This window comes from Miscanthus floridulus, chromosome 8 (assembly GCF_019320115.1).
Source record: "Miscanthus floridulus cultivar M001 chromosome 8, ASM1932011v1, whole genome shotgun sequence".
NCBI classification, from domain to species: Eukaryota; Viridiplantae; Streptophyta; class Magnoliopsida; order Poales; family Poaceae; genus Miscanthus; species Miscanthus floridulus.
The window spans coordinates 36386496-36458584 of NC_089587.1; the positions used below are offsets into that span (position 1 = coordinate 36386496).

Consider the following 72089-nt stretch of genomic DNA (forward strand, 5'->3'; position numbering starts at 1 on the left):
CTTAGTGAAGCATCATTAACTTGATGAGCCAAATCTATATGAAATGCATAACTCATAATGAAACATGATAAGTATCCAAAATAGGGTTCATAATAGTGGGGTGCCTGCCTGATTTGTTGCCGTCCTAACTCTCAAAGCTGACGATGATGACTTGTACAACTACACGATCCTTACTCGAGGCATTCTTGAAAGAATATGAGAGACATGACTGAGGAGATATATCGACGATCGAGATAACGAGAAAGGATATGGGTAGCATGGGTCAATATTGGGAACTTGGGAAGGGACATCTAACCGTGGCTCTATTGTTGCACTATTTGGTAACGGGTATAAACTAGTATTGTTGACCTCTTGGGTAAGCTTGCTAAACAATCTCACACTCTCTGTGTACTATCAGACACTCCGTCCAAGTTGACGGACACTCCACGGTTCTGGGTGCCGAGGTGGGTTGTCTCTGGGTTGGTTCTTTCAGGTTGGCGGATACTCTACGGAGGTCATGGATACTCTAATAGGTTCAGGACTTAGTCATTTCTAGGGCTTGTTGCTAACATCGGATGGTCTGACTGACTGACGGATGCTCCGGTAGGAACTGGGTTCTCTCGGGTTCACTGGCTATAAGTCCTTATAATTCAATGGACATTCTATGGGATATCGTGGACACTCTGGTGGTCTAGGCTGACCATGGATAAGGCTTCCTAGTGGCTTCTCGGTAGGGGGGGTTGACGGACACTCTGTCGGATTGATGAACACTCTATCAATCAGGCGATAGAACCTATGCTCTTGGGAAAACCTAGGTTCAAGCTTAGATTTGTGTAGTTGTGCATATTGCATGTGCCAAACATCCCTAGGGTAGCTTAGGTGGCTTACTAGGCTCAAGATAGCTTGGTTTTGAGCTAGTTATACTAAGTGTGGCTAAGGCTTAGGAATTAAACCAAAACTCATGAGAAAAGAGATAAACCTTGAGATTGAGCTAGAGATCCTTGGCTCTGAGACTGAGAGCTTCCGTAGCCAAAAGATTGAAGATCCAACTCTTCTTCCATTCAAGCTCCTTCCTTTCCCAACATGCAAGTCTTCCATCCATCATCCTCTCCCTGTAAATATCCAAACAAATACCTTAAGGTGGATCCATGAGATGACAAGGTGATGGAGGTGGATAAGGGTCACTTGGACTTACTCTACATATGATTGAACCATCACCAGCAAGAGATCTCCAAGCTTCCACCAAAATCCACAAATTAGACTTTTAGGGAAAATCCGCAAAATAAGAGCTAATCTCTTGAGTTCACCATGATTGGTTTGAAGATGTTGATGAGATCCATAGGGGGGTGCTGATGCTTCTCTTCTTCTCCTTCCTTTTCTCCTCCATTCCCTTCTTCACTCCTTTCTCTCTCTAGTTCTAGGGTCCTTCCTTGCTCATGAGAGTTAGAGAGAGAGGGAGAGGGTTGCAAATGAATAAATGAGGGAGAGAGTGGGTGAAAGAGTGTGTTTCTAGCTGAAGACATATGCCAACTCATGCTAACATGTGGGTCCACTTCCACAATTGGAAAACAACCCATTTCCACTTAAGTCTGCTCTGATTCTACTTCTGTCGGATGGTCCGGTGACCTGGCGAACGGTCCAATAGTCTCTGTCTTTGCTGAGTTGGCTAAGTCATTGGATGGTTGATTATTGGTGACCAATGCATTGTTCTTGAGTAGCCTCTTGGGACTGAGTTGGTGTTGATGATGTCAGTAGGGTGAACTCTAATCCATGTAGAGGTTTTCTTTCACTCCGGGTGCAAGCCTGACGATGACTACTCGGGGTTCTCATAGGGTGCTTCGATGTCTTGCCTCACATAACTCACTAGGAATCTTTGGGGAGACTCGGTAATTGTCTTTCCTTGATAGTTGACACCAAAATTTGGATCGGTACATAGGACGCCGGATTTCAAGATTTGTTGAGGAAAGCCGAAATGCCTACAGAATCGACACTGTTGGATTCGGCTGGATTTCATGACATTATCATCTCAAGAGTGGGCTCTGTCGGTGGAAGATGTCAGTGATCAGAAGCGAGAAGGCACGATGGACTTCATAGAAAGGAAAGATTGGAGTCCAAGTTATCTTAACTATTTAGGATGTTTTGTCTTCTTTTTTAGATTTTGTAGTTGGTCTTGTTCGACTAGGACTCATAGTCAAGCCTCGGGTATAAATATTGAACCCCGACTATTGTAATAGAGATCCTTTGATCAAATACAAACCCATACCTTTACTTTTTTGGCTTACGCCAACCCTAGGAGTAGGAGTAGAGTAGATCTTGGTGAGTTCTTCGGGCGAGCAGGGCTGCATCAGCTGATAGACCTTCAACTTGTTTATGAGTACCGTCACAACTTGTATTATTACTTGTAAGGCTGCATCAGCTGATTGATCTCTTGCAAGTCATAGTGTAAGTTAGTTATCGATCTGTATCACTATTTGTAAGGCTGCATCAGCTGATTGATCTCTTACGAGTCGTGATATAGATTAGTTATCATTTGGTATTGTTATTTGCAAGGCTGCATCATCTGATTGATCTCTTGTAGGTGCCAATATTAATAAAAGTTATCAATATTGCATTAGATAGTTTACTCTTTGATACAATATCACAATTTACCTGATCTAGATCGAGATTCATTAGTTTTTATCATACTGATCTATCGTCTGCCAGTTATTTCATACTTGAATTCAATCTTTGACGTTAGATCCCATTTAATCGACTAATTGATCTTGATCCCGATCGAACATAGTGAGTATTCGAGGTCTTGTTTTATTAGAAGATAGATTTATTGGTTACCAATCTTCGGTTTGACTTCACTACCAATGCCATATCAGCTGACTCAACCTATTGGTAGTGCATTAGGATCGAATGTTGTTGATTAGTAGATTCATCTGCTAATAGAGCATAACGCCGTTCATTCACTATGTTTCTATTGGCCAATAGTTGGAGCTTCCACATGTATAATATGCCTTCATGATTCTATTGAAATATAAGTAGATCTACTGATTGCTAGTCTCTGATCTAGGGTCCTACTGTCAATGCTGCATCAGCTGATTCGATCTATTGACAGTACAATAGACTGAGTTTAGTTAGTTTGTAGATTCATTTGTATCCAATGGATGAGTGTTTGCATGCTATACGACAAAACCATCGGAATCGACTATTTTAGCCGATAGCCTGCTTATTGAGGATACACTAGCTGTTTTAATGTTTGTACTTGTTTTTTTCTTACTCAAAAGCTAGTATAATTCTCAATTAATATAAACGCTTTCAAACCTATTCTTTACACTTCTGCATGCTCTCATGATCATCGGCTGTTAGATCTACATAATTAACACTTGATGATAGCCGATAATGCTTATTTTATTTATTCTGCATCATGAACATGTTGGATATCCACTCTTTAGTCGATAGCCTTATCTCATCGGCTATTTAGCCACACATTTGGAATTGTCTGAAGCAACACCGGCATGTTCCACCTTAAATCACTGATCAATCTTTCCTCCTTGTCAATTGCAGGGTCAAATTGACTGGTGTTGACGGTCACTAAAACATGTTTTGACCATCAACATTCCACCCAAAAGCATGGTAAAGTGAGGTAAATCATCATCACATGTGAAGAATTATATTTAAATTTCACCTAGTTCTACTTGTGCATGTAGAATTATTTGTATACAAGAAATATGGCAAATTTTGGCCAAAATGGTGACAAACATGGACCAAGAAAGCAAGTGGATGTGGTAGGGCCACCTAGGCCCATAGGCCAGCGCCACCCGGCCCCACCTGCTACTAACTTGGCACGTTGCCGTGTCATCAATTTGTGGGAGCTCCTGCATAGCCAATAGGAAGCGTTGATCTAAGTCGGTTTCAACCGATGGTCACGATGGAGAGGCCATGGATCCAAGGGCCCATTGTCATAGACATGGAGCTTCACCAACCGACTTGCCGGCCAAGTTTCACCATGTGCAATCTTTACAACCGCCTTGGAGGAGCAACCAGCGCCCTTGGATGCAAAGGCGGTGCATCCAAGGGCCGCCCAGTGCCCCTGCCGCTGCCTGGCGCCCTAGGGTGGCCACCGACTTGCCACTGCCTACAAGTACCCCTATGCCTCTACACTATAAATAGAGGGTGTGGAGCTCGGTAGAAGGACATCCCATTTATTTCCAAGCTCTCCTAGCTTCTCTTAGCTTTCTAGCTTAGAATTAGCTATAGAGTAGTAGTCTAGTAGTGGAGTAGAGCAAGAGGCGGAGATTCTCGAAGTTTAGAAGAGTCTTCTGGGTCTGGTATAGCTCATTTGTAATTCTTTCATTTTTGTGTTACTTTATTTAATATTTATTTCGGTACTTTATTCTAGTATTACTTACTTTACTTTAAGTACTTAGTCATTAGTGTTCGTCATTAGTGAGCTTAGGTGCTTATTGTTTGGCATTAGTAGCATAGTGAAAGTGGACCGTGACGTCTAAGAGGGGGGGTGAATTAGGCAACTTAAAACTCTAACTCAAAACTATGGCCTCTTTTTCTAACCTTAGCAAAACCTATGCAAAAGATAAACTCTCTAAATGTGCAACTATGATTTTGCTAGTGTGTTGCTATCTCTACCGCAAAAGGAGTTATGCAAACTATGTAAATGCGGAAGCTAAAGAGTAAGGTAGAGATATGCAAACTCCCATCGATGACTCCAGTATTTTTACCGAGGTATCGAGAAGCATGCAAGCTTCCCCCTAGTCCTCATTAGAGCCCCTCGCAAGGAATCCCTCACAAGGGCCAAGCTCCCGGTCAGGTAACTCCGTGGATAGCCTCGGGCCTTCCCCATGCGCAAGTGGGTCTCTAGTGTGCCTTCCGACAAGCCTCTCCTGGACCACTCCCCGCCGTCTTCACTATCAAGCTTCCGGTACAGGGTGGCGGCCACACCATAAACGTGGTTGGTGTGATCTCGCAAGACTACAAGCCCCTCCGATGTACAACAATGGTGCGCGCAAGCACCGAGTGGTAAGAGGTATGTAAACCTCACTAAACACTAGGCCTAAACCTAGAGCAAGCGCATAAGCGGTGGTCTAATCAACCTAAGCACTTCATAAAGCACCTACGCTAATCACCTAATGAATCTCTAAGCACTATGCAAGTGGAGATCACTAAAATGGTGTATCAACACCCTTGGTATGTTTCCTCAACTCAACCCAACTCAAATGGCCGATTGGGGGTCTATTCATAAACCCCACTGAGAAAGTAGCCGTTGGGGATGAAACCCAGCTTTCTGCTACTGACCGGACGCTGATCACGTCCTGACCGGATGCGTCCAGTCGTCTCGACCGTTGGAGCGCGCGCTGATCAGACTCGGCTCATAGTCTGGTCATCATCGACCGGACACGTCCGGTCACGATGGCACCGCTCTGGACTCGATCGGATGCTGCACTTCGTGCGTCCGGTCGTCCAGTCTGCTGCATCCGGTCACGCTGAAAACACTGCCATGATGATGAATAGTGTCACCGGTGCGTTCGGTCACTGCTTTGCTCAGCGTCCGGTCATAGCTGCCGACGCCTGCTATTGCCTGGCACCTGATTGGACATGTCCGGTCACTCATAGGGCCATGTCCGGTCACCTCTGCTAGGCCTGTTTCTTCACGATCTTGTGTCCGGCTTGATTCTAATCTTTATGCTTGGACTTTGCTTGACCTTGTATGTCTTCTATGCATCTTCACATGTCTTTCTTGAGATGTTGATCATCGAATCATCATGTCGCCTTCGTCCAAGTCACGTTTTGCATCCTATTGAATTACAAAACAATTACTTGCAAATCCATTAGTCCAATTTGGTTGTGTTGGTCATCAAACACCAAAATCCAAAGTAAATGGGCCTAGGGTCCATTTTCCTTACACATAGGTTATCTTATCATTAGTAGTCTTTTGTTAGTACCGGTTCCACCATCTAGTTAGGGTACCTTGATCTTATTTCATCGGAGCTCGAATCAAAGTAATAAGCCTATAGATTAAGCATGGTGCTTAGGCTATAGATTACCTATGGATACGGCTAGGCCTCTAGATAGATTGTGGTAGAGCCTTATCCATCCTCTGTATTCCACCATGATAGGTCTAGTTATTAGATCGTAGGGCTCGTGGCAGACCTTGTCTATTTGACTCTCCTAGTTGGTAGGAGGGTTGTGCCCCAAAGTACTTTCGCATTTCTCCTAGTTATTTGTTTACCCTTAGTTACTAGAAAGATATATAGCTCGCTCTCCCACCTAGCTATCTCTGGTTAGCTTGTATTTAGTAGTTAGTTTAGGTAGTTCACACCCATCCTTCACTATCATTCACCTGCCTAGGATCAACTTAAGACCAACCTCCTAGACTCCGACACACGTAGACTATTAAACTGAAACCCCAAACCGTCATGCACCCGACATTCATCAGAATATAAGAGAGAGGAGCATTCTTCTTCCTTGCCGGGGAAGAAACCTCACCGCTGATGAGCCTTACAAGAGCAACGAGCGATCCCGTGCCAAATCTCTTTCTCTTTCATTGTAACCCCCTGATTTGGGTGCTCTCGAATACAAAGAACAACCACTGCTGGACGTAGGGCTCCGATAGCCGGAACTAGGATATATTGACGTGTCTTCTCTTGTGTTGCTGAGTCCACCCGAGCCACCCGAGACCAACACTCAGTGACACCCGACACTCAGTGACACCCGACGAACAATGATGCTTGTCGTGGCAACTACCCCGCGACACTAACCCTCCTTATATAGCCCAGCGGTAGGGTTATAGGAAATCCGATCGGCTAATCACATATGTATTTTCTAGTTTTTTACATGGAAAGTACAACTGATCATTCGATCATATCCCGTGGATATTGGTATGCTAGCTATCTACGCTTGATAACTTGATCGTGTCTGCTGTTGCACCTAGCTACGTGGGCCTCATTCCTCATCATCTTTGGCCCAGATGATAGGCTTGGACCGGAATACAGGTGGTTAGGTATCCTGGCACCATATATCCTACCAATAGATTTTAGACGCGGGGTGTTACAGATGGTATTCAGAGCATCAACTCTTGTTGCATGTGCCCATGGAGGGGTATATCTAGGGGGTGGTTCTAGGCATCTACTGCATATATGGTGAGCTATCGAGGGCATCATCTCTTAAGGGGGATGAATATAACACCCCAGCCCGTTAGAAGCCTTTAGTTGTTGGCTCATGTGGCCCATGTGACACATGAGGAGTTGTAGTCGGTGGGTTTAGTTCCACCTTGGAAGTTTAGGAGGGCGAGTGCCAGTTTATAACTCATGGTACACTTTATACATTTCCACCCCAATTAATGTTTTTCACTATTGCAGCACACATCCATGGAACTCGACATGTGTTTAGTTGAAACCTTGAATTCAGCTATGTATATTGCTTCATACCTTAAGTTAGCTTTGTTACAGTGCTTGCGGTTCCTCTCCGAAGAAAAATCAATAGCCGTTGATCTTAAAAAAATTAATTAATTGTTCTAAGGATGGTTTAGTACTTTTCCCTTTTGCCTAATAGAGTTAGGATATCCATCGTCGATGAGGAATTCCGCGAGTTCGCTGCTGCCATCGCCTGCGTCCGCCTCCTCGCATTCGCTGCCACATGCCTCTCAAGAAATCACCGTCGCACACTTCCTCGGAAATCGCCGCCGCGTATCTCGTGGAAATTGTTGTCGCCCGACTCCCCGGGGTCGCCATCTTCCCACGAACTCGTAGAGGAGGTCGCCCATCTGAGTCGAGTCCTCCAAATCGGCAGCTATGGCGGAGGGGCGCAAGAGTGGCGGCAGGAGCCCTTCTTCCTCTGCAGTCCATGCTATGTAATTCCTGGAGCTACGGAGGAAGGAGTTGTTTCTTGGGTTCAGTAGACAGTAGTGAAGGAAGCAGCTAGCTGCTGTTTGGATCGATTCAAGAGAGATTAGAGAAGGCAGAAGGATTGGAAATGTTGTTGCTGGCTCGCCTGACCTCTGAATTTATGATTGTTTACTTGTTGTCAGAATGCCGTGTCACGCAAAACATGGATTGCCAACGCCTTGTTTCTGAGCCGTGACAGATAAAAAATTGCCACTATCAGTGATTGAAACTTTGGTTGGTAAGAATTGCTGAAAGAAGAAATGTCGTCAATAAGATCGTTGCATTGCTTTGCCTATTTGCAAGTTTACCGGAATAGGATCGTTGTATGGCACTTCACTCTGAATGCGAGTTACTGTTTTATGCTAGCTGAGAGAAAAGAGAGAGGGGTTAGGAGTGATGTTAAACTCACCACGACACATTAGTGGTTAATGAAGCACCTCTTTACTACTTCCAGATGCGCAAGGGAAAAGCACCAAAATCTGATGGTACGACAGAAAGTGAACTTCACAAGAAATTGCTTGCCAGCTACAGAATAACAAACACTCATAAATACGTCAGTGCGAGTATACATTCAGTTTGTTGTACATCAACAGATGCAGAAATACGGTAGATCCTACATACTACTAGGCCACCTAAATAAGCATATAATTTTAAATTACATGATATAACTTAAACTTAGGTTAGTAATTTCATCTTTCGTCCAAGGATGCGCAAATACACTCACATTCGAGCTCTGCGTTCCCAGTGCTGATTTCCAGTGAGGCCATTGAAGAAGGTTGAGGCCAGCACGTCGTGTTCCTCATCCCCGGTAGGAGAAAGAGAGCAGGTAGCCGTTGTCTCCACCGCACCGTCCAAGAACTCCGCACTGTTAATGCCAGCGTCTTGTACACTTGTTGGGGAGACGAAGGGGAGTGTGAGGTCTTCCGTGGAGGCCACAGGGGGCAGAAAGTACTATTCTACTCTTTAAATTTATTTTGTAAATAATTTCTGACCTATATATTTTTTGTTCTGGACCTACATATTTCAGGTTCTGGCCCACAACTTAAGTTCTTCCACATTAGTTCTTCCTATTTTATAGTCATCCGATCTATCCAAATGGATGGCTCTACTTTTTTTCAAGCGCTCCAAAATTTCACAAATTTTTTATATATATTTGATCAAAGTTAAAAGTGTTTGACTTCTCAGGAAGTGAGAATGACATCAATTTTGGAACCGAGGGAGTATGTTCTGGCTAGTATTCTGCTGCTACTCGGACTTAATTGCTGTCAGAGTTTTCCTTGCGGTTGCTGCCGTTTTGTACAAACTATTATTGAAATTTATTATCTAAAAATATGTTGTTGGATAAACTAGAAGGGATTTAATTTGTTCATACCATAGAAGATTTGAGAAAATATTTGGACATTGCAGTCTTGTGCTCATCACAGTTTGCTAAGTGCTGAGTAAGCTAGGTCTTGCTGGATCTAGCTGTGGCAGCCACACCTACAACACATCTACTCCCGCCGGAGATGAGGGCAACAAAGGTTGTACCAAGGTGTACAGTTTCCCTAAATGTAAGAACACGTTCTCCGCTACACCCCAGGCTATGCCAAGGTGTACAGTTTCTCTAAGAGATTCTTCTTCTAGTTGTCTAATATTTAGAATCACTTTTCGAAGGCTAACCACTTTAAAGATGGGAAAGAAACGTAAACAAAATTTAGAGCATAACATTTTCCAATCTCCTTGCATACTTCCTATGGTTTAACTATACCATTGTTTAGCTCCTCCTGGCAAAGAGAATGGAAACAACTTACATCTTAAGCTATTGTTTGACATACCAGCGATACGCAAGCATGCACACGTCTGTGCAAACTCCAATATGTGAGAGTGTGGGTTTTTGTTGCCTTCTTCCGAGAAGGATTGATCCTGAATCAATTTTATAAAACACGGACACAACTCATAGCCAGGTGTTAGGATAGGCTCTATAGATTTTGGTGGCTCTAGGCGTGCACTCGTGGGTGCGGCGTATTGATAGATAGGAGTGGAATCCATAGTGAAAGAAAAAGAATAAAAGAAAAGAAAGAATAAAAGATAAAAGGTTAAGCTAGATTCGTAGTTAATTCAGCAACCGTTTCCCCGGCAACGGCGCCAGAAAGCTTGTTGGTATATTTAACGCACACAGATAAATCCGCAAGCATACGGATACTGCTATAGCTTTCACCCGGAAGTATTCCAAGTATCGTATCCATAGGGAAACGTGTGAGACTAACTACGATCTAACTTAACTAGGGGTAGCAACAAGGTTAAGATAAATATGAGCATAGAGAGGAAAACTAAGGTACTCTAGTTCTGACTTGGGTAAGTTATGTCTTCTACTATTCAACTAGGGACATTACTTAAAGAAAGACACCAGCAGAAGATGCTTTCTGTAGTAACCGCGTCCTACTTGCCCTTACAAATGGGAGGTGGACTACAGAGGATTTAACGAGGCTATAAGAGTTATCCTCGTGAGCTACCACCGATCCAGAATGTAGGATGCATCCACAAGTAACCGAGTCTAAGCACCACGCTTATACTACAATTACTACTTTACTTTTCCTGGATAAAGAATAAAGCACTCAAACAAGTTGTGAACCTGATGAATAATATAAACAAGAAGCTTACTTGAATGAGAAGTTGATTACCAGAGAAATCTCAGAGGAAAGCTCAGATAGAACTTGGATCCGCCAAGGTACAAGCCGTATAGAGAGCACCGACAGTCCGACGCCTCCTCCAAACTCTTCCCTCACTCTCTATCTCACTATTTCTATTTATAAGACTAGATCCTATGGAGGACTAATCTTCTCTTGATAGTTGGCTCTGATTCTGACGAGGAGAATATGAATTAGGATTTCAAGATGGCTCCAGGGAGGAGGGTAGGGGCCGGTATATATAGGCCGGAGCGTCAATTCTGGACCCTCGAATCAAAATGACTTGAAAACGGCGTAGATGCAATCTAGGAGGCTATGGAGAACCGACATTTGAAGGAGGGGCTGATAGGTGGGCCCAGGGGGTCGGGCGGCATGTAGGTGGGGCCGGCCGGCCCCACATGGTAGCCACCTGCCCTCCAATTTGGTGGTTTGCCTTTTAGAGTCTTCTAGTGTCTTCCCACGCCGGTTTCGCTACGGATAAACATGATTTGCTTTGACGAATATGTCCTCCTCGCCGGTTTTCTGGATAAACCCTGCTGAAAACACGGATTCACCAAAACTCGTGAAATTTATTAGTTTAAACCCCTAAACCTATGTTGGCGATCCTTTTTATACATTTATATAAGTTATGTTGATGGTTTATGATTGATGTTAACGATAGTCAACAAGCTCCCCCACACTTATCCTTTGCTAGTCCCTGAGCAAAGCCAGACTCAGTAATGGATCAGGAGTTGCTACAATTCTTTCACGCCTCAAAAGTACTCAGGCATTCAATCAAGAATTCTCCTCCAGATTAGAATAAACTGATTTGACTTTCAAACTTACCCATATTACCTTCAATCATGGGGCTTCTGAGCCTTCACTTGGGTCTGGGTCTTGAGCAATTGAAAGACAGAACGATCAAGTCAAGCACTATGTCTCAAGTTCTTTGTTCCACCATTGTTCTAGAGTTTTTACAAGTTTTCAAAATAAAACTCAGAGATTCCTTTGTATGACACTCTCAAGTCTCTCAATGAAGATGTTATGCCTTTTTCTCTTTCTACCACTAAAGCTTAGGTGGAGTTCATAGGTAGGGAGAAAGCTAGAGTATACTTGCAATGCATATATTGTAAAGTCAAACCTTGAATCCAAAGAGAGTTGAGCCATACAATTAAATCAAGATGTGCATATGTGTGGATATATAGTGGATATAAATGGTGGCTAACCTAATTCCACTTTGCTCCTTGAAAATATATCTCTCTTTTGAAACTTAGAAACATTTGCTAGAGAGCAGGGGCTATCTTATTCATTTCCTTCTTTTTTTCTTTAGGCGGGCATCTAAGTATCCATTGTTTTAGATATCTCAAACACTTGTCCATTTTTTTCTCAATCTCTTTTTTTTCTTTTTTCATGAATAACTTTTGCATAGCCCCATGTCTCTTTTCTGCAATGAAACTTTGAGAGAGATAGCAACAAGAACTTAGAGCATTTATTTGGTGGATGAAAAACCTATCAAGCATGTTTTTGGTGTTCACTCCCAATGTAGGAGTAGAACATTTTTGGGTGGATCTAGATGGAAGGCATGTTTTTGTGTACTCCTAGTGTAGGAGCAGCAGGTATATGTGATGTGTACGTGATCTAGATTTTAAGAGCATGACAAACCTCTTATAAGGGTCAATAAAGCTTGACTGAACTCAATGCAAAGCAAGCAGCATATATGAGTGAAAGTGTTCCTTAATCTAAATAATATGTATGGCTCTGGTGGGAATTTAAGCTTTGTCATACAAGAACTCATCATGTAGCATTCATATGTTTTTTTTTAAAGTAAATCTCCAGAACTTTAGTGTTACTTGGAACAAGATAAACAGCAGCTCAGACCTTCTCATATCATATCCGTCAATTACCTAGGCTTAGATCAAGCATATGCTACCCACGAGTTTCAAGTTCAGAGTAAATCCTTATGTCAAAACAATCTTATCCAAAATTCAAGAGAATTCAAGGCTGAAAACTAGATACTTGAAAGGAATTACAACAGAGCAACTATTCATCATTTCCATTTAAAAGATTATTCTGAGTCCTCTTTATTTTATTCAGCTCTCAAAAACAAATTAAAGCAAACTAGACACACCTTTTATTTTATTTTCAATTTTACTACATCACACATTATTACTATAACTATATATATTTATTATAAAGATAAGTTTTTAGTTTGTCTCATTCATCATTTTTAACTATTTAAAAGAAACTAAAAACTAAAATAAAAGGGAAAGAATACTTACCTGGATACACGGGAGTGCTTCTCCCCCAAGCTAGCTCTTTCGGTGAGGGTTCGGTGTTGTAAGTCCTTCGAACCGGACTTCTCCTTGTGAAGTACATTGACCAAATACCTCGATTTGCTCTAAAGATGAGAATTTTTGTAATGACACATCTAATGGTGACGCCACCGTCTTCCACCAAACCCGTCTTGGTTTTGAGTTTTGATTTTGGTTTAACAGGTTTAGGACCTTCACTTGTAGAAGTTTGGGGAATCGATGTCTTCCCCCACACTTTGCTTAAAGTGCGCCTTGCTTATAAAACATGGTAGAGATCAAGTGTATGGGCTCTGTTTGTGGGAAAACACCAACAGAACCAAAATTTTATCTATTCTTCTCTACCCTTAGGCACGTTGAACAAGATGAAGTTGATGTTATGTGTTGTGTTCAATTATGTCATAGGTAATAAGATCAGAAGATTGAGCATGAATGTAGCATTTAAGTACATTTGGCCCAAAAGGGTTGAATTGCTTAACCCATGGAAACATTGTATGTCTATGCATCATGTATCAATCTTTACATGATTATGACTATCATTTTCTAGAGATAGTATGTGCACTTTTCAGTTCATTTGGTTAAGACTATGAGATCAAGAAAGCGGTGCTACGAACAAGCTTAAAGAACATGTTGAGTTAGTCAAGATGGATCAAGTAGAACTATAACTCAAACATGTTTGTTTCTTATTTATGTGCCTACCAGAATCAAGGAAAAGCTTTTTAAATAATGATAATTTACCTTAAGATGTTACCTTTGTCATTAGAGCGTGAAGACATCATATGACGAAGGGTAGATGACTCGTGATGGTCCTTCACTTTTGCTTGAAGTTTTCCTTGTTCGACTAGTCTCGCATCTTGAGCTTGTTCATGAGCTTCTTGTTTCCTAGATCGCACTTTTCTTTCTCATCCTTTTGTCATGCCATCTTTTTGCATCTTTGATCTTGCCACTTTGTTGGTCCTTCTGCTCCACTCTTTTTTATGCACGCATCTTCTTCTTTTTTGTTCCATAGCTGTAGTGGTGGCTAGGTTTGCAGATTCATGCCAAACCATGAATAGATGTAGCTTATATTTATTCATCCCTATAAAGTGTTAGTGGAGACATACCCGAGAGAATACAGTAAATTTAAAGCATGGGTCGTTGTCAATAAGTTTGGGGAATTACATCTATGCTAATGAAAATATGTTTTTTGGATTACTTTAGCATAGATTTTGTTTATCATGTTTTATACAAGCATGGCTCAAGGCAAAAGTATCTTGCAGCAAAAGACAAAGTGAGGGACCTTTGATACGTACAGTTCTTCCATCCATCATGAATGAGCTGTGTCTTCTTTGCGCAATGTTATTGGAGTTCATCATGTGTCTTGCTTCATCTCTAATTTGAATTCATCTCATGACTTACCCAAATTGATTTGAGAGTTTCCTATAGAGGTTAGTCCAACAAAATAACCAGTATCTACTAAAGCATACTATCGGCTCAAAAATCAACCTAGACACCATATCTAATTTGATTTAGGAAGGCATTTTAACCTAAGCACCACGCTTAATTTAAAAGCCTTTGGAAGTAAAATCAACACACCTTTGGTTCAAGCATCAAACTAGACATCGTGTCTAATTTAATTTAAGAAAATAGTTTAAACTAAGCACCATCCCTAATTTAAAAGGTGTATGAAAATACTTCAAAACCTATGCATACTATAGTAAACAAAGGTAGCATGAAAGCATTATAGAGATTTATTCAAATGGAGACGAAAGGGCATGATTGTTATCTAGCAAATCGAGCATGGCTTAAAGGTAGAGATAACCAAGATGAATTAGCAACATGGCATAAGATTTTTCAGAGAACTTCATCCCCCACACTTGAATTTTGCAAAGCAGAATCATGTTTGGATGATAGAACTCTCATGTGTGAATGTGATTCAATGTTGCATGATAATTGGTTGGACATACCTTGAGTCGTCATCGTTCCTCCTTTTTGCTTCAATCCTAGAATGGTCAGTGACAAAAATACCCGAAAGAATATTTTCACAATTATGTTTCTTTGCTTATTTCATAAGGGTATCACAGCAGAAGGTGAAAACTCATATTATCTCCTGAAAGTGCTTGTTTTAAGATAGAAGCGTGTCCTTGGGAAACCTTTGAATCGTGTTTTAAATTGGTGAAGTGGTTTCCCCTCCAACACCAACCTTGTGTGCCTATCTCAAAATTTATGCCAATGAGATTTGCAATATTTATGATAAACATATGCATCTACAACCACCCTTTCAAAGTCTTTATGAATAGAAAGTATGAGGGGGTTGAAGATCTCGTGTGTGGCAATATTGGAAAGACTGATTGATTCAGGAGATTTCTCATGTGAGCATAGATTTGATGAGGTGTTCATGAAATAACTTCCATACTCGTCGATGTCATCTTCCTTTTCAAGCTCTAGGGGTGTTTCTTCATGAATGTCTATAGGCGGAAACATTGTCTCCATCATTCCATTCCTAGGACATTCATTGGATGTTTTATTGTCCAAGATTTTCCATGGATTGATGGCTCTCGGGTTGATCTCGTCTAAGGCCTCCTCCAAACTTGGATGAGTCTTGTTTGTTAAAGAGGTTGATTTAAGCTCACCATTTGGATCTAAGCCAAGTTTGGATTCTACCCATAAGACTTTGTCCTTGTCCATCCATTCTTTAGCAATGGCATATGAATTCTTAATACATTCTAGCCAATTCTTAATACATTCCAGCCATTGTCATTGCTCTTCTTGGTCATCCTTGCAGTCTTCATGACTCCTATGCTTTGGTTGTATTAATGGATTTCTAGGGTCATCATGAGAAAGAGCATAAGAGGGATCATCAGGGTCAAGGATGGGTTGAGAGATGGGTTCGATAAGACATCTAATGTGGTCATAGAAGGAGAGAAGATAGGATTGGCTAAATGACTCAGCTCTCCTTCTATGGGTTCACTAGACATGCCACCATTGAGTTCTTTCCAATGTCCCACATGGGAATAAGGACGCTTTCTAAGAGATCCCTTCTTGAGAGGATTTAAATTATATTTGCTTGAAGGTCTCTTGTGGAACTGGAAGTCTAAGCTTTTCCCAAAATCAGCATAAAAAAGATCATCTTCACAGGAAATTTCAAAAGATTGAATTTCTTCTTCCTTTGGAGGATTTAGATTTTGGGGTATAGATGGTTCGGGATTGATAGCTAAACATTGGAATTGAAGTGGTTGTGATTTGGCTATCAAAACTTCCTCTTCTTGTTCGAGAGATGATTCCTTCTCTTCCTCGGAGAGTTTATTAGGAATGCTAGTGCAGGGAGTCCTTCCACTAATTCTATCAAGCATAGACCTTGCTTCACTAGCAGACAGATAAAGGAAAGCTCCTCTAGAGGCTGCATCAAGGAATTCCTTGGAATCCTTGCTAAAACCCATGTAAAAATGTTGAAGGAACATTGGGTCTGAAATAGCAAGGTCTGGGCTAGTGATGATGAGGTCATTAAAATTATCCCACGATGTGCCAAGAGATTCTTCTTCTAGTTGTCTAAAATTTAGAACCTCTTTTCGAAGGCTAACCACTTTAGAGATGGAAAAGAAACATAACTAAAATTTAGAGCATAACATTTCCCAATCTCCTTGCATACTTCATATGGTTTAACTATACCATTGTTTAGCTCTTCCTGTCAAAGAGAATGAAAACAACTTCCATCTTAAAGTATTGTCTGACATACCAGCGATACGCAAGCATGCACATGTCTGTGCAAACTCCAATATGTGAGAGTATGGGTTTTTGTTGCCTTCTCCCGAGAAGGACTGTATCCGAATCAATTTTACAAAATACGGGTGCAGCTCATAGCCAGGTATTAGGATAGGCTCTACAGATTTTGATGGCTCTAGGTGTGCGCTCGTGGGTGCAGCATATTGATAGATAGGAGTGGAATCCATAGTGAAAGAAAAAGAATAAAAGAAAAGAAAGAATAAAAGATAAAAGGTTAAGCTAGATTCGTAGTTAATTCAGCAACTGTTTCCCCGACAACAGCGCCAGAAAGCTTGTTGGTATATTTAATGCACACAGATAAATCCGCAAGCATACGGATACCGCTGTAGCTTTCACCCGAAAGTATTCCAAGTATCGTATCCACAAGGAAACGTGTGAGACTAACTATGATCTAACTGAACTAGGGGTAGCAACAAGGTTAAGATAAATAGGAACATAGAGAGAAAAACTAAGGTTCTCTAGTTCTAACTTGGGTAAGCTATGTCTTCTACTATTCAACTAGGGACATTACTTAAAGAAAGACACCAGCAGAAGATGGTTTTTGTAGTAACCGCATCATACTTGCCCTTACAAACGGGAGGTGGACTATAGAGGATTCAACGAGGCTATAAGAGTCACCCTCGCGAGCTACCACCGATCCGGAATGCAGGATGCATCCACAAGTAACCAGAGTCTAATCACCACGTTTATACTACAATTACTACTTTACTTTTTCTGGATAAAGAATAAAGCACTCAAACAAGTTGTGAACCTAATGAATAATATAAACAAGAAGCTTACTTGAATCAAAAGTTGATTACCAGAGAAATCTCAGAGGCAAGCTCAGATAGAACTTGGATCCGCCAAGGTACAAGCCATAGAGAGAGCACCGACAGGTCGGCGCCTCCTCTAAACTCTTCCCTCACTCTCTATCTCGCTATTTCTATTTATAAGACTAGATCCTATGGATGACTAATCTTCTCTTGATAGCTGGCTCTGATCCTGACGAGGAGAATATGAATTAGGGTTTTAGGATGGCTCCATGGAGGGGGTAGGGGCTAGTATATATTGGCCGGAGCGTCAATTCTGGACCCTCGGATCAAACCGACTTGAAAGAACGGCATAGATGCAATCAAGGAGGCTGTAGACAACCAACATTTGAAAGAGGGGCTGACAGGTGGGCCTAGGGGGCCAGGTGACCTACAAGTGGGGCTAGCCAGCCCCACATGGTAGACACCTGCCCTCCGCTTTGGTGGTTTGCCTTCTGGAGTCTTCTAGAGTCTTCCCACACCGGTTTCGCTGTGGATAAACGTGATTTACTTTGACGAATAGGTCCTCCTTGCCAATTTTCTGGATAAACCCTGCTGAAAACACAGATTCACCAAAACTCATGAAATTTGTTAGTTTAAACCCCTAAACCTATGTGGAAGATCCTTTTTCTATATTTATTTAAGTTATGTTGATGGTTTACGATTGTTGTTAACGACCGTCAACAGCTGTGCCTAGGCACATGCGCCACCATGGCCACCACGCCGCTCGCCACCTCTCGCCCCGCACCACGCCACCCCTCGCCACCACAGCCACTGCGCGCCCCGCACCGTGCAACCACCGTGCCGTTCCGCACCACGCAGCCGGATCTGGCCTCCCCGCGCCGTGATGGAGAGGGGCACCGTCGTGCTCTGGAGGGAGAGCGTGCGCCGTCGTGCTTGGGAGGAGAGGAGTGCCATCGGGCTCAAGAGGGGAGGGGCCGACTAGATGTGGAGGGCGCGCCGCAGATGGAGGTGGAGGCTGTGGGGACCGGCCGGAGGTGGAGGGCGCTGATGAAGAGAGAAGGGCACTAAGGGAGAGAGGGAGATGCAAGGCGTTGGGAGGGAGTGCAGGCGTACATGATTGGGAGGGGGGATATTTCTCATTAGGATGGAGTTGACGTCACGTGGGGCCTGCCTGTCATTCTCAGTGAAGAAGCACAAACGAATCGATGGTCGAGATGACTCCACGTGGCCCCTGATCCAGCCATTGAAGGACTCCACGTCAGCGATCCAGGGCATCGGCTGACCCAACTCTGCGCGGTGGAGGACGGCACGGATGCTACGCACAACGAGCGGCGCAAAGAGCGAGGCGGGATGAGCGGTGTGGCTCTGATCCCTGTGGCCGATTGTGTGGCGTCCAGGCGTGTGGCCAATAATATCGCGCCACATGATGGTGGTTTTAGAAAAACCAGGGGCGGCGCCGGTGGTTTTGGACAGGGAGCGGGCCCAGCGCTGCAACTTGCACTACAATTCTTTCCAATCGGGCGCACCTAATTTATGGAGGCGGTTGTTTTGGAAAGACCGCCTCGGTTAATGTGTTAACCGAGACGGTTGCGTTACGGTAATCGCATCTGTTAATCGACTTTAATCGAGGCGGGCGTGTTAGGTTGTCTGCCTCCATTAATGATTAACCGAGGCGGTTGCTGGCCAGCTGCCCGGCCGCCGAATAATGGAGGCGGGCAACCAGCCCACCCGCCTCTGAGCCACAAAACGAAACGCCTCGGCTAAGTTTTTCTATAGTAGTGTCAGTGATCACATAGATTAATCCAGTAATATCCACTTCATAGGAAAGTGACTTAGACCAGTCGTTACTGAAGTACACATCCTGTGTCTAAAATTTGAAGCCATGGAAAAGATACCATGAGCAGATGCTAGAAATTTGAACGTTGAACAATCTAACAGTGACATATAAATAGAAATGGCAAGCATTATAGTGAAGCAATGCTGAAAATACCAGCATCTTTTCATGAACCTAGTTAAGAAAAAAAATAAAATTAGATATGCATCTTTGTTAAATTGCAATTGGATCGGGAGCACATACTAAAGCAAAAGGAAACAAAGGCGGGTAATATATGATAATCACAATGTATCAACCAACCAAGGCTGCAAATCATGTTCTTTGCGATAGGAGGTTAGTTTCTCACTTAGTGAAATACACTACATGAAAAATGGTTTGTAGCAACGGGAGAAATTCTTTGTAGGGGAGGCTGGTGATGGAGTCGCCCCTACAGTGGCGTGCTCGGGAGCCACGAGACCAGCCGCCCCTACAAATGGGTCGGATTTGTAGGGGCGGCTCACTCACCAGCCGCCTCCGGTGTTGCTATTTGTAGGGGCGGCTGGTGATTGAGCCGCCTCTACAAATGCCCCACTTATAAATATCTGCTATTCGTAGGGACGGCTCAATCACCAACCGCCTCTACAAATGACCCACGTATAAATAAACTGCAATCGGTACCGGAACTAGAACTAGAACTGCATGTCTCATGTCTAGAGCCGGTGTCACTATCAACCGTACGCTGTCGTCAGGAACTCAGGACGGCCCCGCCATGCCGGAGCAGGCAAAGGCAGCTGTGCTTCTGATCCGTGGAGGCCCGTGGGTGCCTCCTCTCCTCGTGTGGGCATTGGTTGCCCGACTGAAGGCTGCTGGACGCCACGATCCTCGGTCTACTATTGCTCAGCAACTGCAGCGCTGGCCCTACCTCACCTCGTTCGCATGACCGGTAGTATACCACTAGCGCCGCCCATGGTTTCAGCAAAATAGCTGACACAGGGCACAAAACCAGCGGCCACACCCTCGGTTGCAACACAAATGGCCATATAGATCGAAACCACACCTGGATCCAGCCTGCTTCCCTGTAACCAGGCTGCCCCTCCGGTGAACGCACGCATCCGCGCATGCTGCTGTCCCCGTCTTGCCTTGGCACTTGTGCATGAGGACCAGCTCGCCATGGATCGCTGACGTGGACATCCTAAACGGCTGGATCGGAGGCCACACAGATCCATCTCCACCGTTCATGTGATTTGTGTTTTCTCTGAGCTGATGACACCTTGGCACCACCTAACATCAGCACACCCTCCCACCCCGTTCCAATATTTTAGACGAGGCCCTCTCTAGCTCTCGTACGCCGCACTCCTATCTCTCTTCTCACGTACGCCAGAGCGGCGCCCCTTCTCCTTCTCCATCAGCACCACTGGCGCTCTTCCCCACCCTGAGCTGCGCCCTTCCCCTCTGGCTACAGCAGATCCACCTCCACCTCCGGCCGACCCCCTCCACCTCCGGCGGCGCCCTCCACCTCCACATCCACCTCCGGACGACACCCTCCACCTCCCCCTCCGGCCGGCCCCAGCGGCGCTTCTCCTCCGTGCCAGCAGCAGCAGATCCGGCGGCGGGCGTCTCTTTGGACCACGACACGACGGTGGTGGCGGCGGCGCCTCTTCTGGCAATGGCACGGCGGCGGCGACGGGCACCTCTTCCGGCAACATCATGGCAGCGGCGGGTCTCGGATCTGGCTATCGTGGCTCGTGGATGGGCTCGCCGGGCTCATCGATAGGTTTTCTTTTTTTCTATTAAAGGAGGCGGGCATTTTGACCGCCTCTGAAAATAACCATTAACGGAAATTTAATTTTTTTTACGGAAAAATGCACTGTAGGGGTGGTTCTAGACTGAACCGCCTCTACAAATAGGTATTATAAGGACGGCTGGTACTACAGTCGCCCCTATAAATCAATTTTGTAGAGACGGTTGGTATTACCATCCGCCCCTATAAATAGATTTATAGGGGCGGCTGATAACACCAACTGCCTCTATAAATCAATTTGTAGGAGCGGTCTGGGAACCGCCCCTACAAATACATGATTTGTAGAGACGGTATGGTAGGGGCGGCTGGCCGAGCCGCCTCTGCAAACCATCGTCGGTCGCCCCTACAAATGCTTATTGTAGTAGTGATAATCAATGGTGAATGGTAGGGGATGAGGAAATATTGTTTGTTTTTGTCTTCCCTAAACTCAGTGATGAGTAGTTCTATGCTTGCCACAATGTAGTTGAAGTCCATATTATCAATAAAAATGAAGATTAGCAAACAATAGGATAAGATATTTAATAATAGATAGAGGATATTTTAGAATGTAGCTACCAACATAAATAAAGAGACCACACTATGTGAGCAGGTAGATAAATTAAGAAGGCATAAGGCACAGCGTATCACTACATAGTGCCTGCTAGATAATTAGTTTATGTCCTTTCTAGACTCCACGCTAAGTACAGTCGTCTAGTCCAGAGTGGTTGTGAAGAGTTAGGATTTTAGTCAGCATTCATTTATCTATTCATTCAATGAAAGAGCTGAAGTTAATTGAGAAACAAAGACCTCATCAAAACGTCTTCAAGTGCCTTGGAGATGACTGGTGGCACCTCAGGGGATTGGCCTGGCCAAAGCAGCAGGGAGCAGATGGGGGCATGTGGAACTCAACAGCTACGTAGTATACAAATACGTCAACACAGACAAAAGAAATAAAAACCAATGACAATAGGAAGCAACAGGGAAAGGGGGGAACACGAACCGATGGATCGTCGGCCTAGGCAATCGGCCGGGGGCGACATCACCTGGAACTTGACCGACGCGACCATGTCCTGCAAAGACAATTCGTCCAACAGTCGAGCGCGACCATGGCCTACAAAGATAATTCGTCGAACAGTTGAAGAGCGTGAGAAGAGACAGAAGTCAAGCCAAAAGAAATGGAAAATATGACAAACTAACGCGTCCGCCTCGATTAATGTCGATTAACCGAGACGGTTACTGTAACGCAACCGTCTCGGTTAATACATTAACCGAGGCGGTCGCTCCAAAACAACAGCCTCCATAAATTAAGCGTGCCCGATTGGAAAGAATTGCAGTGCAAGTTGCAGCACTGGGCCCGCTCCCTGTCCAAAACCACCAGCGCCGCCCCTGTTTTTTCTGAAACCACCGTCACATGGCGCGATATTATTGGCCACACGCCTGGACGCCACACAATCGGCCACAGGGATCGGATCCACACCGCTCATCCCGCCTCGCCCTCTGTGCCGCCCGTTGTGTGCAGCATCCGCGCCGTCCTCCACCACGCGAAGTTGGATCAGTCGATGCCCCGGATCGCTGACGTGGAGTCCTTGAACGGCTAGATCAAAGACCACGTGGAGTCATCTCGACCATCAATTTGTTTGTGTTTCTTCACTAAGAATGACAAGCGGGCCCCACGTGACGTCATCTCCAGCCTAATGGAGAAATATCTCCCCTCCCTCTCACGTACGCCCGTAATCCCTCCCGACGCCGTGCATCTCCCTCTCTCCCTCAGCGCCCTTCTCTCTCCATCAGTGCCCTCCACCTCCATCTGTGGCGCGCCCTCCACGTTCGGCCCTCCCCTCCCCTCTAGAGCCCGACGCACTCCTCTCCTCCCGAGCACGACGGCGCACGCTCTCCCTCCCGAGCACGACAGTGCCCCTCTCCATCACGGCGCAAATCCGGCTGGTGCCGGCACGGGGAGGCCAGATCTGGCTGCGTGGTGCGGAGCGGCACGGTGGTCGCACGGTGCGGGGTGGCGCAGTGGCCGTGGTGGCGAGGGGTGGCGTGGTGCGGGGCGAGTGGTGGCGAGCAGCGCGGTGGCCATGGTGGCGTATGGGCCTAGGCTCAGCTTCCCTCTCCTCTGAGCGCGGCGCGGCGTCCCTCTCCTCCGAGCAGGGCACGATGTGGCCTCCCTCTCCTCCGAGCTCCCGGCACGGATTAGGCCTCCAACCGGCCACCGACGGCAGATCCGGCCACCGGAGGTGGTGGGGGCACAGATCCGGTCACCAGCAGCAGCGGATCCGACCACCTGCTGCTGCGGGTGCATGGATTTGGCCACTGGCAGCTGCGGGGGCGTGGATCCGGCCACGAGCAGCGGCGGCGCGCGGGACCAGGCTCGGTGGGCTACCGTGCTCAGTGGACTTTTTTTTTATTTTCTAAAATTATTTACGGAGGCGGGCTACTTAACTCAACTGCCTCCGTTAATAGCATTACCCGAGGCAGTTGCCTTACGCCGCCCGCCTCAGTTAATCGATTAACCGAGGCGGTCCTCCGTTAAGGCCCGATTAACCGTGTCCTTTCGACGGAGGCGGTTGGCAAAACCGCCTCGGTTAAGCCTTTTTGCCCGCCTCGGTTAAGATAAGTCAACCAACATCACCAAACAACCCAATAAGAATGTAGGTGTGATTTCTTGACAGTTACAAATGGTTCTATTGTATGTTACCGACCACCTAATCTTACTGGTTGCAAACAAATCTCTTTCATTTCTTGACAGGATCAACTCAACAACAGAAGAGAACACTCCTTGGAGAGGCCAAATAAAACAAGAGGTTCTATATTCAGGTACCATTTGTTCATACAATAGTGCGATCTTCATGAAGTGTTTGGTCGCTGCAGTCATGATTGGTTATTTAGCTTATGGGACATTCCAACATAAATTGGTATTTTTTGGCGTAGCTAAAATAGGTCCAAAAAAAAGGCTACCTGATCATGTTGACCCCATATTATATATAAATACATGTCTTAGCCATCGTTTGAAAATTTGTGTGCTAATCTTTTCCTTTTCCTTGATATGAAACTCACCTACTCAATACAAAAACACATGGTGGTGTCCTACTTTAAGGTCTGCAAATACACGCTGCTTCACCTAAATGTTCTTTTCCCCCCTAAAGTATCACATTTCATATTTGAATTGATGGTTATCCTGCCGGTACACTCAATTTCTAATTACTTGCTAGTTGTTGATACAAATGTTATATGGTGCCTTCTTTCATTGTCACTTCCACCTACTAGCCATTCAATTGGTATGAATTACCTCACCGTGCATGTAACGTGTTTTGTCCCTATATGGTTATACCATTTTGAGATGGTTATACATGTGTGTGCATTCCACTTTCAGTTATAGTAATAGGTATGTGGAGATACCACTTTTAGTTCAAAGTATTAACAAAAGTACACAAAAACCATGTCAGAAGCATGTAACGCTAAGTTATAAAAACCATTAACAATTATAGGGACAGAACACGTTACATGCATGATAAGAAAATGTGTCACGTTCATGAAAAAGATGTTGCTATCTGTTCTGGTGGATTTTGCTGTTGATTGTGCAAGGGGATTGCCGGAAGGATGCTGCTGGTAGTTGCAGAGAGTGACTAGCCAGTAGAGGTGTTGCAAGCTAAGAAATGACCAATCACAGGATTGCCAGCCATAGCCATTGTTGCTTGAGGTGGCTGGTGCACAGCCTTAGCACAAGAAGCATGAGGATGGAGCATCCAGATGGGAACCGCTAGCCCATGGTATTGAAAGGGCCATCCACAGCTGCACTTATGTAGTTGATCCCTGTCACTTCAAAAGTTTTTTCCTTAGCCGCAGCAGAAGCAATGCCAGGGTGAGGGTGCACACACTCATCATGTGGAAACTGAGTTCCTGCCCTATCTAGCACACATGGTTGCACACTTTGCACTTGTGTGGAACACTCTGCATGTCTAGCTTTCCCTTGCCCTTCTTCTCCATGATTCTGTGATGATGAGTAATGTGGCCTCCTAGCGCTTGGGTGTGGGGAAGAATGTGTTCTTACACTTAGGGCAACTGTACACCTTGGCAAGCCTTTGTTGCTCTCACCTCCTGCGGGAGTAGATGTGTTGCAGGTGTGGCTGCCACTGCTACATCCATCAAGACCTTTGCCTCCATAGTCGGCATCGCCATAGCTAGGAACACCTTTTCCAAAGTCGACATTGCCATAGCTAGCGAGAGATTTGCCACAACCATTGCTATACCTAGCAACAACTTTACCATTGCCACCATATCCCTAGCGAGAACCAGCTTCACCAGAACCTATGTTCCCTTTCACTGTGCGATCAGGTGCAGTTTGAGTGGCCATAGTCATAGCGGTGGCGAGAGGAGCTCTTGTGTTGGTCAACGCTGCCACAAAAGCATGAGGTGGTGGAATTGTTAGACCCGCTATTGATGCACCAGCAGAAGCTCCTCCAATGTTCAAAGATTCAACGAGCGCATGAGGTGCAACCGGCGTAGGAGTTGCCACAGCCACCGCAGGAGCTCCACGAGACCCATGATGGTGATGAGAGGTTTTGCATCGTCGTCGATGACGATCATGAAATTGTCATCATCGCTGTGATCGTTCTCTGTGACCTTGTTGCTATCGTGCATGGCGACCGCTATGCTGCGAAGAGTGACATTAGACTAAGATCCAGAAACTTTTACCTCCAAGTTCTCATCAACAGGTGAGACGACAACGTCGACCACCCCAAGCTGCATCACCATCAGGTCGCGTTGGATCTGCATGACGAGCGACCTGTCCGGATGTTCTTCACCACAAATGTCTCTAGAACTCCCGTTGCGGCGCATGGCATTGCCCCATGTCGCCTCTGGCGGCTTCATGGTCCTCGGCTTTGACTTTCGCTTCTTCCTTCTCCTCTTCGGTGAGGGTGCATCCTCCTTCGCCATGGAGGAGAGGTGGTCGTGCTTGTGCAACCCCATGTGCCCACTGCCCACACAACGTCATCTCCCGACCAAAGGTTATGGAGCAATCGGTGCAAAGCATAAGGCCGATCGTCCATCACAGCAACAGTGCCAAGGCCAACTAATCGGAGCCTAGGCACCTCATGCGAGTGTCGCGGCTGCAAACCACACTGCTCGGCAGTTGCCTAGTCCCTACCAGGACAACCCACCAAAGATCCACACATGTATACAACTAACATAGGTTGGGAACAAATCACATTTCATGTTATATTGTATAGTGTGACTTTTCCTAAACTCTGTTATTTGCCAATCTTTCTCATATGCATGTGACACATTTTCTTATCGTGCATGTAATGTGTTTTGTCCCTATGTGGTTATACTATTTTGAGATGTGTTATACATATGTGGACATTCCACTTTTAGTTATAGTAATAGGTATGTAGAGATACCACTTCCAATTAAAAGTATTTACAAATGTACACAAAAATCATGTCAGAAGCATGTAATGCTAAGTTATAAAAACCATTAACAATTATAGAGACAAAACACGTTACATGCACGATAAGAAAATGTGTCACATGCATGAAAAAGATGCTGCTATCTGTTCTGGTGGATTTTGCTCTCTTGATTGTGCAAAAGGAATGCCGGAAGGATGCTGCTGGTAGTTGCAGGGAGTGACCAGCCAGTGAAGGTGTTGCAAGCTAAGAAATGACCAATCACAAGATTGACAGCCATAGCCATTGTTCCTTGAGGTGGCTGGTACACTAGTGTGGCCTTAGTGCAAGAAGTGTGAGGATGGAGCTTCCAGCTGGGAACCACCAGCCCATGGTATTGAAAGGGCCATCCATAGCTACACCTATGTTGTTGATCCCTATCGCTTCGAAGGTTTTTTACTTAGCCATAGCAGCAGCAATGCCAAGGTGGTGTGCACACACTCATCATGTGGAAACTGAGTTCCTGCCCTGTCTGGCACACATGGTAGCACACTTTGCACTTGTGTGGAACACTCTACATGTCTAGCTTTGCCTTGCCCTTCTTCTCCATGATTCTGTGATGATGAGTAATGTGGCCTCCCCGCCCCTGGGGTGTAGTGGAGAATGTGTTCTTACACTTAGGGAACTATACACCTTGGCACAGCCTTTGTTGCTCTCACCTCTAGTGGGAGTAGATTGTTGTAGGTGTGGCTGCCACTGCTACATCCAGCAAGACCTTTGCCTCCATAGCCGGCATCGCTATAGCTAGCAACACCTTTTCTATAATCAACATTGCCATAGCCAGTGAGAGATTTGCCACAACCATTCCTATACCTAGAAACAGCTTTACCATTGCCACCATATCCCTAGCGAGAACCAGCGTCACCAGAGCCTATGTTCCCCTTCACTGGGCGATCAGGTGCAGTTTGAGTGGCTACACTCATAGTGGTGGCAAGAGGAGCTCTTGTGTTGGTCGCCGCTGCCACAAAAGCATGAGGTGATGGAATTGTCAGACCCACTATTGATGCTGCAGCAGGAGCTCCTCCAATGTTCAAAGATTCAGCGGGCGCATGAGGTACAGGTGGCGTAGGAGTTGCCACGGCCACCGTAGGAGCTCCACGAGACCCACGATGGAGATGAGAGGATTTGCGTCGTCATCGTCATCGATGACGATCACAAAATTGTCATCACCGCTACGCTCATTCTCTGTGACCTTGTTGTTATCATGCATGACGACCGCTATGTTGCGAACAGAGACATTAGACTAAGATCCAGAAACTTTTACCTCCAAGTTCTCATCAACTAATGAGACAACAGTGTCAACCACCCCAAGCTGTGTCGCCATTAGGTCACATTGGATCTGCATGACGAGCAACCTGTCTGGCTGTTCTTCAGCACAGGCGTCTCTTGGGCTCCCATTGTGACGCGTGGCATTGCCCTATGTCGCCTCTGGCGGCTTCATGGTCCTTAGCTTTGACTTCCACTTCTTCCTTCTGCTCTTCGACGTGGGTGCATCCTCCTCCGCCTTGGAGGAGAGGTGGTTGTGCTTGTGCAACCTCATGTGCCACTACCCACACAGCATCATCTCCCGACCAAAGGTTATGGAGCAATCGATGCAAGCATAAGGCCAATCGTCCATCACAGCAATAGTGCCAAGGCCAACTAATCTGAGCCTACGCACCTCATGCGAGTGTCGCGGCAGCAAACTATGCTGCTCGCCAGTTGCCTAGTCCCTACCAGGATAGCCCACCAAAGATCCGCACATATATACAACTAATGTAGGTTGGGAACAAATCACATTTCATGTTATATTATATAGTGTGACTTTTCCTAAACTCTATTATTTGCCAATCTTTCTCATATGCATGTGACGCATTTTCTTATTCATGTAATGTGTTTTGTCCCTATGTGGTTATACCATTTTGAGATGGTTATACATGTGTGGACATTCCACTTTCAATTATAGTAATAGGTATGTGGAGATACCACTTTTAGCTAAAAGTATTAACAAAAGTACACAAAAATCATGTCAGAAGCATGTAATGCTAAGTTATAAAAACCATTAACAATTTTAGGGACAAAACACGTTACATGCACGATAAGAAAATATGCCACGTGCATGAAAAAGATGCTGCTATCTGTTTTGGTGGATTTTATTCTCTTGATTGTGCAAGGGGATTGCCGGAAGGATGCTACTGGTAGTTGCTGGGAGTGACCAGCCAAGTGTACGTGTTGCAAGCTGAGAACTGACCAATCACAGGATTGCCAGTCATAGCCATTGTTCCTTGAGGTGGCTGGTGCACTGGCGCGGCCTTAGCGCAAGAAGCGTGAGGATGGAGCTTCCAGCTAGGAACCACCAGCCCATGGTACTAAAAGGGCCATCCATAACTGCACCTATGTTGTTGATCCCTGTCGCTTTGAAGGTTTTTTCCTTAGCCACAGCTGCAGCAATGCCAGGGTGAGGGTGCACAAACTCACCATGTGGAAACTGAGTTCCCGCCCTGTCTGGCTCACGTGGTTGCACACTTTGCACTTGTGTAGAACACTCTACATGTCTAGCTTTGCCTTGCCCTTCTTCTTCGTGATTCTGTGATGATTAGTAATATGGCCTCCCAGCGCCTAGGTGTGGGGAAGAATGTGTTCTTACACATAGGGCAACTGTACACCTTGGCACAACCTTTGTTGCTCTCACCTCGGAGTAGATGTGTTGTAGGTGTGGCTACCACTGCTATATCCAGCAAGACCTTTGCCTCCATAGCCGGCATCGCTATAGCAAGCAACTCCATTTCCATAATCGATATTGCCTTAGCCAGCAAGAGATTTGCTACAACCATTGCTATACCTAGCAACAACTTTACCATTGCCACCATATCCCTAGCAAGAACCAGCTTTACCAGAGCCTATGTTCCCCTTCACTGGGCGATCAGGTGCGGTTTGAGTGGCCACACTCATAGCGGTGGCGAGAGCAGCTTTTGTGATGGTCGCCGCTGCCACAAAAGCAGGAGGTGGTGGAATTGTCAGAGCCGCTATTGATGCAGCAGTAGGAGCTCCTCCAATGTTCACAGATTTAGTGGGCGCATGAGGTGCAGGCGGCGTAGGAGTTGCCACGGCCACCTCGGGAGCTCCACAAGACCTACGATGGCGATGAGAGGATTTGCGTCATCATCGTCGTCGTCTTCGATGACGATCACGAAATTGCCATCGCCGCTGCGCTCGTTCTCTGTGACCTTGTTGCTGTCGTGCATGGCGACCGCTATGTTGTGAATAGTGACATTAGACTAAGATCCAGAAACTTTTACCTCCAAGTTCTCATCAACAAGTGAGACGACAGCGTCGACCACCCCAAGCTATGTCACCATCAGGTTGAGTTGGATCTGCATGACGAGCGACCTGTCCGGCTGTTCTTCACCAAAGGCGTCTCTAGGGCTCCCATTGCGGCGCGTGGCATTGCCCCATGTCGCCTCTGGTAGCTTCATGGTCCTCAGCTTTGACTTCCGCTTCTTCCTTCTCCTCTTCGGTGTGGGTGCATCCTCCTCTGACTTGGAGGAGAGGTGGTCGTGCTTGTGTAACCTCATGTGCCCACTGCCGACACAGCGTCATCTCCCGACCAAAGGTCATGGAGCAATTGGTGCAAGCATAAGGTCCATCATCCATCATAGCAACAGTGCCAAGACCAACTAATCTGAGCCTAGGCACCTCATGCGAGTGCTATGGCTGCAAACCACGCTGCTTGGCAGTTGCCTGGTCCCTACCAGGACAACCCACCAAAGATCCACACATGTATACAACTAACGTAGGTTGGGAACAAATCACACTTTATGTTATATTATATATTAATATAACATAAAGTGTGACTTTTCCTAACCTCTATTATTTACCAATCTTTCTCATGTGCATGTGACGCATTTTCTTATCATGCATGTAATGTGTTTTGTCCCTATGTGGTTATACCATTTTGAGATGGTTATACATGTGTGGAAATTCCACTTTCAGTTATAGTAATAGGTATGTAGAGATACCACTTTGAGTTGTATATATTAATGTCTTTTGTCCTTTCTCTCCATCTGCCACCTTTGCTTTAGCTACTTAATATTTTTGTCTTTGCAATATCCTTTTTTTTGCTGGTAGTCTTCGTAATATTATACTATAGGTCGATAATGAGCCCATTATATCATACATATGCTCACATTATTACCGTGCTCCAATCTCATATTTGGTGCAACTGAGTATACAACGTCAATAAATATATGGTCAGTTGGATGTATTCTTGCAGTACTTCTTGGTCAGGTGGGTTTCTGTATTTGTTTTGAAGTTTTTGAAGGGTTTAGGTTTCTTTGCTTGACCATGACACCAATGATATTGTTTTAATTCTTTTGCATGTATGTTTGCAGCCATTGTTCGTAGGTTAGAGTGCAGTTGAAGTTGTAGAGATAATCTAGGTATTGCACACATCACATTTCTCTATCCTTTTACTTCTGCCTTGAAATTGCCAAAATAGATGTGATCCTCACGCATGTTCTTCATACATACGCCCTCCCGTTAGGATATACAATGCGTGAACCCAAACTATATTGAGTTTAGATTTCCACGGATAAAAAGCCCACCCTTGGCACAAGGTATGCATGTTATCTAACGAAAAAATGCTTGTTCATATGGAACATTTTTTTATGCATAGCCATCTGATCAATTAACATATTTTTGTTGTAGTCTTAGTTTTCTAATAGGTTGTAATAATTCCATTGCTGTTAATATTATGCGGTTTCTCATTTATGTTATAGTAATACACATGTGTATATACCACTCGCATAAACCTTGTTTTTGTATACCAAAACTTTCTCCTCCGCAGTCCACATCGTTAAAAAACTACCATCGTCCATTCCCTGCTATACATGCAGGATTACCATCCGTTCCTAATGGCCGGCATAGGAATAAAAGCATTGCACGTTGCTGAAAAACTACCACCGTCCATTCCCTGCTATACATGCAGGATTACCGTCCGTCCTACCGCGGGCATAGAAAAAAAACAACTCGAACCGTCCGTTCCATGCGAACGTCAAAAAAACTCCTTCCTCCCTACTACTGCTCCCAACACCGGCACCGTCGTCGGTCCGCTCTCCATAGTGCCACCGCTCCCTACTACCAGCGCTACTGCTCTGCCCTCTACAACGTCAATGCCGTTCTGGCTGCTCGACCCCTCCCAGCACTATCACTGCTGCTCTGCCCCTTCCAGTGGCGATGTCCTCACGAGCACCTCCTCTTCGACAGCAAATCAGAGACTCCAAGACAGAAAGGTTGCCTCCTCTTTCTATGTTACTTCCTATTTTAGGATCGGATATTCGTGAGTTTATGTTTCTTCGTCTCCACTCCTGCCTATTCTAGGGTTAAAATTTAGGGTTAGGATTTTAGAACAAAGTTAGGGAAGAGTTGTTCCCTCAAATTTTAGCATGCTGTATTCAAAGATTTGGTAGATCCATTCTTAGTTTGTCATATTCCCCCTCTTTTGGCTTGACCTATGTCTCTTCTCACGCTCTTTAACTGTCACCGGTGCAGCAAGGCATTTTGCTCCCGGTTGGGAAACCCCTTTAGTCCCGGTTTCCCAACCAGGAGCACCAATCCGGGACTAAAGGTACCCTCCTTTAGTCCCGGCTTAACGTCCGGGACTAAAGGGGGACCTTTAGTCCCGGTTGAAAACACCAACCGGGAGTAAAGGGGGCCTCCAAGCCTGGCCTGGGACCGCCACGGGGCAGGACCTTTAGTCCCGGTTGGAAACACCAACCAGGACTAAATGTCCCTCTCTTTTTTCCTTTTTTTGTTTCTATTTTTGGTTTCTTTTTTCATTTAATGATTAGTTTTGATATTAAAATACATTTTCGAATACGCTGCTAATAGTAATATATATGTGTACTTCGCACGCGTAAGTTTTCGTTCGAACTTTGTGTGTATATATATGTGTGTGTGTGTATTGCTCATGTAATTACTTATACAAATGAGAGCAATAAAGAAATTGTAAATATACGATCGAAATAATATAAAGGAAAAAGTATTTATATACGTACTTTGAGTTGCTCTTCAGGAGTTCTCTTTGAGTACGCCATGATGAACTCGTAAACATACTATCCGCAGTAGTTGTTACCCTGCTCCTGCCTTAGAACCCACTTTTACGACAAAAAAATCAATTAGGGTGAATTGAAATCATCATATGGTGTTAATTGAATATAAATGTGTAGTTATAGTACTTACTTTGTGTGCGATTACACCCAGTGGCGCTTTGCAATGTTTCATTTTTTGTTCCTCAATGAACCTTTTCCAAACCCTGCTCCCAATAAAATAAAAAAATAATTTAACCTTTAATAATTGTTGAGAGATCGACGCCATTATATATATATGTTGTTATAGAGAAACTAAATTAATTACCCTTGTATAATATCTATCATGTCTTGATACTCCGTTTACGGTTTTCTCAACGAGTCTAAGATTTTCAATCTACTATTGGCCATATCGATGACCATCAATATATATATATATATGTGTGTGTGTGTGTGAGAGAGAGAGAGAGGTAACTAGCTAGTAAGGAAATATTGATGTCCCATATATATGATCGACATTAATTACTTATAATAATACTCACTTGAAGTTGTAGGGGAAGAGTATCTCCTTCTTGTCGCGTTGGTTCACTAAGAAATTCATGAGATTTCTCTCAGGTTGAGGCTTATAATCCTTCGGGGGGTTAGGGTGTTTGTATACGACATACGGATCAACGAACCCAACATCATTACCCTTTCTGTTTCTAAGTTCTGTTATCTCATATTTGCATACATGAAAATTGTGAATATATAATAAAGAAATTGTGAATATAGTAGAAAATAATCACACTTATAGACAATAGCAGCTAATGAGATTTTTGTCGAGAGAGTCCAGGTGGCATAGTTGGTGTAATTCTGGAAGCTCGACATAGATAATGTCATTGCCACGGAAGTAATGGTGGTTTCTAATTCCGACAGAAAGATAGATTTGTCCCGCATCAGACGCCGACATGTACCACCCGTTTAGCAGGTACATTTGCGTACCCAGTTCACCTAATTTCTCTGGGTTGTATAGACTCTGGCCTGGTACAAATTTCTTGTAAGGATCCACTTCCGGAGCAGATGGTCCTTCAGCGAACACTTCGGCAAGGTTCAAACCAGTGTCCTCATAAAACCAAAGAAACGACTCATAGCCGCCTACCTCTGCCACTAAGTTTAAGTTTGAACCATATTCGTTAGGAACGACAAGGGGGGATTGATTGTTGCGATTGTTGTCCGAGTTGTGCAACACCTTTCCCTACTCTCTTCTTTTTTTGCGCCGCCTCATGACTTGGTGAGAGAGCGGTCATAGTCCGATATCGGTTGTTTCGCGGCGCTCTTAAGAGAATCCCATTTTTTTGTTCCAACTTCTTTCTTAGCTGATCTGGAGGTAGGAAGAAGTATGATGGTTCCGGGTTCTCCCTCGCTCGTCGTGCCTGTTTTGCACCTTCAAAGAAATCTGTCACTTCTTTTTGTACTGCATCCTTTAATTCCTGTTCACTTTTCTCATAAGATAGTTTTTGGGGAATAACTGGATGAGTATTTGCTTTCTGCTTCTTTGCCGGTGGGCAGGGCAACGACTTCGTTTGCGGGGTGGACCTCTTAGGGGCTAGCTTCCTTGGAGGCAGGGGATGCGTTGGAGACTGCCTTGGAGGCAGTGCAGACTTTAGAGGCGGCGGAGGCGTTGGAGACCTCGGTGAAGGAGTTGTGGACTTCCTTGGAGGCGGCGGAGGAGTTGGAGATGGTGGGGATGCAGTAGTGCCTTCGAAGGCGTCATCATTGCCCTGAGCACTGTGATGGTCGGGAGAAGCAACAACTGGACTTTGGTTGGCGGAGGCCATGCTTTGTGAGTACAAAAAATAATGAGATATAAGTAAATGCTTATTATTAGTCATGCCCATAGAAAATTATCATAAAATTGTTTTGTTAACTTTTGTCCGCACCTAATGTCTGCTGGCGGTGGAGCAGACGCCCCAGGGATAATGATGTAGTGCTTGCGCCATAGTATATATGCCTTCTCTGCTTTTCCTAGAGTCTTCTCTCCATCACCTCTAGGAATGTCAAGAGCTAGATCCTCATAACCTTTGCTCACTTTATCCACTGCGACCCTAGCATATCCAGGTTGTATTGGTGCCCCATGGATTCTTGGTGTCTTGGTAGGGTTTGGAGGAGTAAAAACACCGACAGCGACCTTGATTGTGTCATTCCCCCTTGGAACATGTAGCTCAATTGATGTCATTGGAGTAGTGACATCATCCACGGGGAAGCGCAGCGCTGCGTCATCTTGCTTTGGCAGCTCAGTGGAAGCGTAGCTGCTTTTCAACTGACCAGGGGGGCTAATATTAACATTCATTCCTGGCTCTGATGCCTGCCTTTGGGCACTCATTGCTATCTGCACTTGCTTTCTGATTTCTTCCTGCATTCTTGCTTCCATTGCTTTTTCTCTCTCCTTTGCTTCAAGCACCATTTCCTCCAACATTGTCACCCATGCTGCTTGCTCCTCCTTGCTTCTCTGGCAGCTTCGGTAGGTTTCCCTGTCATTAGGGAAACCATGAACTCATGGAGTGTTGCGTCCTAAGCCTCTGGTTCAGCCAGTGTGTTCAGCAGTCCCGATGGCATACGTCAGCTCATCTTTCTCTCTATTGGGCTTGAACACACCAATCTCTTTAGCTTCTATAGCAATAGCCAATCGGCGTGCTGCTGTTTCAAGTTTTTGCCCATACACTGCCAGACCGGTCTGTGGGTCGAGTCTTCCCCCATGATCGAAAAACCAATTCTTCGAGCGTGGGGGCCACTTGGCTTATTCTGGTTCGATCCCCTTGGCAATAATGTCCGCTTCCATTTTTTGCCACTTCAGAATGGCAGTATCGTAGCCACCTGATCCCATGTCATGGTGGTATACCTTTTTTTAGGCATTCTCTTGGTTCCTTCTCACTCGTGCCTCACCCTCTGCTGATGTCTTGTACTCTACGAAATCATTCCAATAGGGCCTCTGTTTCGAGATCGGGTCCGTAGCAGTATTGAAATTCGGTGTTTTGTTCTCCTTGATGTATGTGTTGTATAGGTGTTTCTTCCAAGTCTAGAATTGTGTGGCCATCTTCTTCATAGCCCACGATCGAACTAGCTCCTTCAATTCATCATCGTTGATATCATCATAATCATCCGCTTGCAACGTGAAATGGGCAAGGATATCATTCCAGAGCAAATTCTTGTCAACATCAGAGACAAAACTAACATTAGGTTCATTGATCTTTTTCTTCCATTCACGGATACTGATCGGAATTTTGTCCCTTACAAGGTACCCACAGTGTTCCACGAATTTCCTTTTATGTGGACCAAGTGGTTCGCCTGTCTCGATGTTGAATTCCGATATTATGTACCGGCCCTCCAGTGGTTTCTTTGGTCCTCGAACATTTTTGCTCTTCGCCGTTGTGGTCGCCGATCCAAAGGGCTACATATAAAAAAATAATAAATAAATATCTTTTGTACATAGAAATATATACAATATTCACATATAATATATATTTAGTATATATACCTCGCCTGTATTTTCTTGCAAAACATTTTCTTGCTCATTTTCAAGAGCTAGGTATTGACTTCCGTCATCAACATCCTGCTCACCAGCATTGGCAATAATATTCATCATTTCTTCCTCCATGTTGTCTCCCGGGGCAGCCATATCTAACAAATTTAATAAAATTTAAGTCACATATATAAACAAGTCATATATATACAATAAGTCATATACAAATTTATCTAAGTCACATATATATAAACAAGTCATATATGTAAACAAGTCATATATGTACAATAAGTCATAAACAAAATAAATCTAAGTCACATATATAAACAAGTCATATAAACAAGTCATATATATAAACAATTCATATATGTAAACAATCATATATGTCAGCAAGTCATATATGTAAACAAGTCATATATGTAAACAAGTCATATAAACAAGTCATATATATAAACAAGTCATATATGTAAACAAGTCATATAAACGACGAATTCGCCCTAGCGAGAACGGTGAATTCGCCCTAGCGAGAACGACAATTCGCTCTAGCGAGAACGACAGGGCGAATTCGTCGTTCTCGCTAGGGCGAATTCGTCGTTCTCGCTAGGGCGAATCGTCATTCTCGCTAGGGTATACAACAACAGGGCGACGTTGCTCCGCATATACAACAACGGGGCGGCGTTGCTCCGCATATACAACAATGGGGCGATGTTGCTCCGCATACAACACAACGAGGCGGCGTTGCTCCGCATACAACACAACGAGGCGGCGTTGCTCCACATACAACACAACAAAGCGACATTGCTCCGCATACAACACAACGACGACGTTGCTCCGCATACAACACAACGAGGCATTCCTCTGCATATATCACATACAAACACATATCGACATACGTAGGGGTCGGTGGTGACGATCGACGTACGTAGGGGTCGGCGGTGATGGGCGTCCGGAGGCAGTGATGATGAGGCGGCGAGGGGCGTGGCCGGCGGCCGAGACTCCTCTTCCTTCCTTCTCCTTCCTCCTCCCTTCTCCTTCTTCCTTCTCCTCCCATCTCCTTCTTCCTTCTCCCTTCTCTCCTCCACCTCCCTTCTCTCCTCTACTGCCCTGCCCCTCCTCTCCTCCAATCCGGCGGTTCAGGGGGCAGGGCACCAGTCCGGTGGCGGAGCGGGGCCGGGTCGGGGACGGCTGCGCCGGAGCGGGGCCGGGGCGGGGACGGCCACGGCGGAGTGGGGCCAGGACGGCCACGGTGGAGCGGGGCTAGACCGGCCGTGGCGGAGCGAGGCCGGGGCAGGGACGGCCGCGGCGGAGCGGGGACAGGCCGGGGTGGTCGGGGGGCAGCGCATTGGCGAGCGCGCTTAGTCGGGGCATGCGACGTCGGGGCGGTGGGGCGCCGGTGCGCGTGCGGGCGCTCGCGAGGTGCGGCATCGGCGGTGGATCGGACGAGCGGCGGCGGGTCTGTTAGGGCTTGGCTCGGCAGTGGGGAGGAGGAAGAAGAGGGGCCGGGGCGGGCGTAGAGGCTATATAAGGGAGAGGACCTTTAGTCCCGGGCGTCACCACCAGCCGGGACTAAAGGCCCTTTAGTCCCGAGCCCTGTTATCGCCCGGGACTAAAGGTCACACCTTTAGTCCTGGCTGGTGGTGGCGCCCAGGACTAAAGGTAACCTTTAGTCCCGGCTGGTGGTGGCGCCCGGGACTAAAGGTTTTTGGCGGGCAGCCGAACTGCAGTTTCGCTGCCCGCCAATTCATTAGGATTTTAATATATTTCTTTTTACACAAATGATAAAAGGATAGTTAATTGCACAGAAAATTAAATAAAAGACATAAAAATATTTTTTAAAAATATAGATTTTATTTTGCTTTATTGCACATAGGAAAATTATGTGACCTAAAGTTTTAATTTTTTTAACAAGTTTTAAAACACAATATAGTGTTTAAATTACTATTTCGATAATGCAAAAATATAGTGTTTAATTAAATTCAGAAAAACTCTTGTGTTTCGACTGGAAATTTGTTTTCACATCATTTGAATGTGACATAATCCCACCATCAAACATAAATTTGTTTTCACATCATTTCAACGTGACATAATCCCAACATCAAACATAAATTTGTTTTCACATCATTTTAACGTGACATAATTCAACATCAAACATAAATTCACAATTATTACATAATATCTCTAATACACACTATTGAACAATAATATATATATATATATATATCAAGCGGGCACAGTAATGAACTTCTTCTTGACATATGTCCCTTGGTTATGATCGCGCCGTAACCATGGAGTGTCCTCATCGTTTAGCTAGATGCTAGGGTCTTTGTTCACTGTGAAGGGTGAAATTCGGTCATCCTTTTCATAATCTTCTGACATGTCTGACTTGTCTTCGATTCCGACGATGTTCCTTTTTCTTGAAAGAACTATGTGGCGCTTTGGCTCATCATTGATTGGGTGGTTGTTGTTTTTCCCTCTCTTCGGTTTTGTAGACATGTCCGTGACATAGAACACCTGAGTCACATCCTTCGTAAGGACAAACGGTTTGCCTTTGTACCCAATATTGTTGAGGTCCATTGTTGTCATTTCATACTGGTTGTCGACTGCTACGCCGCCTCCGGTCGTCTTTACCCACTGGCACTCGAACAAAGGTACCTTAAAATAAGATGCATAGTCTAGTTCCCATATCTCCTCTATACGGCCATAGTATGTTTGCTTGTTCCCACTAGGGTCGGTGGCATCTATGCGGACACCACTGTTCTGGTTGGTGCTCCTTTTATCTTGTGCTACTGTGTAAAATATATTCCCATTTATCTCATACCCTTTGTATGTGAGGATATGCCACGATGGCTGCCTAGCCAATAAATACAGCTCCTCATCAATACTCTCATCACCCTGACATTCTTTTCGCAACCAGTCGCTAAAAGTTTCCATGTGCTGACACGTAATCCATGCTTCAGACTTCCCTGAGAACTCAGATCGGAGGAGGTTCTTGTGTGTCTCGATATACGGATCTACCAAGGAGGAGTTCTGTAGAACTGTGTAGTGTGCTTTATTGAAATAATCATCACCCTTACCAATATATGTTTTCTTCCCTAGTGTCCCCTTTCCACTTAGTCTCCCCTCGTGTCGCGATTCAGGAACACCAATCGGGTTAATATCAGGAATGAAGTCAACACAGAACTCAATGACCTCCTCTGTTCCATAGCCCTTGGCGATGCTTCCTTCTGGCCGAGCACGGTTGTGAACATATTTCTTGAGGATTCCCATAAACCTCTCAAAGGGGAACATGTTGTGTAGAAACACAGGACCAAGAATAGTAATCTCCTTGACCAGATGAACTAGGAGGTGTGTCATGATATCAAAGAAGGAAGGAGGGAACACCAACTCAAAGCTGACAAGACATTGAACCACATCATTCTATAGTTTCGCTAGATCCGTTGGATCGATTGCCTTCTGAAAAATTACATTGAGGAATGCACATAGCTTCATGGTGGCTAGACGTACATTTGGTGGTAGAATTCCTCTTAATGCAACTGGAAGCAATTGAGTCATGAGCACGTGGCGGTCATGGGACTTTAAGTGTCCAAATTTCTTCTCTGGCACATTTATTATACCCTTTATATTCGAGGAGAATCCAGACGGTACCTTAATGCTATCTAGGCATTCAAACAAGCTGTCCTTCTCTTCTTTGCTAAGAGGGTAACTGGCAGGACTTAAGTACTGGCGTCCATCATCTGTCTTCTCTAGATGCAGGTTGTCTCGTTCTTTCAAACACCGCAAGTCCTGTCGTGCTTCAATTGTGTCCTTAGGCTTCCCATACACACCCATGAAGCCTAGCAGGTTCACACAAAGATTCTTCGTCAGGTGCATCACGTCGATCGTGCTGTGGACCTCTAGGACTTGCTAATAGGGTAGCTCCCAAAATATGGACTTCTTCTTCCACATGGGTGCGTGACTGTTGGCGTCCTTCGAAACAGGTTGGCTGCCAGGTCCCTTTCCAAATATTACTTTCACATCATTGACCATATCGAGGATGTCCTCACCAGTTCGGTTGCGAGGCTTGGTCTGGTGGTCTGCCTTACCTTTAAAATGCTTGCCTTTCTTTCTTACGGGGTGATTTGCAGGAAGAAATCATCGATGCCCAAGGTACACGACCTTGCGACACTTTTTCAAGAATATACCTTTCATGTCACCGAAACAGTGCGTGCATGCATTATATCCCTTGTTTGATTGTCCTGAAAGATTACTTAGAGCTGGCCAATCATTGATTGTTATGAACAACAATGCTCGCAGGTCAAAGTGCTCCTGCTTGTGCTCATCCCACACGCATACACCTAGCTTGTTCCACAAAAGTAGAAGTTCTTCAACTAGTGGCCTCAGGTACATATCGATGTCGTTGCTAGGTTGCTTTGGGCCTTGGATGAGCACCGGCATCATAATAAACTTACGCTTCATGCATAACCAGGAAGGAAGGTTGTAGATACATAGAGTAACAGGCCAAGTGCTGTGACTACTGCTCTGCTCCCTGAAAGGATTCATACCATCCGTACTTAAAGCAAACCTTAAGTTTCTTGCATCACTTGCAAACTCGGGGAATTCTCTATCGATTGCTCTCCACTAGGACCCATCAGCAGGGTGTCTCAACATATTGTCTACCTTATGGTCTTCTTTGTGCCATCGCAACAACTTTGCATGGTCTCTGTTTCTAAAAAGATGTTTCAAGCATGGTATTATAGGAGCATACCACATAACCTTAGTAGGGATTTTCTTCTTGGGACGTTCGCCCTCAACATCACCAGGGTCATCTCGCCTGATCTTATACCGCGACGCGTGACATACAGGGCATGCATCCAACTTCTCGTACTCCGTGCCATGGTAGAGGATGCAGTCATTAGGACATGCATGTATCTTCTGGATTTCTAATCCTAAAGGGTAGACTACCTGTTTTGCTTCATACGTAGTGCTGGGCAATTCGTTATCCTTTGGAAGCATCTTCTTTTGGATTTTTAGTAACTCCGAGAATCCCTTGTCAGATACACCATTCTTTGCCTTCCATTGCAGCAATTCCAATGTGGTACCTAACTTTTTCTTCCCCGCATCACAAGTTGGGTATAGCAATTTCTTGTGATCCTCTAGCATGCGGTCGAACTTGATCTTCTCCTTTTCACTTTCGCATTCTCTTTGTGCGTCACGAATGGCCTGACCAAGATCATCAGCGGGCTCCTCCTCTGCCCCTACCTCTTCTTCAGCGGGCTTCTCCTCTGCCCCCACCTCTTCTTTAGCGGGCTTCTCCTTTGCCCCCACCTCTTCTTCAGCTTCCCCCATTGCAGTATCATTGAAGGCACCATATTCAGCAAAAATGTCATCATCGCCCCATTGTTTTTCTTCACCTTCTTCTATTACAACTCCGGTTTCTCCGTGCTTCGTCCAACAAATATAGTTTGGCATGAAACCCGACTTGAACAAGTGTGAATGAAGAGTCTTTGAGTTTACATATTCCATCGTATTCTTACATACGACACATGGGCAGCACATGAAACCATCGTGTTTGTTTGCCTCGGCCGCACGTAACAAAGAATGCACGCCGTCCATGAACTCTTGGGAGCGACGATCAGCATTGTACATCCAATGCCGACTCATCTACATTACATGACATAAATACTGTATTAAAACCTAGAACATAATTAGTTAATTATACAACATGCATACCACCACAAAAGCTATAAATTTAAGAAAGCCTCGCTACAATGTAGACAATCCCAACTACCACTAAAAACACTAAAGCTAAAATGCACTTCAGCAGCACAAGGATTTTGCGACCAATCCCAACTAAAACAGACAGATCCCCCGTTTGTTCAACATCTTTGGGCTTCTTCGGCTGGATCACTGCCTCATTAGCCGCCATATCTGTCTATTGTGCAAGATATTTTTGCACGAGTTCAACATACTCTTCCTCCCAGTAGAAGCCTGAACATCCAGTGCCATCCCACTGAAATTAAAACAGAAAATTAGAACTTTAATCACAACCATCGTGAAAATAGGTATAAACTAACCATAGTCATTAAATACGATAAAATAACTCACATTGCGATCCGGACACTTGTAGAAAATGCGACCCTTGTTGGGACCCTCCTTCTTCACTCGGTACTCCATCACAATCTTTGTCTCATCACAACACTTGTCGCATGCAATGAGTGGGAGGCCCGGCCTAAGTCGCTTTGGAAACCCATGAGAGGCCGAGGACCCGGAAGCAGTTGCCATCTACTCTCTATACTCATTTTTTAATACACTATAAATTTCTCATTTTATAAACAAATAAAATTAAAAAAACTCTAAAATTCTCTATATCTCTAAACAATGAAGTGTGCTATGCATGCTACAAATGAACGGTGAATACTAGTTTTTAATAGCTACTTTAACCTTCCTTCATGTAAATATGCAAGCTTGAAGTGATTTTGAGCTCAAATTGCTTACAAATGAAAAAAAAACCACAATAAAGAACCATATATATATAGTGAACAAAATGAGATAAGACAATGGTGAAACATGAGAGTATGAAGTTGGTAACCTTTAGAACCGAAGAATCGACGGAGGAATCGAAGAAATCGATGGAGGAATCGAAGAATTGATGGAGAAAGAGCAAGAACACTGCTTAAATTTGAACTGAAGCTCTCGGGCGGGCTCGGGGAGGAAGAAGACGGCCAGCAGGATTTATAGGGGGGGCCTTTAGTCCCAGTTGGTGGATCTCCAACCGGGACTAAAGGTCACTTTCCAGTCCTGGGCCACGCCACTAGCCGGGACAAGAGCTTTACTCCCGGTTGGAGCCACCAATCGGGAGTAAAGGTCGACCTTTAGTCCCGGTTGGTGGCTCCAACCGGGACTAAAGGTCCCCTGCCACAACGGCCTGGCGCAGGAGCCGTTGGGCAGGGACCTTTAGTCCTGGTTGGAGCCACCAACCGGGACTAAAGGTCTCTCTAGTCCCTGGCGCAATATTTCTCGGGACTAGAGCCTGGTTTGACCTTTGGATCAAAGGTCTATTCTCTGCTAGTGTGTTCGACAAATGGTCTTTGCAGGCCATGGTTGCGCTCGACTGTTGGATGAATTGTCTTTGCAGGATATGGTCGTGTAGGTCAAGTTCCAGCTGATGTCGTCCCCGGCCAAGCTCCCAGGAGAAGGATCCGTCAGTTCTTGTTCCCCCTTTCCCTACTGCTTCCTATTGTGTTTGGTTTGTATTTCTTTTATTGGTGTTGACTTATTTGTATATTGCGTAGCTAATGAGTTCCACAAGGCCCCCCTCTGCTCCCCACTGCTTAAGCCAGGCCGATCCCTTGAGGTGCCACCAATCATCTCCAAGGCCCTTGAATATGTTTTGATGAGGTATTTGTTTCTCCGTTGACATCATCTCTTTCATTAAATGAATAGATAAATGAATGCTGACTAAAAGCCTGACTCTTCACTATCACTCCGGACTAGACGACTGTACCTAAGGCCAGTCTCAGTGGAAGTTTCATGAGAATTTCATTTGCATTTAATAGCTTGCCACGTATGCATTTTCGATAACATGGCAGTGTTTTAATGAAGAGAGAGAAGAAATGAGTTTCATGGGGATAAAACTCTCTTGGCACGATTACCAACTCTCTATGAGTCTTAGAATTAAATGTCTATAAAACCATGGAATGAAACTTTTGCATTGAGAGTGGGTGTGTTTCATCCAAGTTTCATTTCATTCTATATGACATGGCAATCTTGGAAACAACGCAATAAAACTCTCCACTGAGACTGGCTTGGAGTGTAGAGAGGACATAAACTAATTATGTCAGAGGCACTATGTAATCATACGTTGTGCCCTATGCCTTCTTAATTTATCTACCTGCTCATATAGTGTGCTCTCTTTATTTATATTGGTAGCTACATTCTAAACTATCCTCTATCTATTCTTAAATATATTATTCTATTGTTTGTTAATCTTCACTTTTATTGTTAATATGGACTTTGGCTACATTGCAGCAAGCATAGAACTACTCATCACTGAGTTTAGGGAAGACTAAAACAAACAATATTTTATCGTCCCCTACTTTTCATCATTGATTATTTGCCTCTTATTTTCTTTATTTCTTTTTTCAATGTTGATTCAGAGATAGGAGGATTGCACTTGTGGCCAGATTTCACTAAGTGAGCAACTAACCTCCTACAACCAAGAAGCAGAGTCTTACCAAGGTTAGTCACAATGTGCATCCCTGATGTAATGACTTGCAGCCTTGGTTGATTGATACATTGTGATTGTCCTATATTATCTACCTTTGCTTACTTTTGCTTTAATATGTGCTCCCTAATTTCTATTTTCCAATGGCAATTTAACAAAGATGCTTTTTTTTTTGCTTAACTAGGTTCACAAAAAGATGCTGGATTTTCAGCACTACTTCACTATAATCCGTGCCTTTCCTATTTATATGTCACTGTTAGATATGTTCAACGTTCAAATTATATTTCTAGCATCTGCTCATGGTGTGTTAGGCTACGTCAGTGCCGGTGCCGGCATTAGATCTAGCAGACAAGGTTTGCTTACACGTTTTACATGTAGCTTTAGTGCAAATCTTCCTACCATTCACAGTCTCATATATCTCATCAAAATCAGCCCACACAGGTGATTTACGCTTACCAATATTAGAGTTACCAGAAACAGATGGAGCAGACCTGTTGGAGTTGGAGCCTAGCGGGTTCCCAGTCTTCGTCGCCCCTTCACCACCATCGCCGTCCAGATTGATCGGAGTCGAAGCAGCAGAGCCGCTACTGACATCAATACCGAACAACGCAGCAACGTCCTCTCCGGTGTCATCGTCGTCCTCAGCGGCCAGGCCTACCGCGATCAAGTCGTCGTTGCCGGTGAACGGCCAGACGATATCGTCATCAGCAGCCGCCATGGCGGACGGCTCTCCAGCACCGTTCCTCAATGGTACGCGGGGCCGCCTTGGTCGCTCTATGCCACAGCTAGAGGACGACGCATTGGCTACTGACCTATGCAAAGAGATAGAGAGGATGAAAAGATCACATCAGAATAGATCAATGGAAGAAGATAGAAGAGGAGGGTTAGGGTTTTACCTGCGCAACCGGAGCTCGGTGCGGGAGAAGATGATGGCCACCTAGAGAAGATGACACACCGGTTAGAAAGGACGGCGAGCGGCGGAGGAGGGATAGACAGGGACAATGAACTCACATAATCACCGAGATCTAGAGGGGAGATAGGGAGATGGAGAAGGGAGAGGCAGAGAGTGGGGATCAGGGGAGGTCGCCAGCGACAGGCGGAGGCGGAGTCAGCGAGGTCAGACTCCAGCAGACTGCAGACGAGACAGCGAAGTGTCGACCGTCGAGCGGTCGAGGCAAGAGCTAGGCGAGACTGCGAGAGACGAGAGCGGCGAGGCGGTGGTCGGTGGGGGAGCCAGCCATCAGGGAGGAAATGATTTAGGGTTAGAGTTGAGGAGGGAGAGCTAGGCGAGACCGCGAGAGGCAAGACCGCGAGGCGCGAGCATAAGAGCAGCGAGGCGGTGGGGGAGCCGGGAGGGAGGAAATGATTTAGGGTTAGGGTTGATGAGGGACGCCCGCGGCCGTCGCTTTATACGTGTCGCGTGGGGGGGTGACGGACGCGTGGGTGGGCTTGGCCGCTTTGCGCCTTCGTCGTTGTCCACTACGCGCCGGTGCTGGACCGCTTCACCGCTCAGGCCGCTGTCGGGCCGACCCCTTAAAACTGGGTCGTGTCGTGCTAGCCCGCGGGCTTGAGTATCGGCCCAGGCACGACCTGCTCTACCGGGCCGGGCCGTGCTTGGGCCAGGCCAAATTTGCGGGCTTTGTGCCGGGCCGCCAGGCCTCAAGCTGTATGGACATCTATACTCAGCTCCGACGATAAGTTCCGACTACTTGGCCACAACAACCGACTGCTCCATCGCGGTGACCGACTACTCGGCTAAGATGTTGGACTACTCGGACTTGACGACTAAGCCGGTGCCCGAAACATCAGGATCGCGCTTTCTACTCGGCCATCAATCAAGTAAGTCAAATTTTAATATTTTTCTAAATATTCTTTAATCATATCTCTGGATATTATACATGTGCTTCCGTGGTTATACCATAATTGCATTCTCGACTACCCACGCAACTCCGTGCTAGTAGTCAGGACAACATGCACTCCACGCGTATTCTCTTTTTTCACGCAGCGCCGACTGCTCTAGTCTCCTCTTAACGGTTGTGAAATTACTTGAGTAGTACGAACTCATATTTGTGGCGCATTTACTCGCACGGCTTATTCGGTCACGGTCATGAACCTCACGACCATACGCTGGAGATACAAGTGCTTACACATATGGGATCAACTACTGGGATCCGCTCCCGTCCTATTATTTTACATGCATGGGACCTGCTCCCAACTTGATATCCTGAATATCAATAACTATAAAATTTTGTATTTTTATCTTGTAGGGGACCAGATCTGGACCATGCTGCTGGATGAGGTACGCGCCTCCACGGGCTACCTTACTCAGACCACTACTTCGTTGGGCGAGGCACGCTCTTCGCGCTGCTTTACTCGGCTATTACTTCACAAGCTTGTTCACCTCCACTACTTAGCCCTGTTCGCTTGAACTTATCAGCCATGATAGTGTTTTTCTCTCATAACAAATCAGCGAACAGTACTTTTCAGCGAAGCGAACATGGCGGCACTAAGCCCGGGGGCTCAGCCATTATCACGGCCTACTCGGCTTCACTCCGACTACGCTCAGGTGCTCGAATTCAAGAATGGAAGATCAAATTCACAAGCCTTCAGCTACTCGGCAACAAGCAGTCACTGACCATTGTCCTAGGAGGTTACTCAGTTGCACCCTTGAGGACATTTACAAGATCCTATAATCGACTACCAAATGTCGGATTGTAGGCTCGGGGGCTGCAGGATATATATCCTCAAAGGATACAGCCAAATTTCTTCGAAAAGGAATTGCAGACAAGACCCTCCAACTCTTTGTTCCAAACAGCAAGAGGCTCAGAGGCTACACTCAGTGAGTGCACTTTTGCGAAAAATGCACGCCATTTGAAGATTTCAAGATGCACTACATGGTTTCTCTTAGAAAGCACTCGGACGAAGATTGTTTCTACTCAGCAAGACCTAGAGGAACAAGAAGGCTTCCAAAGATCAACCATATAGAGCTCGGGGGCCTGTGGGACATAGTCTCCCCGGGTACCCCGCAAGGAAGGTAGAAGATCTAGTCCGACTAGAAATCTTCCACATGTAATCCTAGTTACATTACTACCCTATAATCCTACTAGGACACTTACATTGTAACCGACTAGAAATCCTGCCCCCTAGACTATATAAAGGAGGATATGGCTCCCTAGATCGGTAGAGGAACAGACCTAATGGTCTAAACTCCAAGCGCAGGGCGCAATATACTATTCATCCCAGACTGGCCGTAGGATGCTATTCTGACGGACTGAACAAGTATAAATTGTTGTCTCTGCGTTCACCGTCGAGTTCTGCATATGCCGAAGCCCACCAACCATTGTCCCGGGTAACCCCGTGACGAGTTGCCGGTCATCAAACACCGACACCCTTAGCTCTCGTCAAAATCTTATAGTAACTCTATACCTTCTTCATATATGTTAGAGAGCAACATTTGGCTTTTTTTTTGCAGCATCAATTATTTCAAGGGCCCCAAGAACCCCCAACTTTGCGAGCTTGATGTTAATAACATGGGCAAGATTCCCATTTATTATTTTCTGAGCATCAAGTAAACTCCAACAGCTTTCATCAGCAGCAACAGCGACTTTGTATTTCTCCATGGCCACAGAGTTAACATCTCGGAGATCGTCCCAATCCGGTTTCTGTGAACTGGTTGCTCAAAGAGCACAGGGGTCACTCCCGTTTCTGAAACCAATGAAAGAATAGAAACATGTTAACTTAGTTCAAGCCTTGGAAGAAGGTCGTACAGTTCAGATGACAAATAGCTAACAGGTTCAACATATTGAAACAACTTTAAAATGAGAACTCTAGCAATTTACAGTATGCAGGAGTAAGCACCATTTAGTCTATCAAGAACTTCAATTGCTTGATTTGCTGTGTATCCCTCATTTGCATCCAAAATCACTTCAGTAGTTCAGCGCCCGAAAGCCATATACATCCATTTCTAGACATTAAACTGAACCATCAATATCGGGTACAGCACGTTCGACAAATTCAGATTTGCAAACAACCTAGACTTCTTAACTCGAATCACGTTCCTATGTTCCCTACGTATCAATGATCAAACACTTGTCAATCCACCGCGCAACGGAAGGCAAATTTTATTTGGTGAGTCAGGACGAGAAGCTGCGGATTCCTCACCGAGGCGAAGGCGTGTCATGGGAGTACACTGGCAACATCCTGGAGCAGCACGCCGAGAGGCGCCGCGGGGGCGTCGGCGAGCGCGGCGCACGCCCGTCCCGCGGCGTCGAGCGCTGCGGGCTGGTCCTCGGCCGTGACTGAGGACAGCACAGGCGCCTCCCCGCACCCGATGGCGCCACTCCGGAGCTCGATGCGCATGACGACGTTGGAAGAGGGGTCGGGGAGGAGGGGTCCGACCCGGACCTAGCCTCCTCCACTGCCTTTGCTAGATCTACGCGGTGCCGCCGTTCACCGGGGACGGGTGAGAAGGGATCGCGTGCCCCAGCCCCAACCGCTGCCGCCACCCTCGTCCTCAACGCCACCGGCCGCCACAGCACACAGAGAACGACTGTCTTTCTAGCCATCGGATCGCTCCTCGTGGAAGGCTGTCTTTGCATTACAATATCGCACAGTCAATGCGTACTAAACTATTGCATAGAAGATCCTTACAGAAAACCATCCCCACAGAGCTTTTTATAGAAGATATAACAAGTAAGCACTTGACTTTCCTGTTTTTTGAGAACACATTTACTTTGGTCAAACATATCAAGCTCTATAGGCTCGAACTCTCATTTCTCACGACTAGTAATTCGACATTTACATGTATAAAAAATAAGACAACAAAAAGAAAATCAGAGCACATTGATTATCACTGGAAATTACATCATATACATTTACTGCTGCAGAAAACTTGCCAGAGTGACTAATAGACACACTGTCAGGCTCATAGTACAACATACACCTTTGGTGAGATGCCGGCTCCATATGAACAACTCAACTTCTTTAATATCCTCTAGACCCGGTTTCTTTTACTCTTGCCTAATTAAGGTGGTGACGGCGAAGGCGAGGACGGTGGCTTGAAATCTGGATACTGCACACAGATCGAAGAATGATGGGCATAGCTTAATGCAAATGGTGTTTTTACACAGATGGCTAAGAAGTTTCAGTTTACACTCACATTAGGGTAAGGTGACTGAGGTCTGGGGGTAGGAGGAGGAGATGATTCCGTGCTAGCGTCTGCTACAGGTGCAGAATTGACCGCTGCTGGGCCTTCAGTCACGGTGCTGCCAGGGGGTGACGGCGGTTTGAGATCTGAGTACTGCATGGAATTCCAATTGCAGAGTAATGAGCATGGCATGGGCATTCAGGCTCACTTGTGCAATGGCTATAAAGTATCAGGTTTACACTGACATTTGTATAAGGTGAAAGAGGTGTTGGTGTGGCAGCAGCAGGAGCAGCTTCTGTTGGTGTGGCAGCAACTGGAGTCGCTGTTGCTGGTTGGCTTTTAGCATCACCAGGTAAAGGTAGTAGAGCCTGCCCAATTTCCTATAGATGGAACAAAGGAATTTTGTAAACCATAAATATTTGGCATGACATATTCAAAAACCATTTTCTATGGAAAACAATGTTGGCTGCCTCAACTCCAGAAGGAAGGCACTTCAAAAACAATAATTCTAACTGAATTTCACCAGTAACAGTTCCATTGCCAATGGAGTTTCCTGGCAATATTTTAGTAATTTCACAGGAAATGTATGTGCAGTGTCTAGGAGCACTGCCAATTATTAATACTACATATAGGAAAACAATTCATGGAAAGATTACAAATTATTATATGGGACAATGTTCAATGCCATATAAAGACCATTTTAGTTACACCATATACATATTGCTCAGCACCAATAGTAATACATCACATTTGGCCAGACAATATATTACAAAATATCACATAGCTCGAAATAAAGAAGGAACCTTTGAATAGGTTTTACTTTGTTTGTAAGAAAACTCCAAAGTTATTGACAAATTTAAGTGATCATTATTTTCTTGTACTTCAGGAAAAACATGCATTTTCTCTTCAAACAAAGCGGTGAGATAATAGATTTTTAATAATAAAACAAATGTCATGGGTCTAAACGCAACATTAAACAAAATTATTGCAAATCATCAATAAAAATTCCTATCTGAGAAAGGGACTATAGCGGTGCTGGATAAAACTAGATATGCAGCCACAAGTGTTCAGTGTAACCCAGTGGCCATGCATTTCAAATCTATCAACAGGCAACCAAGGTCTCCAGCTCAGATAGGCACTTCAAATTCTAATTACTATAAAGTCATTCGACCATAAGAGTACATAATCCACAAAAAATGGTTTGTACTCTGCAGATTCCATTTTCAATGGTACTAGCAATCTTCAGATAACTCATTTATGCATAGCCATACACTCTTGGAGAAGTGAACATGGATCTATGTGAACAATATAACATTTCAATATTTAACAATAACTGCTCAAGATGATGGCTAGCTACCTTTATTTCGTCAACAAGCTCCTTTGGAGCAACCTTCTTGTTAAAGAACTCATCGATCTGTTTAAGTGTCTTCTGTCGATCCTGTGAGCATAATAAATAGATGTAAGGTTTCAGGATTGAAAATAATCTTCTATTCAGACCTCAATCAGGGAGGAAGGACATCCCCTAACTTTGCTTTAAGAACAGGTCCACTGAAGTCTGGCTGGGGAAGTAACAAGAGAAGAGAGGAAATAAATATGTACCTCAGCATACAAGAGCTTGGTTACCACTAGCTGAACAACAGCAGCTGACCCCAAAAACTGTAGCAAAGCCTCAATCTGCAGGATAGATCACACATGATGTGTATGGAAACAAAGCAACACCTGAAGAAAAGAAACACACCAAGAGTTACCTCTGTGTAGGCAAGTACTCCCAGACCAGTAGCTGCAGCGAGACCAATTGTCACAGGCAAACCGTCTGAACCATCCTGTAAGTTACTTAGTAGATTCAGCATTCAACAGTCACAGAAATAAAAGTTTCCAAAATCAATGCATTGAAACCTTATAATTTTTACAATATAATTTCAAACAGAGTAACGAAAAAAGGTCAAGATGATAACTTACCCCAAATAGCTCGCCCAAGTCTAAACTGAATCCTTTTGCAGGAGCCTTCCAGGGAAGGTTACTGCTCTGCAGTGGGACACTAGCAAATGGTGAAACTTTGTTGAGTGGATAAAGATGTTATACGGCAGCAAACACAAGCCACCTAAAGCATCAAATACCTTCCATCCTCGGCTTCCTTCTGCACCATCCTTCACTGCAAAAGCAGCTTTGTAACCATTGGCTGTGACAAGCTCAGCAACTAGTCCGGAGTTCCCATCAAATCTGACTTCCACAATATTCATATAAATGTTAAGAAAAATATTGTGACACTATACTAGTGATGGTAGAATGACGAACCAACAAGTACTCACAATTTAATACGAAAATACAAGCTCAGTCTTCTTCTTGAGACAGAGGTATCACTAATTCTGAATATAACACCTTGCTGGTCTTTTCAAGGACAGGTATCTAATTATTAACTCTCCATGTAATTCACATGTCCACTCTTTAAGTGATATACAACTGCAGTAACTATTTACTTGCTATAATCCCAATCCAACAGATCAGTTTGTTCAAGTCATCATCTAGAATACTTACTACATTTGCGAAGTACTCTGTACATGAGAACTGTTCAGCTTTCCAGATTTGAAGCATCATTTCTGGTTTTCATTAATAACTTTCTTTTGCATTGCTCTATCAGCAAAATAATTTTATAATGGTTAAGAAAAATCAACTATCCGCTGATTCCGTGACAGTCAAAATTTTCATAATTAGGAGGATTTGAGACGACAATCTTTGATCCCCAAAAAGAAGTGAAAACAGACTAAATTTCAAGTTAATTTAACTTTTGAAATTTTGACACGCCAAGAGTGCATATACCTACTCTGCAGAATTGGTTCTTTAAAATCGATACGGACTCATTACCATAGACTAATCAGAAGTGGCCATGCTGAGGATCTTACACCATAGCTATTCCTTGGTATGCTGTTTTGAATGAAATGCAGCAAAATTGGTTCCTTAAATTGTGATAACGAGTTAATAAATCCAACCGGGGAACAATTAGAAGCACATAGCAGTTATTAACCAGGATCTGAGGTTCTCACTTATCAAGGATGACCAGCGTGGTGTTCTCCGGGTCCTTGAACCTCAGTGTCAGCTTCTTCAAGAATCCGTTCTTGTCCTCCCCGTTGTACGGCACGGCAGCCGCCTTCTTCTTGGCCTCCTTGAGATCAGGCGTGCCGGCCTCCCGTGCGTCCTTGAGCGGCCTGATGTCGACGAGCTGCGCGTCGGGCTCCTCGAGCAGCCGCTGGTAGGCCGCCCTGGCGGACACGACGGCGTACGGCTTGGAGCCGCCGCCGCCGCCGAGAATCTGCGCGAGGAGCAGCGGTAGCGCGACGGCGGCGACGCCTGCCGCGACGACGAGAGGGTTCTCGTTGACGAAGTCGACGAGCCCGTAGAGGTTGAGGTTGAGGTCGAGGTCCGGGAGCGCGAACCCGGCCCCGTCACTGCCGGAGTCGGACGAGAGGCGCAGCGCCTCCTCGTAGGAGAGCGGCGCGGCGAGTGCGGCGCCGGCGCCGGCGCCCGCGTGCGCGAGGCCGAGCGCGCCGGAGAGGCGCGCCGCGAGGCCCCCGCGGAGGCCGCTCGTCCTTGGCTGCCTCCTGGGGCGCGCGGGAGGAGTCAGTGTCGTTGGCGCCGCAGAGGAGAGGATGACGGCCATGGCATAACGGTGGCGGCGGCGGCCTCCGGCGAGCGGCGGGGTTTACGGGGCGACGAGGCAGTGGGCAGTGGCACAGGGGAGGGGCCGATGGGGGATGACCGGATGAGGAGGTGGACAGGTGGTACCGTGGTGGTGAGCTGCCCAGTGGGAGGGCGCCACGTGGATAAAGAGATCAGAGACGGCGGCCGTGGGCACGAGAGGCTGGAAATTTCTCGTGGCTGAGATGGAGCTCTCATCCGGCGCTTTTTTGATGGAAAAAACAGCGATGCTAGTGTGTTTCTTTGATAATAAAGGAAGGCTTTTTTATTAGTCACAATCATTGCCAGGCTGAGACGCTGAGTACCGTGGCGTGTCCTGCTCGGCTGCTCGCCGTTGTGCCGTGGCCATGGCCCATGGGCTTTTGGTACTCTACACGAACCACAGACTAGTTCAGACTTCAGAAAAGTAGTAAAACTTTCAACATTAAGCTTGTCGTTTGAAGGAACTGCCTCTGTACCATATGCTAATTTGATCGAGAGAGTGTATCCTGTGCTGCCAAGCCATCGCATGCTCGTACTCCCATTTCAACAACAAAAATGTGTATGAAAAAATCAACGAAAAATATAAATGGATAAATGATGCAATGATCTGTGCTCATCATGCAAAATTACAGATTCAAAAAATATTTTCTTTACAGCGAAACAATAAGAAGATAATATCAGCATATAACTGGACTCGTTATACTTTAATCTACATCTGCAACCATTCCAGGTCGAGTGAATGTTGATTTTTGTCCTCTTTTTCTCCTTGCACAAAAGCTTCTTCAATCTTAAATCTTGTATGAACATATACATATCACCGTATCCTTTATACATCTATCATTTTGATTTATTTTTGCATCTGTATCTTGATGGTATTTCTCAAAATAGGAACCACTATCCCAAATCTAGCGATCATTTTCGCCTCAAAACTGGCTTGCACTACCAGATTTTGATCCAGTATAGTGGGAAATTGAAAGTGTGTGACGTTAGTGTTTCACTGTCAGCTCCTCACCCGGCCGTGATGCCCATTTTACAAAACAAAAAATGGAAAAAATATTGTGCCCACAGTGGCCACGCCTCGCACACTAAGGTGAGGCGATGGGAGGAGGAGAGGGGAGGGGAGGATATCTGGAGGAGAGAGACATGCCTACGTCCGAGCCACCTACGCCCATCGTCATCGTGACCCATGCTAGAGCCAAAGAGAGGAGAGCGGAGGGGAGTCTCAGAGGGTAGAGAGCTTGAAGCCTTGAATGGGATCAGGAGAGGGGAGAGAGAGACATGCATACATCCGGCCACCTACACCCATCGTCGCCGTGCCCTATGCCAAAGCCAAGGAAAGGAGAGACGAGGGGAGTCTCAGAGGGTGGAGAGCTTGAAGCCTTGAACGGATCAAGAGAGGGGAGAGAGAGAAGTGAATCTAAGGAGGGAGAGTGAGAGAGGTGAGAGACAAGGATAAGGATGCGGACATACATGTTGAATAAAAATTTTGAGTCCTAGTACTAGGGATCACTGCTAGTTGGTAATACGACCTAACAGTGATAATTATTTTATCGTTGTTGATTGGCTTTAAAATCCGACAGTAATATTATTTTTGCTTACAAATCAGCAGGGGTATCCCTATCTATGTCGGGTTTTTTTCAATTCAAGCAGTGATGGCCGGTAGGGACTATGGTTTATGTGTAGTATTGAACGCATAGGATACACTCTCTCGTTTGATGTATAGACCCATATGTTTTCATGCTGATAGAAGATTAGGAGCAATGCAAGCTCCAATTGCTATCATGGTCCCCTTATGTAGGATGTTGCGACTATAGCAACTATCATAGCGTGTATATTTTTTCAGATAATGTATCTAAAAACAATAGATTATTTGAGGGCTCCCATTTTTTCATTAAATCCCTAGAGGCTTGCTAAGGGGTTGGGTTTACACAATTTTATGGATTATTAGGTTGTGGCTCTAGCTTTCTTTTTGATGTGTCGAAGTGGGTATTTGAATACCTAGGTCTCTGTGATCTTGGGCCTGACGTCCCTTGAGAATAAAATCACTCACCAATGGACACTCTTTTTTTGGCTTGCTAAAAGGGATGCCAACACCTGTTTCTTCCACCTACACATGTGCTAAAGAGAACCCAAGAAAATTATCACCTCCTTGAACTATGATGGCGCTACAATGGTGGAAGTTGAGGTTACCTTCTTTGTGGTCATGTATACTCAGGGTCCATCACACTCACTCTTTGGTTTTGGATCGATTTGGCCACATTGGGAGACTGTAAGGATCTGGCTAGAGGGGGTGAATAGACATTAAAATTTTCTCTATAATTCCACAAATGCTAGAGCAAAGTGATTAGTATAAAATTGGAACCTAATAGCCACTACTTTCCCTAACCTAATGCACCCAATGCAGGCCTCCAAAACAATTATAGTAATGAGGTGATCGACCACTAGAGCACTCAACTAAGCAAGGGGCTAGCAACTAAACAAAGCACTCCTAGTGATCTAAACAAGGAGAGCAACTAAAGCTAGCTACTCTACTAACTAGAGCTACTACCACACTAGAGAGCATCATGAACAACAACAACAACTACACAAGCTAATGAACAAGAAAGTAATGCACAAGTGTAGAGTTGCAAACTACCGTGGTAAGAGGGAGACCATATTTATCCCCAAGGTTCAGTTGCTTGCCGCCAACCTACATCCTCGTTGAGGTGAGTCTCTAGGTGAATGATTCATGCGCTAACAAGCCTCTCAAATAATGTTCACCCTCAACTTGGGTGCTGCAAGAATCAACTCAACAAAAAGCACTCCAACTAGCCTTGAGCATTCCACTAGAGTTGCTCTTTGCAATCTCCTACACGGACGAGCATAAGAGCCCTTTACAAATCAACCGAGCGAGGCACCCAACAATCACCAACAAGGCCCTCAATTATTGTCGGCCCCTCAATTTGAGAGTCCTAAGTGCATCTGTATTTGCGCTAGGATCACGCACAAATACGCACAAAATCACAAAAATGGTACGCAGATATGTAATAAAAGGTTCCAAGCTTTTATTGATATCTAGAAATAAGGTCTTACAACAGTGGGCCAAGGGGCATGGTCATAGGCTACATATCTAGTGGAAGACAACGGTCGTGAAATGACATTATTGGTGGTCTTTAGAGCGGGATTATTATATATCGAAGTAGTGTCCTATTCCACAGGCAACATAAGCATGGCCGAAACCCTAGCCTCGATATCATACTCCTACGAACGTATCTCCTTACAGGAATCCTAGTACTCATGGTATGCTTCCTTGTTGAAGTCATAGTCTTCTTCTGTGCCGAGGTCTGTGTGTCAACAACGGGTGAGTACATACGTACTCAGCAAGCCCTAACCATAGGGTGGAAATATAAATGTGGTGGTGATTATAATTAAGGGTTGGGTCCTAGCGGAGTATTACCATTCCCACTAGTACCCGAATTAGCATCAATTCCATTACCCTTTTTATTACACATAAAAGTAAATCTAATCATAGTATTCCATCCTAGCATTTGCTCATTCAAGGATGTGGCTATTCGAATAGGTTTAAGTAACTCTACAGAGGTGTACAAATTTCTCCACACGATAGGTGCAACCTCATCCATTATTAGTGGACGAAATAGACCTAACGAGACTTCGTACCCGAATGTACGCGACCTTAGATGTCCATATAACTCTACTATGGCTTCTCAGGGGTTGGAACACAAAAACCGAGAAGATACCAAATCCCCCCAACGTGATGATACCAAATCATCATAAAAGAAAATATGGCTCGAACACAGCCAAGAAAATCAAGGGCTTGAACGTAGCCAAAAACCAAAAGCTTAACATGGAAGATCACATAGCATCCACGCCAACCGGACCACGGAAGAAAACCTATTCCCCATGTCGGCTAGTGATATTCCGCTACCTACACCACCCATATAGACATTTCCAATATTATGCTCAACTTCTTCTCCTTCTTCATGTACTTCTTCTACAATAGGGATATTATCTTCTAGTGGTTGCTCATGATCATGCCTACGATTACGATGTTCAAGATTGCCTCTGCTCTGCCTGCCTCTAGGTTGTGGTGCAACTGGCTCTTCTTCCTCATGAACCTGCCTTTTGATGGCCCTTTCACGGCGATCCCGAATCCTATCAGACCTCCTTTTCATCTATTGCCATGGAGCGGCAAGGATGAGAAGACATCCTCTAGGATTTCGATGCAAGAAAATAAAATAACAAGCAAGCAAAAACACCCAAGCATAACAAACACACAATACATATCACACGAACAGTCATACAGATATGATACAAGGGTGCATCATACATCAACTGCTAGAGTGATTACTACACAACAACTCGTACTTCTAATGACATCGAAGCGACACTAGGCGTACTACTACTACTCGGAATACTAGACACTACACTAGTCACTACAGTTCCCTTATTTATTATACATGAATTGTATCCCATGAAGGTCCCATCATGAGGTCCACATGCATATCCTTTAGCATCCAAGTCCTAAGAAGCACTCGAGAGGGTCTGATGGTATTTGCATCCCTAGTGGTCTTCTTGTTGTTGTGGGTGGTTGATTCTTCAGTAAGCTCTCCTTATTCTTTTCCTCGCCTTTGGGCGCTCAAGGGCCTTCTGTAGCTCTTGCTTGCATTGTTCCTTTTCTTCTCTCATGGTTGATAGCTGTGAGTTTAGCATGAGTAGCTCTGTCCTTAGTGCTTGTACTTTGGCTTCTGCTTCCTTGAGTTTAGTGTTCTTTATCTTCAGTTTCACTTCCTGATTCTCATAGAGAATGTCGAGGGCATGTAGGTACTTGGTTGTAGTCATGAGAGTATATTCTGGCGCTTGTGGTTTCGCCTTTTCCATTGCCTTAATCTTCTTATGCCAAACAAGAGAAGACCGATCCATCACTAGGAAGAACTTTGCATGAGTGTTGTTGACTTTTGCTTCATATTCCTGACAAATGTCCATGAGAGCCTGTCATGCTACAATCTAACATGTGTCCCTTAGTTCTCTTCCTATTGCTAGGATGCACCTAACTCTAAACTCAGTGTTTATTGGATGCTCGGTAATATGCAGGTGCATCTCGCACTTGAGTACACCCTCCACATCGCACTCGCAATAGTAGTACATGGGAGGCTCAGTGTAACTCAAGCACTAGAGTGTCTCCTAGAGGAGCGTTGGGAATCCTCCAATGGTCAAATAGTCCGAACATTCCCATATGTCGTCCATTGCTACAAAAATTCACCATAGGGGTAAGAAACATTTTGCGACACAAATGAGAAACGACAATGACAAAAAGTTCATCAGCTATATTGTTATTAGGTCTACAGCTGTTACTATAACTATAAAACTACCTAACACGTTCCAATCCTAGGGCTTTGTCCTACAGTCATGCTTGGCTTCGATGCCACTCTGCCGGCCCCTCAATTTGAGAGTCCTACGTGCATTCGTATTTGCGCCAGGATCACGCATAAATACGCACAAAATCACAGGAATGGTGCGTAGATATATAATAAAAGGTTCCAAGCTTTTATTGATATCTAGAAATAAGGTCTTACAACAGTGGCCCAAGGGGCATGGTCATAGGCTATATATCTAGCGGAAGACTACGGCCATGAAACGACATTATTGGTGGTCTCTAGAGCGGGATTATTATAATGCAAAGCGGTGTCCTATTCCATAGGCAACTTGAGCACGGCCGAAACCCTAGCCTCGATGTCATACTCCTACGAACGTATCTCCTTACGGGAATCCTAGTCCTCGTGGTATGCTTCCTCATCGAAGTCATAGTCTTCTTCCGTGTCGAGGTCTGTATGTCAACAACGGGTGAGTACATATGTACTCAACAAGCCCTAACCATAGGGTGTAAATAGAAATATGGTGGTGATTATAATTAAGGGTTGGGTCCTAGCGGAGTATTACCATTCCCACTAGTACCCAGATTAGCATCAATTCCATTACCTGTTTTATTACACATAAAAGTAAATCTAATCATAGTATCCTATCCTAGCATTTGCCCATTCCAAGGACATGGCTATTCGAATATATTTAAGTAACTCTATAGAGATGTACAAATTTCCCCACATGATAGGTGCAACCTCATCCATGATCAGTGGACGAAATAGACCTAACGAGACCTCGTACCTGAATGTACACGACTTTAGATGTCCATATAACTCTACTACGGCTTCTCAGGGGTTGGAACACAAAAACCAGGAAGATAACAAATCCCCCCAACGTGATGATACTAAATCATCATAAAAGAAAACATGGCTCGAACACGGCCAAGAAAATCAAGGGCTCGAATGCGGCCAAAAACCAAAAGCTTAACGTGGAAGATCACATAGCATCCACACCAACCGAACCATGGAAGAAAACCTATCCCCCGTGTCGGCTCCTGATATTCCGCTACCTACACCGGTCTCCTAGTAGAAATTATACTCATATCTAACGGGTGTGAGATCAAGCCTACCCATATAGACATGTGGTTGTACGTAATAACTCACTAGGCGAGAGAGACTACGATCTGGTCCTTGTATGACCGAGGCGAGTATCTCCCACAGGAATCCTCTCTAGGCATCCCTGCCATGGTAAACTACCTCCATAGTTTACCACCACTCGCCCCATGTTGAGGTTTAGTTTCAGGTTTAACAATTTTAAGTTCCATTATTATCCCTAAGTCTATTCATGGTGTAGAGCTCATAAAATAATAGGATTTATCTTAATTCAACAATAATCATATCACATTGACCGAGCTCATATTCTAGGGTAATAATCTTATAGTCATTGTTTAGCATTTTAGTGGCTTAAAGCAAGATGGTAGGGACAGGAACTAGGACTTGCCTTCGTCGTTGTCACCTTCCAGCATGTCTACGAAATTCAGGTCCTCGTCCTCCTAACGATTATCGTCGTCTATCGGGCGTATCGATCGAAATAAGACTACCGCTAACCACAAAAGAAAAGGCAAAACAAACATAGAACAATATGGTGGTACTAGGTGCAAATGATGGGGTTGGATTTTAGATGAATTTTAGAGGTGGTTTCATGCAAAAAGGAGTTAGGGTTTAAGTTATATATTTTATAAGTTTATCCTATAGCTATTTAACTAAGTGGAATTTGATATGCATTTTATGGTGCATAAAAATATGTACAAACTACATGATTAAATTCCCTAGTGCATCTAGTTTATTTACAATTTTTCTAGAAATTTTTCTAAGTCAGGAAAATAGGTTTTAACACTCTGTGTACACTAACCGGGTGTACCTAGCAATTTCCACTGTGTACCCAACACTGTATGTGGTGTGCGTGTGTGTGTATATGACAGGTGGGCCATACTGCTACGTCAGCCGAAGATGGCGTCGGTGGCGTTAAGGCCGTGGCCCACACGACAGAGAGAGAAAGGGGGAGGGGAGGTAACGGATGGGGGCAGACGGCAACGGCGAAGCCGTTTTGTCCTGGTCACACCCATCAGAGAGAGAATGAGGGGAAGAGGGAGACGGTGGCCGAATGGAGTCGCCAACGCCTAACCGGAACAGGGGAGGGGGCCTGGGCTCGTCGGAGTGAGCTACGTCGGCGGCATTGGGCCCTGGTGAAGGTGTCTAAGTGGTGGACGGTGCCCGAGGAGGCTCGCCGTGGCCGGTGGTCAGGTCCACGACCGCAACGAGTGCCCAAGGCGGTGGTAGCTCGCTGGAGCCAATGCGGTGGCGGCGAGTGATGAAGGTGCTCCTAACGAGCCTATCCTACTCAACTAACTGCATGTGCGTGTGCGCGGGGTGTGGGGAGTGCAGTGGAAGTAGCGTGAGGACCAGCTGAGTCTTGCCGACGGCTAGCCGGCGGCCATGGCGGCTCGGTGGTGCACGACACACGTGGACAGTGGAACACATAGGCGAGGAAGGAAAACTAACTACACTAGATAGTGAAAAAGGTTCTGGGGAAACTCATCTGCTGCTCCAATTGGCCGGGGACGCGGCGAGAGGGAAAGAAGAAGAAGAAAGCTCCAATGGCGTCGTCGGTACCCGACTTGGGGGAAACTAACCTAGCTCTCTATAGAGAGGGAGGAGGAGGAAATAGAGGGGGAGATGGTATGTTCCAGCTCATGGCAGAGCTCGTAGCGATGATGGTTGAGGCAGAGGCTCACCGGCCAGGCCCTTTTATAGACGGGCAAGGTCGGTGGCGGCGGCGAGATATTTTCTCGCCCGCACGGTGGATATTTTCCACCTCACGCACGTGCTCGAGCTCGGTAATGGTGAGCTAGACGCCTCTGCGTCCGTTCGTACTCCGGCAAGGTCGGTGCCATGCTTGGTCACGTCGGTGGTGTTTCCCTTGCCGGCTGCCATGCCGGTGTTGACGCACTGTGGGCGTAGAAAGAGGAGGGAGAGGGGAGAGGGGGAGATGGGACGGCTCGAGGCGTCGTCAACCTCGCGACTGTGCGCTCATCTTCCTTGGCGCCAGGATGGGCCACGACGGGGCCGGTAGGGCGACGTGGACGTAGCTTCGCGTGAGGAGGAAGAAAGAGCTAACAGTCGGGCCCCACCTATCAGCGAAGAGAGGAGGGAGGAGGGGGACGCGGGCTACCGCTGCTGCGTTGGGCTGGAGGCTAGCCCACGCGGGAGAGGGAGAAGGGGAAGGAGGTGGGCTGCGATGCGGGCCGAAAGGAGAGGGGGAGGGAGAGGGAGCCCAGTAGTTCTTTTCTATTTCATTTCTCTTTTCTATTTTCCTTACTTCCTATTATGCTAATTTGAAATGGTTTGAATTCAAATTCAAATGCAACTTTAAAATAAAGTACCACCATATATTCAACAAGCAAGCAAACACTCAAGCACACAATGTTTCACACATCAAATTTGTTTTCCTATGTTAGTTTATTTTGTAAATATTACCTATGTTAGTTATATATTCTAGTTCCTATGCAAAGTTTTAAAAAGTTCAAATTTTTAGTGGTTTTTAAACTAGGTCAAATTTTTAGGGTGCTACAATAATCCTCCAATCATTGAGCCATTTAGGTGGCGGCAACCACCAAGAGTAACAAGAAATCCAAGGCTCCAACGATGAACTATTGCCAGTAGATGCAAATCAACAAAGCAAATGCACCAGATCTCTCCCAAATCTCACTTTGGATGGGCAATCAAGCAAGGGAGTGAGTAGGAGGTGTTCTTGAGCTCACAAGAGATGTATAGTTCAGTTAGAATGTTAAGAGAATGCTCAAAGGGCCAGCCATCCCCTATTTATAAACCCCCACTCAAAACTAGTTGTTGGACTGTCTGGTGGGTTGTTTTAAGGGTCACTGAAAAAGTTCAGTGACCACCGGAAAACACCCACCGAAGGAACGATTATAAGGATCCAATGTCCAGATTAAATCTGATATAACCATTGGTGACCGCTTCCTCCGGTGCCTATTAGAGAGGTACTATCGGACTTATTCGGTGGCTCCTCAGAGCCTCGGCTCCCAGCAACTAGCCGCTGAAACTCCAACGGCTATATGCCATTTACTCCTGTGCTTCTCCAATGAAGGTCACTGGATTAATACACTGACCCCAGAACCTCTCAGGTGCCAACACCAAGAGCTCCAAGGCACCACTGAAAAAAAAGTCTGGTGGTGACCACCAGAAATCTGGTGCCTCCACTGTTCATTACGTGTGTGTACCCCATTTTAAAAACTCTATACGCATTCTCCAGTGAGGGTTAGTGGGTGACCACCAGATAAATACTATGGCAAACCCTAGCCTGTTAAACACTCGGCTTTCTTCTGTGACCTGCCCACTAGGGGCACCAGATAAATCCAATGCATGCAACCATATTGCACTAAGTCCCATTTTCCGCAAGCTAGCGTTTCAAATTTGCTAACTCCAATGTGTTTCAACATGAACATCTTCACCTTAGGCACTGAGTTAGCTTTTCAGAAACAGTTCTCAGTTCCATCTCAGTGTGTCACTAGGTCGAATGCATATGCAAAGTTAGTTCAAACCTAATGGCACTAGATAACCATTTTTGCATTAGAGTTCCCCTCTTAATACTAAGACTTTCTATCCTAAACCTGACCACATTCTATTGCATCTCAACAGGCAAAATGAAAACCCCTTGCATATACTTCTTCGGGCCTGTTTTCGTCTACTCATCTCTCCAACGTGTGATATTGCTCTATATGGCACGATCTTCCTCTTATCCATCTCCTAGCCTTGCTCACCACTCCATGTGGACCCTAGCTCAATCACAATTCAATTGAAAGCATTAATCTACTGGTTGTCATTCAATTACCAAAACTAAACTTAGGGCTTTCAAGCTCTTCCATTTTGGTAATTGATGACAACCACACAAACATAGGATTAAATTTAAATTTCAAGGTAACTTGGTAAATATAAACTTCACGCATGTGTAAATTGCTAACTTGGTTGGGACCTTGTGTTGCTTATCCAACATGGATACCACTTGAGAAGGATGGGATATTTTTTGAATGATTTTTAGAAGAGGGTGCTTAAGTCAACTGCCTGCGAAAATGATTTCTATAGGAGGTATGATTAAGAAAACCGTCACTAGATGGGAGAAAGGAATGATTCTTGTATTATTATCAGTAGCATCTATGTAGTGGGATGGCAGGGACGGATCGAGCAAGTGTTAAGGTTCTTTGATTTGATTCGAATCCTGGAGAACGCACAACTTTGGATTTACGACAAAAAATCATATAACGTTGTTGGTGAAAGGCGTGGCTGAGGGGTTTGGGCCCAAGTTCAATTTTATTTTTGTATTTTTTACATCGAGTGTTTAGAATTTGTTTCTAGGCGGTAGACTGCCAGTAAAAACCAATTTGGGGTCACACTGACGGTAAAAAACTAACAACATCAATAGAGATCAAATTATATCGTCAGTAGAAATAGTTTTTGTACTAACGAGTAGTACATGTTTTAAGGAACTCTTAACTAGCAGCACAGATTTTAAGAAACTTTTAAGGGCACCCGCAACAGGAAGAATCGGCTACTAGCTCTATGCCAACCTCTTCAATAGTATTAGCTTTTAGCAATGACTCATAATATGATTAGGCCTACATGACACTCTCACATGTTATTAGAATGTGTGTATGAGCCTAGTTCTTGATCAAGAGCTAGCTTTTCTCTCTCTTTTATTAAAATATAAAAAAAATGCTTAGAGCTAGCTTATGAGCCACCCATCGCGGGTGCCCTAATAGTAGTGGAGTACTTCACTAGCTGTTATTTATTATCTGTGGGCAGAGTGTGAGTGAGTACTAAACTAGTGCACTACTACCAATTCAACATCATGAGATTATGCATCACACTAGCTGATTTCTTGAGATAAGCATGAATTAATTATATAATTTTCCTTGATAAATCTGCTATTACAAGACTACAGATACAAGAAACTCTTAATTATGAAGCATATTAGATGGCATGCATTAATAATTGTTTAGATTAGATATGCAACCATTACTTTAAAATTCACCAACTAGATCCTATTTATACCCCCAAAACTAAGCTCATTTGCAAACCAAAATCACAGTAGAGCTGAAAGGTCGTAGCAAACAACATTATGGCAACCAGAGCGGCATATTTTGCTCTTTATTACATTCTCCTCGTCACATTGTGCTCAAGTTCGTTTCTTGCCTCAGTACAGTTACAATTTATACTCGCTTCTGCATACCAACTAAACTATTACTATTGCTCTATTTATGTTCGAGGCGTTGCTGCAAGTGCTACACCATATTGTGGCAGAAACTTCATAGCCAGCCAGGGCAAATGTGATGATACTAAATGTTGGTCATCGTGCCATGATAAATATTTCAGGCTTCCCAACGTCACTCATGTAGGTGGCGCTTGCGAAACTCCCACCTGTTGCCTTTGTGAGGTAGATTGTGAGTGAAATACTTAAGTCAGCCTGTGCTGATGGTTTATTTTGACATGATGTACCATGTAACAGATAGAAATAAAAATACTCTATCTCAAAATAAGTTGCCATTCTAGGATCGGGGGAGCAAACCAAGGCTAGTAGTAAAATGATGCTGCTACCCTACAGCTGACATCTAGCAGCTTTTTTTTTTCTAACTTGTAATCGTCGCACAAATTGAAATAGTGCTCGAATTTTTTAAAAGAAAACATGGCTACCTCAAACAAAATCCAAAAGAAAATGGTTTTGGCACTTGAGCTCAAGGACTATCCGCCTCCGTGGGAGGATGTGCCGTAGTAACCACCCCTCAGGCCCTCAACGAGAGGATGTGCCCTACATACCTGCCCACGCGGGAGAGGGAGAAGGGGAAGGAGGTGGGCTACGATGCGGGCCGAAAGGAGAGGGGGAGGGAGAGGGAGCCCAGTAGTTCTTTTCTATTTCATTTCTCATTTCTATTTTCCTTACTTCCTATTATGCTAATTTGAAATGGTTTGAATTCAAATTCAAATGCAACTTTAAAATAAAGTACCACCATATATTCAACAAGCAAGCAAACACTCAAGCACACAATGTTTCACACATCAAATTTGTTTTCCTATGTTAGTTTATTTTGTAAATATTACCTATGTTAGTTATATATTCTAGTTCCTATGCAAAGTTTTAAAAAGTTCAAATTTTTAGTGGTTTTTAAACTAGGTCAAATTTTTAGGGTGTTATAATAATCCTCCAATCACTGAGCCATTTAGGTGGCGACAACCACCAAAAGTAACAAAAAATCCAAGGCTCCAACGATGAACTATTGCCAGTAGATGCAAATCAACAAAGCAAATGCACCAGATCTCTCCTAAATCTCACTTTGGATGGGCAATCAAGCAAGGGAGTGAGTAGGAGGTGTTCTTGAGCTCACAAGAGATGTATAGTTCAGTTAGAATGTTAAGAGAATGCTAAAAGGGCCGGCCATCCCCTATTTATAAACCCCCACTCAAAACTAATTGTTGAACTGTCTGGTGGGTTGTTTTAAGGGTCACTGGAAAAGTTCAGTGACCACCGGAAAACACCCACCGAAGGAACGATTATAAGGATCCAATGGTCTAGATTAAATCTGATATAACCATTGGTGACCGCTCCCTCCGGTGCCTATTAGAGAAGTACTATCGGACTTATTCGGTGGCTCCTCAGAGCCTCGGCTCCCAGCAACTAGCCGCTGAAACTCCAATGGCTATATGCCATTTACTCCCGTGCAGGGACGAAGCTAGGAAAAAATTTAGGAGGGGCTAAACAACGGCAATTAGCAAGAAAAGAGGTTCAGCAAATCTCAGCCCCTCCTACCTGTACATCTACAGCTGAAATTTCAGACGGCGGCTCTACGGGGCTTCGCTTGCTCGCGAGCGGTAGGAGGGGCTGAAGCCCCCCTAGCACCACCGCACTGACCCCAGAACCTCTCAGGTGCCAACACCAAGAGCTCCAAGGCACCACTGAAAAAAAGTCTGGTGGTGACCACCAGAAATCTGGTGCCTCCACTGTTCATTACGTGTGTGTACCCCATTTTAAAAACTCTATACGCATTCTCCAGTGAGGGTTAGTGGGTGACCACCAGATAAATACTATGGCAAACCCTAACCTGTTAAACACTCGGCTTTCTTCTGTGACCTGCCCACTAGGGGCACCAGATAAATCCAATGCATGCAACCATATTGCACTAAGTCCCATTTTCCGCAAGCGTTTCAAATTTGCTAACTCCAATGTGTTTCAACATGAACATCTTCACCTTAGGCACTGAGTTAGCTTTTCAGAAACAGTTCTCAGTTCCATCTCAGTGTGTCACTAGGTCGAATGCATATGCAAAGTTAGTTCAAACCTAATGGCACTAGATAACCATTTTTGCATTAGAGTTCCCCTCTTAATACTAAGACTTTCTATCCTAAACCTGACCACACATTCTATTGCATCTCAACAGGCAAAATGAAAACCCCTTGCATATACTTCTTCGGGCCTGTTTTCGTCTACTCATCTCTCCAACGTGTGACATTGCTCTATATGGCACGATCTTCCTCTTATCCATCTCCTAGCCTTGCTCACCACTCCATGTGGACCCTAGCTCAATCACAATTCAATTGAAAGCATTAATCTACTAGTTGTCATTCAATTACCAAAACTAAACTTAGGGCTTTCAATCTCTTTCATTTTGGTAATTAATGACAACCACACAAACATAGGATTAAATTTAAATTTCAGGGTAACTTGGTAAATATAAACTTCACGCAAGTGTAAATTGCTAACTTGGTTGGGACCTTGTGTTGCTTATCCAACATGGATACCACTTGAGAAGGATGGGATATTTTTTGAATGATTTTTAGAAGAGGGTGCTTAAGTCAACTGCCTGCGAAAATGATTTCTATAGGAGGTATGATTAAGAAAACCGTCACTAGATGGGAGAAAGGAATGATTCTTGTATTATTATCAGTAGCATCTATGTAGTGGGATGGCAGGGACGGATCGAGCAAGTGTTAAGGTTCTTTGATTTGATTCGAATCCTGGAGAACGCACAACTTTGGATTTACGACAAAAAATCATATAACGTTGTTGGTGAAAGGCGTGGCTGAGGGGTTTGGGCCCAAGTTCAATTTTATTTTTGTATTTTTTACATCGAGTGTTTAGAATTTGTTTCTAGGCGGTAGACTGCCAGTAAAAACCAATTTGGGGTCACACTGACGGTAAAAAACTAACATCAATAGAGATCAAATTATATCGTCAGTAGAAATAGTTTTTGTACTAACGAGTAGTACATGTTTTAAGGAACTCTTAACTAGCAGCACAGATTTTAAGAAACTTTTAAGGGCACCTGCAACAGTAAGAATCGGCTACTAGCTCTAAGCCAACCTCTTCAATAGTATTAGCTTTTAGCAATGACTCATAATAGGATTAGGCCTACATAACACTCTCATATGTTATTGAAATGTGTGTATGAGCCTAGCTCTTGATCAATAGCTAGTTTTTCTCTATCTTTTATTAAAATATGAAAAAAAATACTTAGAGCTAGCTTATGAGCCACTCATTGCGGGTGCCCTAATAGTAGTGGAGTACTTCACTAGCTGTTATTTATTATCTGTGGGCAGAGTGTGAGTGAGTACTAAACTAGTGCACTACTACCAATTCAACATCATGAGATTATGCATCACATTAGCTGATTTCTTGAGATAAGCATGAATTAATTATATAATTTTCCTTGATAAATCTGCTATTACAAGACTACAGATACAAGAAACTCTTAATTATGAAGCATATTAGATGGCATGCATTAATAATTGTTTAGATTAGATATACAACCATTACTTCAAAATTCACCAACTAGATCCTATTTATACCCCCAAAACTAAGCTCATTTGCAAACCAAAATCACAGTTGAGCTGAAAGGTAGCAAACAACATTATGGCAACCAGAGCGGCATATTTTGCTCTTTATTACATTCTCCTCCTCACATTGTGCTCAAGTTCGTTTCTTGCCTCAGTACAGTTACAATTTATACTCGCTTCTGCATACCAACTAAACTATTACTATTGCTCTATTTATGTTCGAGGCGTTGCTGCAAGTGCTACACCATATTGTGGCAGAAACTTCATAGCCAGCCAGGGCAAATGTGATGATACTAAATGTTGGTCATCGTGCCATGATAAATATTTCAGGCTTCCCAACGTCACTCATGTAGGTGGCGCTTGCGAAACTCCCACCTGTTGCCTTTGTGAGGTAGATTGTGAGTGAAATACTTAAGTCAGCCTGTGCTGATGGTGCATTTTGACATGATGTACCATGTAACAGATAGAAATAAAAATACTCTATCTCAAAATAAGTTGTCATTCTAGGATCGGGGGAGCAAACCAAGGCTAGTAGTAAAATGATGCTGCTACCCTACAGCTGACATCTAGTAGCTTTCGCTCTGTTCGTTTGGCTTATAGGTCGTACTTTTTCATCCAATGAACAATATTTTTCTCTCACAATAAATCAGCCAACAGTACTTTCAGCTATAGTTTATCAGCCAAGCGAACAGGGCATTTTTTTCTAACTTGTAATCGTCGCACAAATTGAAATAGTGCTCGAATTTTTTTAAAAGAAAACATGGCTACCTCAAACAAAATCCAAAAGAAAATGGTTTTGGCAATTGAGCTCAAGGATAGCCTCCGTGGGAGGATGTGCCGTAGTAACCACCCCTCAACGAGAGGATGTGCCCTACATACCTGCCCTGTGTGAGGCCATGAATGTCGCATCCCTCCATGGACCATGGGAGGTCGCTCGCTGGCCGTCCTATGTAATATTGCGATTCTCACCAATGTTTTTGTTACTCAAGCCGACAGGCTTCATCGACCCTCACTTTCACGTTTGCTTTCCTCTAAGGAAATAAGATACAAAGATATCCGTTTCAGGAAGTTGCGAACCTAAACATTGTCCAAAATTAGATATCCCCTTTATGTCTGCTCCAGTCACCATGAGAGAGATTATATCTTTTTTAATAATAGAATAAAGTTCCAGTCTCTACAATCCGACGATGGTATACAACTGAGCGTCAAACACAAAACAAGCCATAAGGCTCAAGGTCTTACAAGACGTGGAATAAAGCAATACAGTTTTAGCCCATCTAGGACAAGCTACCAACGACCAGAAAATAACTAAAAGCTATGCCTCAATCCTATTCCGGAAGCGCTGAACTTTGCAAAGACCGCCATTATCATTGTCTTCATGTCTCTGCAGCCACGCTTGAACAATGGATGCACCTCCTTCTATATATGAATTTGACTTTCATGTTATTTTATTGTATCGAATCTGGTAAAAAATCGGTAATCTAATAGAAGAAAAATTTATAGAATATTTTATCACATTATAGAAGAATAGGTGATGAAACAGATATCATATATATATATGACTTTACATTAATAGATTAGATGATGTGGACATTTTTTTTGTAATTAATAAGGGATGACATGGATAGATGTTGCGGCACTATAGTTTTTTTATGCTATTTATTTTAGAGAATGACTAAATTCTAGTTTTAGAATATATTTTTACATTGTCTCTTGGAGTTGCTCTTAATGGGACATTCAGTGAGGAATGATGTGAACACCTTGCATTAAGACATAAAACATTCAGTGAAGTTTAGCTTTATAAGAGTATATAGATAATAGTTTTTTTTATATATATTAGGGCACTCCCGACTAAAAAAACTAAGTTTCTATATTCATTTATTACGGTGCCAACTAAAAGAAAGATGTTGTAGCGTGGCAATTAAATAAAGAGAGAACAAAATAGTTTTTTAGATAACAAATTATGTTTACACGAGAGTGAAAATATAAAGAAATATGATAGGCAGAGGATGGAGAGAAAATACATAACTTGAAAAAAGGTCATTTTGTATATAAATTAATAGACATAGAAATTATACGTGATTTTTAGTATTATAGAACTATTCATATTAAATTCAAAATTATTTAACTTCTCTAGAAACTGGAAACGAGACTCATTCTTTTCATGAGGATTCCTTTCGTGGTGAAGTTCAAAACTTGAAAACTTGTATTTAGAAGTTGCACAATTAAAGTTGCCCAGTTGGGCAATGAAAAGCAGCAGCAGCCAGCGCCCATCGGCCAAGGGGAGGTGGCCTCACGGACGCTCGTCGTGTCATCCTGCTGTTCACCTTTCTCGAAGACCATAGAAGAATTCCCATATTCTACTCAGCAAGACAGCAACACGAGCATGACGAATCAAAAAGTCATTCGTGTCTCTTCACCTGGCGCTGCATGCATGCTGCCACGTATCGCCATGGCCGCCACCTCGAGCCAGCGCGCGCGCTTACCAAACTACTCGTAGCTAGGATGGTGACCAGACCACCAGGCTGCCTTCGTTCTCCTTTCTTCTATCCTCGCCGTCCGTCCCCGAGACTCCGCCTAGCTACCAATACCACCATCTCACCTGCACTCCATTTCAGTGAGGCTGGTCAGGGGCCGCACAGCCATGGTGAAGCTGGCGACGGCGCGCGAGTGCCGCGCATACAGCCTCGGCGCCGGCGCGGGGTCCGGCACGGCGTTGCGCAACCGGTGGGAGTACATCAACGCCGGGGTGTACATCTTCGCGGTGGTCCTCCTGGTTGTCGGATTCCTGGCGCAGCTCCCGCCGTGGGGCGGGTGGTCCAGCAGGCCGGGGCTCGTGGTGACCGCGACCGGGCTCGCCGGCGTGCTGGCCGTCAACGCGCACGACCTCCTGGCGCACGTCGCCGGCGTCGATTACCGCCCCGGGATGGTGGCCGGGCTCGACGCGCAGCTGGCGCTCGTCGAGCTCGCCGTCCCCGCCGTGCAGATCGTCGGCACCGTGCTCATGCTCGTCGCTGTCATCTTCTTTGAGATTCAGGTCAGCCTCTTCTTCTTCTCTGAATCGGGACTCCGAAGTGTTAAGCGCAGTCTGTACAAATCGATTCAGATTACGTGAACATGATTGTATGGTTGCTTATTTTGAAATTTGAACCATATATGGCTGAAATGGGAGTTCTGTTTATTCACTTTTTGAACCCACTAGATGCAGTGGCATGCATGGAACAGAGCATCTCTGAACCTAACACTCTTGTTCTTGTTAATAAAATTCATGTAATATTCTCATGTTCCAAAGAGGCTTAAGAGATGCATTTTCAATTATTGATGAATGTACCGTGCACCATATAACTCCGATCGTAAGCTTCAGTTCTGATCTGTCTGAGAAACACGATGGTCAGGGTTAGGTTTGATCACAAGTAGTTTCAGTTCACTCAGCTGGTATTTGATTTCATGGTACAGATGGAGAGAGGGTACAGGCACAGTCTAGCCATTCACGGCCTGAACCTGCTCATAGCCGGGCCGGCGCTGTGGTGCCTGGGGTCCGTGCACAACATCTGCCAGGTCTATGAGCGTGCCAGCGGGCACGTCCAGCTCCTGCAGAAGAGCGTGCAGATCCCACTGCTGCTGGGGAGCACCCTCTTCCTCATCGCTGGCATCGTCAACCGGCACGACCCCCGCAGCCGCCACTCCGCCTTCGTGCTACTGGTAATTCAGGAATAATTGAACTGTCAATTTTGGTAATTTAGTAGTAGCAAATGACAGTAGAGCCAGCTGACGTATTTATATGTGGAACTCTGCTCTGGGTCGTCGTCACTGATGATGCTGATGAGTGCAGGGGAGGAGCTGGGCGTGGTTCTGCCTGTTCGGG

At 44.7% G+C, this 72089-nt stretch overlaps 4 protein-coding genes across 4 annotated transcripts in view; 1 reads left to right on the forward strand and 3 right to left on the reverse strand.

Annotated features, from left to right (window-relative positions):
• Positions 1-20480: 20480 nt before the first annotated feature.
• LOC136468871 (uncharacterized) lies at positions 20481-20855 on the reverse strand. The gene has a single exon (XM_066467279.1). It carries the CDS (start codon positions 20853-20855, stop codon positions 20481-20483), a length of 375 nt encoding a protein of 124 aa, XP_066323376.1.
• Positions 20856-46993: 26138 nt separating this feature from the next.
• On the reverse strand, positions 46994-48708 carry LOC136468872 (L-Ala-D/L-amino acid epimerase). Its single transcript, XM_066467280.1, is given in 5 exon segments — positions 46994-47799; positions 47802-47848; positions 48002-48067; positions 48253-48547; positions 48637-48708. Coding segments are annotated over 5 exon segments (696 nt in total). The 3' UTR covers positions 46994-47583.
• A 128-nt stretch (positions 48709-48836) lies between these two features.
• Positions 48837-53081, reverse strand: LOC136476177 (protein THYLAKOID RHODANESE-LIKE, chloroplastic-like). Its single transcript, XM_066473911.1, has 9 exons — positions 52331-53081; positions 51407-51509; positions 51249-51314; positions 51038-51112; positions 50889-50963; positions 50647-50727; positions 49535-49669; positions 49302-49442; positions 48837-49214 (listed from the first exon to the last, which is right to left on the reverse strand). The coding sequence occupies exons 1-9, from the start codon at positions 52942-52944 to the stop codon at positions 49167-49169; spliced, it is 1338 nt and encodes a 445-aa protein (XP_066330008.1). The 5' UTR covers positions 52945-53081; the 3' UTR covers positions 48837-49166.
• Positions 53082-70797: 17716 nt separating this feature from the next.
• The window catches only part of LOC136471621 (uncharacterized), a 1544-nt gene continuing 252 nt past the window's right edge, over positions 70798-72089 (forward strand). Inside the window, exons 1-3 of the mRNA XM_066469369.1 lie at positions 70798-71261; positions 71681-71926; positions 72057-72089. The exon at positions 72057-72089 is cut by the window's right edge and continues 252 nt beyond it. Coding sequence (XP_066325466.1) covers positions 70869-71261; positions 71681-71926; positions 72057-72089 — 672 coding nt within the window. The 5' untranslated portion in view covers positions 70798-70868. The remainder of the gene's footprint in view (positions 71262-71680; positions 71927-72056) is intronic.

Bases quoted from the DNA above. Each gene is read 5' to 3' on its own strand.
- LOC136468871 (XM_066467279.1), bottom strand. From the start codon at position 20,855: ATGATGTTGCCGGAAGAGGTGCCCGTCGCCGCCGCCGTGCCATTGCCA.
- LOC136476177 (XM_066473911.1), bottom strand. From the start codon at position 52,944: ATGGCCGTCATCCTCTCCTCTGCGGCGCCAACGACACTGACTCCTCCC. The intron at 51,113-51,248 runs GTAAGTTATCAT...AGTAACTTACAG, and splicing joins ACTTGGGCGAGCTATTTGGG to GATGGTTCAGACGGTTTGCC. The intron at 50,964-51,037 runs GTAACTCTTGGT...TCTATCCTGCAG, and splicing joins GAGTACTTGCCTACACAGAG to ATTGAGGCTTTGCTACAGTT.